Genomic DNA, 72,089 nt, shown 5'->3' on the forward strand with positions numbered 1-72,089 from the left:
TGCGGCAGGCAGATCATCTGAGGTCAGGAGTTCAAGACCAGCCTGACCAATATGGTGAAGCCCCTGTCTCTACTAAAAGTACAAAATTAGCCAGGTGTGGTGGCACACGTCTGTAGTCGCAGCTACTCAGGAGGCTGAGGCAGGAGAGTTCTTGAACCCAGGAGGCAGAGGTTGTGGCGAGCTGAGATCGCGCCATTGTACTCCAGCCTGGGCAACAAGAGCAAAATGCCATCTCAAAAGAAAAAAAAAAAAAAAAGAAAGAAAGAAAAGAAAAAAAAAAGAGCTCTGTGGTTAAAAGTCAGCTTAATTAAAAGCAGATGTTCAATTTCTAACCACCTGGAACTCCTTGGGAAAAACAGAGGAGGTACCGCAAACACCATTTTGGAAAAATTCTCTGTTTTTCTCATAAAACCCCAGGAATTAAGAATGGATACGTCCCTCTCAAAATCTAAGGCTCTATTCTATTTTGCATTGTGTTATCTGACATTTATGACTTTTGGGGGTATCAAAAATTACTTCATGTCATAAAAAAGCTTTGGTGTATAATAACTAGGTAAAAAATGTAATTTTATAAATGGCTAATGGCAGTTATGGGGGGATATGACACTCTTTGCACATGTGGATCAGAGAAGCACACTCTTGGCCATCTAAAAGTTATGGAAATATCTCCCCTAACACACACACTAAGAGATAAGACTCCCATGCGGGATAGGTTAATCACAGAATGGGCTAATTCTCTCTTTTTAGAATCCAAAAATCTGATATAAAAATGGGACCTTTAATTTTGGGGGATTTGTTTTGTCTTCCAGCTGTGCCTGCTTGTTAGGCTGTAGAAACTGCATGTTTTCCTGGTCCTTTTCCTCCAAGGGCTCCACACTGCAGCCAGTAATCAAATTAAAAAACCGGCAAATGAAAAATCTTACATGCACTAAATATTGGTATGTGTTCCAAAATTATGGGGAACTCCTATAATTCGAATAGGACTTTGTGTACATTATCAGTAATAATTATAATTGTTATGTTAAGTTATTGTGTGACGCAGAGGTAAAATATTTGTCAGTTGTAGTTTTGACCATGGCTGCCCTAAGACTTTGCCATCCGCAAACGATTGTCTTGTGTTAATCCCCTTCAAAAGGTTGTTGTATAATCAACTATAGGACTTTAACAGATACACTTAAATGCAGGTTTCAAATAACTTTGGATATTGTAACATTGGAACAGAGGAAAAAAATTTTCAGGACTCATAGACAGCTAAAATGTTCATAAATATCAAACCAGAGTTAAATGCATGGACTGAACTAATAGAAGTCTAAAGTAGTCTTTTATCCCTTGTTTTGTTTTTCAGAGTCAAGGAAACTTTTCTTTTAAGCTATTTACAACTTTTAACAATTAAGTCTACTCCTGTGAACAAAAGCTGAAGAATATTTGTCTCTCTCTGCCTGATTTCTCCAGAATTTGGAAACTATTTGTAAGTATTCTTATGGTAATACAGTTATTTGCATAAGTGCAATAAAAATCTGATTTCTTTTGCAACAGGGCACAATTAAAGAAACTGGTTATTTTACCAAGGCTTTCACTGGAATGATGTGCTTTCCTTTAAGGAATCAAGCTTAACTTATAGAGCCAATAAAAACTCCTTGGGGGCCAGGTGCAGTGGCTCATGCCTGTAGCCCCAGTACTTTGGGAGGCCAAGGCGGGCAAATCACATGAGGTCAAGAGTTCGAGACTAGCCTGGCCAACATGGTGAAACCCTGTTTCTACTAAAAATACAAAAATTAGTTGGATATGGTGGCATGTGCCTGTAATCTCAGCTACTTGGGGCATGAGAATCACTTGAACCTGGGAGGTGGAGGCTTCAGTGAGCCAAGATTTTGCCACTGCACACCAGCCTGGTCAACAGAGCAAGACTTTTGTCTTAAAAGAAAAGAGGCCGGGCGCGGTGGCTCAAGCCTGTAATCCCAGCACTTTGGGAGGCTGAGACGGGCGGATCACGAGGTCAGGAGATCGAGACCACCCTGGCTAACATGGTGAAACCCCGTCTCTACTAAAAATACAAAAATTAGCCGGGCGCAGTGGCGGGCGCCTGTAGTCCCAGCTACATGGGAGGCTGAGGCAGGAGAATGGCGTGAACCTGGGAGGCGGAGCTTGCAGTGAGTGGAGATCGCACCACTGCACTCCAGCCTGGGCGATAGAGCGAGCCTCCGTCTCAAAAAAAAAAAAAAAAAAAAAAAAAAGTAGCCGGGTGAGGTGGCGGGCGCCTGTAGTCCCAGCTACTCGGGAGGCTGAGGCAGGAGAATGGCGTGAACCCGGGAGGCGGAGCTTGCAGTGAGCTGAGATCCGGCCACTGCACACTCCAGCCTGGGTGGCAGAGTGAGACTCCGTCTCAAAAAAAAAAAAAAAAAAAAAAAGAAAAATCCCCTTGGTAAAACTGGCCTCACACCTTGTCTACATAGTCCCTGTGCAGGGTTCCTGATCTGTGGTAAGTAAAAAATGTCACTTTCTGACAGGCCCAGGAGTTCCAAGTTATCTTAAAACCTCAAAAGAAAAAAATTCACCCAACTCATATAGATATTTGAGGATACAAACCCATGTCTGAACTCTGCCAAAAAAAAAAAAGTCTTAACTGAGATTCCTTCTATAGAACAAAATTCCATCAAAGCCAATTTTAAAAGCCTGTGTGAAAAAATAATTATTCTTGCTGCACTTTATACAAATAATCAGGCCTAGTATAATAAAGAAAATCAGTCATACCACAATTTGTCTTTGGTAAAAATGGGGAGACCGGAGAGAAAAAACATTATGTTTCAAGAACTGTGGTATACCTGTTATTAAATTCTAGTCTCATCAGTTGTTTTTAAGTTTTTTCCTGCAATTTACACTAACTTTTCTTATTCTTGTGAACCAACCAGTGATCTCTGACTGCTGCTCAGAAGAAACAAGAGGGATGGGTAATATAAAAGTCTAAATCAATATTCTAATTTTGGGCATGTACTAAAATCAGCTACCAACCCCATATCAACTCAGTTTCAACAATTGCCCAGTTCATAAAAAGCCTTCTAATTTAGTTTACTTGGGATAATTTTACTTATTTTGCTTTACTGTTGTAAAATATATTGCCGTCATACTCTTTGTGTAAAAAGCAGAATAAGTTTACCAAATGTTTTCTTAAATTAAACACTTATCTTCCAGATATCACCTTTTGCTGGAACTCAAAAGTTATGAATGGCCCTTGCCACACCAGTGCTTTCTAACTAAACTTCTCTCTACCCTGAATGCAAGAAACTCAATAGTTAGGCAGGAATATCATTGCCCCTATTCAGCCTAAAAAAGTTACAAAAGATGGTCTTCAACCCTCTACAACCCTTGGGATTAAGGGTTCTCCTATAAAAGAGAGGGAGGGAAATGTCAGAGGTGTTTGAACCAGAGTAACTCCATCTTGAGTAAGGGCTTGGTAAAATAAGGCTGAGACCTGCAGGAGTGCATTCCCAGTAGGTTAAAAATTCTAAGTCACAGGATGAGATAAGAGGTTGGCACAAGATCCAGGTCATAAACACATTGCTGATAAAACAGGTTGTAGTAAAGAAGATGGCCAAAATCCACCAAAACAAAGATGGCGATGAGTGTGACCTCTGGTCATCCTTACTGCTACACTCCCACCAGCGCCATGACAGTTCACGAATGCCATGCCAAGATAAGAAAGTTACCATATATGGTCTAAAAAGGAGAGGCATGAATAATCCACCCCTTGTTTAGCATATAATCAAGAAATAACCATTTCTTGATTATATGGGCAACCAGCAGCCCTTGGGGCTGCCCAGTCTATGGAATAGCCATTCTTTTATTCCTTCACATTCCTAATAAACTTGCTTTCACTTTACTCTATGGATTTGCCTCAAATTCTTTCTTGTGTGAGATCCAAGAACTCTCTTATGGGCTCTGGATTGGGACCCCTTTCTGGTAACACCTGGAAGCTTAGAAACATGTTCTAGGGAAATGGGAAAACAGTATGCAATGCTATGGCTCCATCATGAAGACCTGGCTTCATGGCTCTGTTTTTGGAGGGGCAGGACTCAGAGAGATGGGCCACCCCCCTTTCTCCTCCTTCATAAGCAAAGTGATTTCAGGGTGGTCCCATTTGCAGGTAAGAGGTGGAGTCATGTGGGTGAAATGCTGATGTCTGGAATGTGGATTATTCACAGGACCTGTGGCCTCCTGACCTGTAACCTTGACTGCCTGGCTGACAGGAGCTGACCCTGCTGAGTGACCCTGACAGTGAGTGGTGGTTCTGAGCACTTCTTTCTCGTTGTTAGCCCCCACACAATGGTTTCTTCCTTCTGCCATTCATGGTTTTTCTTTATTGGAGGTGTGGTGTCTCAGTGTCCTGGGGCATTGCTTAGGCTCAAGGTCAAGGTCAGCCTCTTCCTCCAGCCCTGAGGTTGGGCTCAGCAGGGCCACGCACCTTCCCTTTCTGAGTGCACAGAGCTTTCCAGTGGTGTCTTCTAGGATGTGAAGTTTCAACACTAAACCAGTGACGAAGCTGATTTCCAAATGGCTTTAATGACAGACAATCTGCATACCAATCAACTCGTCTGAGCACATGCAGGCTCAGAACAATGTGGAAAAATATGCAAAAAGGTCTGAGATGTGATGACAATTGCTTCCAGTATACTGACCTTCAGTAAATGAAACAAACGAAGTACAGTTCTCTTTGGATAAGACATTAATGATCATTAAGAATGGGTATGGCTGCATCGTGCAAGTGCTTTGTTAAAAATATTCTTTTCATTTTGTGTCTGTCCCATAATTATAATGGAAGTATTGTGCAAATCAGCCAATAAGCATGTGCGGTAAAATATTTGGGTTTTATATCATCAGTGTGGTTTTTAAAGTGCATTGTCAAGTGGAGTGGCTTTGCCATATCCTTCCTCTGTCACCTCTGACTTCAGCCTCACAGTTTTAAGATGCCGCATGCCGTATAATCATGATGTTAAATATGAATTACAAATTTCTCTTCAAAGAATTAATATGAGAGTGTGTTCAATTATTTGCCTTCTACTTTTAAACTTAACTTCCTTGTAAAGCAACCTTTTCTGATTACCTACTCCACCATGACTCATTTTCCACCCTGACTCATTCTGATTACTTACTCTACCCTGACTCATTCTCCACCCTGACTCATTCTCCACCTTGACTCATTTCATAACCATTTTTACCACCAAATCACTCACTCTGTCACTCTCTTTAAATTACTCAATTGGAATTAGTTAACCTATGCGGTCTAACCCTAGCCAATGGGGGAGTGACAAAGCGGTAGGGACCACGTGCATAAGGAATAAGAACCCCTTTCCCTCCCTTGTCCAGATGTGTACTCACCATTACTCCATCTGTAAGGGTGCACCCTTGCCTTGCTGAGAATTAAAAAGAAAATTTTGTATTCAAGTGCTATTTCTTTTGCGGCACCAAAACTTTACTTATAACAATTTGGGGGCTTGTCCGGGATTACATTCCCCTCCGAGGGTGGTCTCTGGTTCTCTCTTGTGAGGACGTGTACCCCGCCCCACTGTGGTGGCCTCAGGGGTGAGAAATCAAGACCCACCCAGTGAGAACAATAACCCGAGCTCTCAGCAACATGGACAGAAACTGGCCAGCAACCTAGCTTAAAGGATCCTCCATAACAGCCATGCAAGTCTGTGCAGGGACCAAGGAAAAGATACCAAGGGAGCCGGTAAAGTATTTCCTTGGTGGTCGGGACCAAGGTAAGAAAGCCATGAGGGGGTGGTGAAGTACTCCTTGGTTGGGGTGGCTTAGAGGTTAAAAAGAGAAGAGACATCCCCATTGTGGGAGGGGATTGAACCTCACAGAAACCTCCAGTAGTAGAAAAGGCAAGTAATTTCTGGTGGGGGAAATTGAACCTCACCCCAAAAGGCAAGAGATTTCCAGTGGGGAAAGTTGAGCCTCCCCCCAAAAGGCGAGAAATTTCCAGTAAGGGAAATTGAACCTTGAACTTTACCCCAAAACCATCAGGATGCTTGGGGGAAATACCCCAAGCAAGACAGGGAGCAAGAGGGATAAAGATGGTAACAAAGATATCCCCCCAGATAGCCCCCTAGGTCTCATGCTAAAATACTGGAAGGATAATGAAAGGACTAAACATAGGAAAAAGCAACAAATGATAAAATGCTGTTTTATTTGGACTCAGGGACTCATCCTCAAACCCTCAATCTTCTGGCCAAAGTTTGGTTTGAATGAAGATGTAATGTGTCAGCTTCTAATCTGATATGTTAATGATAAAAGTTCAGTGTCTCAAGAAAAACTAGGCTATGCCCTTTGTTGGAGGCAAGGACCTGCCCTCCTTTTTCCCTTAAAAACAAATAGGGAAGAACCCAATCTAGCACATCAAAATGAAAAGTCAGAGGAGCCAGCTCTCATGCCTAAAGACTCCAGTGCATGGGATCCCCTAGACTATCTTCCTCCATTCAGTGTCCTCAGTCTTTTCCCTCAGACAGCCATTGCCACCTCAGATCCCTTTCCAAATTTCCCCTCTACTCATGCTATCCCTCCTCCTTATAACCCTGAATCTTGGGAATTACTGTCCCACCAGCCTGTTCCCTTCCAAATCTAAATTCCCCTGTCTAAAAGGACTCCAGTGTGAGGTAGAACAATGTAAAAAAGATATTCAGAATTTCCCATTTCCCTCTGTACCTAAGAGGTCAACCCTGACCCTCTTCCCTTTGAAAGAGATACCATAAGCGGGGGGAGGGCCATTAGCTTTGTAAATACTCCCTTAACCAGTTCAGAAGTCCAGAATTTTTAAAAGGAGCTTAAACCACTACTAGATGACCCTTATGGAGTGGCAGACCAAACCAACCAATACTTAGGACCTCAGTTATACACTTAGGTCGAGTTAATGTCCATCTTGGGCATCCTCTTTTCAGGGGAAGAAAGGACTATGATTTGTAGGGTTGCTATGGTAGTTTAGGAATGTGAGCACCCTCCTGGTGAAAAAACTTTCCTACCGCGGACCAGAAATTCCCTGCCCGAGACCCCTGGTGGGACAATAACAATGCAGGTCACCGGGAAAATATGCAGCATCTAAGGGAGATGATAATAAAAGGAATTTGGGAATCAGTACCCCGAACCCAAAATCTTTCTAAAGCATTTGATATACAACAGAAAAGGAATGAAGGGCCTATGAGATTCCTAGACAGACTGAGGGAGCAAATGAGGCAATATGCAGGCCTCAATTTGGGTGATCCGTTTGGGCAAGGAATGTTGAAACTCCAATTTGTCACTAAAAGTTGGCCAGACATTTCAAAAAAGTTACAAAGGATAGACAATTGGAAAGACCGTCTGCTAAATGAGCTCCTCAGGGAAGCTCAGAAAGTATATGTGAAAAGGGATGAAGAAAAACAGAAACAAAAGGCAAAGCTTATGTTTTCCACCTTCCAACAGATGGCTCCAAACCCAGGTACTTCTAGACAGAGTTTCCAGGGAGCCAGAAACTATAAAGGGTCCGAATCCTCTTTTAAATGACCCCAGCCTCCATCTGGAGGATCAAGGTCCTCATCTGCCAGGCCCCCTAAAGAGTATGGGGGAGCAGGGTTAAAGAATCCCAGAACTAAGAGGAAGGAAGGACAAGATAGGTGCTATAGCTGTGGAAGAACTGGCCACTTCAAGGGAGGATGTCCTGAGCTAAGAAAGGAGAAAGAAGCCCTTCCACTCATGTCTTCTGAGGAAGATAGTGAGGTCAGGGGCTGTCTCTTTTATCTTGAGTCCCACCAGGAGCCCTTGATAAATTTGGAGGTGGGACCTAAATATGAGCTTATCACCTTTTTAGTCGATTCAGGGGCTGCTGACTCCTCTGTTTGTTTCCCCCCGTCTAATGTTGTCTCTTCCTCAGAGGAACTTTTAGTTTCCGGGGTAAAAGGGGAAGGATTTAGAGCAAAAATTATAGAAAGCCCAGAAGTTAGATACCAGGATCATTCAGCTCATATTTAGTTATTGTTAATCCCTGAAGCAGGAACTAATTTACTGGGCAAGGGTTTAATGTTAATATTGGGCATGGGTCTACAAGTCAGCCCAAGAGGATTCCTCACTTCATGAAACCTACTTACCACTGCAGATGAAAAATGTATTAATCCTAATGTCTGGTCCAAAGAAGGAAACTGAGGGAAACTCCAAGTCCCTCTGATCCACATCATGCTAAAAACCCCAGGAGAAGTAACAAGAAGGAAGCAATATCCTATTCCCCTAGAAGGTAGGATGGGGTTGAAACCTATAATCAAAGACTTTATTAAGGACAGGCTTCTCAAGCCCTGTATGTCCCCATATAACACTCCAATACTGCCAGTCAAGAAAACAGATAGGTCATACCTACTAGTACAGGACCTTAGAGCTATCAACCAAATAGTCCAGACTACCCACCCCATTGTCACCAGTCCTTATACCATTCTTAACAAGATTCCATATAATCATCAATGGTTTACTGTAATAGATTTGAAGGATGCTTTTTGGGTGTGTCCCCTGGCTGAAAATAACCGAGATATATTTACTTTTGAATAGGAGGATCTCCACTCAGGGCGGAAACAACAATATTGATGGACAGTCTTGCCCCAAGGGTTCACAGACTGCCCTAATCTTTTTGGTGAAATTTTAGACCAAGTACTAGAAAAAAGTTGTCATCCCAGAACAAATATGCCTTCTTCAGTATGTGGATAACATTCTTATACCTGGTGAAGGTACAGAGAAGGTAACTGACTTCTCTACACATATTCTTAACCATCTGCAGTTTGAGGGGCTATGAGTCTCAAAAAGAAAGCTTCAGTATGTAGAGCCCAAAGTTAAATATTTAGGCCACTTGATAAGTGTAGGCAAGCTAAGAATAGGGCCTAAACGAATTGAGGGAATCGTGTACCTACCCTTGCCTCAAACTAACAAGAACTCAGGAAATTTTTAGGATTAGTCTGATACTGCCACTTGTGAATTGACTCATATGCACTACACAGTAAACTGTTATATCAAAAACTTGCCCAGGAGAAGCCTAACCGTCTCCTGTGGACTTCTGAGGAAGTTGATCAAGTCGAGGAGCTGAAGGAAAGGCTCATAACTGCCCCTGTTTTAGCCTTACCCTCCCTAGAAAAGCCATTCCACCTTTGTGTTAATGTGGACAGTAGGGTAGCTTTAGGAGTGCTGACTCAAGAACATGGAGGCCACTGGCAGCCTGTAGCCTTCCTATCAAAGGTCTTAGACCCAGTCACTTGTGGATGGCCTCAATGCATCCAGTCCATCGTGGCTACAGCAATACTAGTCCAGGAAAGCAGAAAGTTAATGTTTGGAGGCAAATTGACAGTAAGCATACCTCACCAAGCTAGAACTATCTTAAACCAGAGAGCAGGGAGATGGCTTACTGACTCAAGAATCTTAAAGTATGAGGCCATTCTGTTAGAAAAGGATGATTTAACATTGACCACTGATAATTCACTCAACCCAGCAGGTTTCCTAACAGGGAATCCAAATCTAGGGAGGGAACACACATGTTTAGATTTAATTGATTACTGTACAAAGGTTAGACCAGATCTAGGAGAAACCCCCTTCCTGATGGCATTTATTCATAGATGGTTCCTCCCGGGTGATTGAGGGAGAAAGACACAATGGGTATTCAGTGATTGATGGAGAAACTCTTGTGGAAATAGAATTGGAAGGCCGGGCGCGGTGGCTCACGCTTGTAATCCCAGCACTTTGGGAGGCTGAGATGGGTGGATCATGAGGTCAGGAGTTCGAGACCAGCCTGGCCAACACAGTGAAACCCCATCTCTACTAAAAAAATACAAAAATTAGCTGGGTGTGGTGGTGGGCGCCTGTAATCCCAGTTATTCAGGAGGCTGAGGCAGGAGAATCACTTGAACCCGGGAGGTGGAGGTTGCGGTGATCCGAGATTGTGCCACTGCACTCTAGCTTGGGTGACAGAGCTAAACTCGATCTCAAAAAAAAAAAAAAAAAAAAAGAAATAGAATCAGGAAAATTGCCCAACAGTTGGTCTGCTCAAATGTGTGAGCTGTTTGCACTCAGTCAACCCTTAAAGTACTTGCAGAACCAGGAAGGAACCTTCTATACAGATTCCAGGTATGCCTTTGGAGTGGCCTATACATTTGGGAAAATTTGGACTGAACGAGGTCTTATTAATAGTAAAGGTCAAGACCTCATTCACAAGGAGCTGATCACTCAGGTATTGAATAATCTTCAGTTGCCAGAAAAAATAGCTATTGTCCATGTTCCCGGACACCAGAAAAGCCTTTCTTTTGAAAGTCGAGGAAATAACCTAGCAGATCAGATAGCCAAGCAGGCTGCTGTGTCTTCCGAAATGCGTATTTTTCACTTAACTCCCTGCCTCCCTCCTCTTACCATAATCCTCATTTTCTCTTCCACTGAAAAAGAAAAACTAATAAAAATAGGCGCTAAAAAGAATTCAGAAGGAAAATGGGTACTGCCAGACCAGAGAGAAATGTTGAATAAACCCCTTATGAGGGAATTCTTACCCCAACTACATCAGAGGATCCATTGGGGGCCCCAGGCCATGTGTGATGCAGTTCTCAGAGTTTATGGTTGTATAGGGACTTTGTATGTCTAAGGGACAGAGATGGGGGAGAAATTAAAATGTGGACTGAGTGTTAGCTGCTATAAGGATTTTTGTTGATTTTGTTAGTGTGATTATGTCATTGTGGATACATAAAAACAGTGCTTTAATCTGTTAGCAAGAAAACATTTTACATGAAGTGATAAGACACCTGGGACAGTGCTAAAATATTCCTGATAACAACAAAAGTGTGTGTGTGTGTAGAAAAAGCAAGACGGAAAAATGTGCACAATTATTGAAACTGAAGGATGACTACGTGGTTGTTCATGGTATTCTTCCTTGACTTCCTGCAAGTTAGAACATTTCCATAAATTAACAAAAGGTTAAAATATATAATGTATGCATGGAGTTCTGAAATTATAAAGGGCTTCAAAAACAGAAAAACTTCTTAAATTCCTCCATTGCCCAAGGAATAAATGTCCAATGGTAACAAATTCAGGGAGATAGGGAAGGATGGTGTCTTAGTCTGTTTGTTCTGCTATAACAAAATACCTGAGACTGGGTAATTTAAAAATGACATAAATTTATGTCACATAGTTCTGGAGGTTGGGAAGTCCAAGATCAAGCCACTGGCTTGTTTGGTGTCTTGCAAAGGCTGCTCTAAGCTTCCACGATGGCGCCTTGTTGATGAGTCCTCTGGAGGGGAGGAACCCTGTGTCCTCACATAGTGAAAGGCAAGAGAGCCAAATGCTGCACAAAGCCTCTTTCATAAGGGCCTTAATCCCATTCATGAGGAAGCACCCTTTTGACCAATCACCTCTTAAAACTCTCACCTCTTAATACTATCACTATCAGTTTCAATACCTGAATTTTCGAGGGGACACATTCAAACCACAGCAGAGAAGGACTCAAGGGAGAAAAGACTATCATCTACCTGATTCAGACCCATGGTTTTCTGTTTGCCCAACCATCTACTTGGGACTCTATCTGAATTCATTCTTATTGGTCAGGTCTTCACTTCCTGCCAGCAGCACAGCAGGAGGACAAAGCAGAGGGTCCTGTCTTCTTGGCTTACTGCCATGCTCCCTCCAGCTGAGGGAGAAGGACCTTATAGAAGTCTTCAGCTTCCCAGCCTTGGTCTCCTGGACAGTGTGAAATGTCAGGGCCTGTGACATTATGACCAGGAAGGTAGCTGCTGGCATCTTGCCTGGGGTGAGCAGAGTTTCCATCTAGTCTGTGACTGGGAAGGAGGGAGGAGGTTGGTAGTGGTCTTAAGGTAACAGATGCCCTCTCTCCCATTGCTTTTTATGGTGACTTCCTCCATCCTGAGGACCCTGAGGACTGAAGGGGTAGATACTAATTAGAACTCTAAGTGCCGGTGGCTAAAAGCCAACAAAATCTGCTCCCATGGAAAGAGGCATAGTGGAAGGATGCTGGAGAGGTCATTGAGTTACAGAGCAAGTGCCAGAACCAACAGATCCAGAGGGTCTAATCACCTCTTAAAGGCCCCTTGAGTAACAGAGCCTTGAAGAACAGAGGCCTATGGCCCCATATCCCCTCCCACTCTCTCCCACCCTCAGAGTTCCATGGTGGTAAAGAACAGGAGACAGATGACCCAGGTTTCAGCATCCTTTCCCCCAAACCTTCTTGCCCAGCATCAGCCCCAATCTCTCTCTGGCAGTGAGACTTTCATCACAAGAGGAGAACATGGCTGTATTTCCATGTTATCATCCTCCCAGCTCGATCTCCTAGACTTTCTAGAGCTTTCTCCATCAGCAAATGACAAAACCCCAAAGAGTCACTTTGGTTGGCTCCCCTGGATCCTATCACACCCCTGGACTGACTCCTATGTCCAGGGCTCACAGTGGGGCACCTGGTTTGAACTGGGCCAGCAGTGGGGTCCCGGGTGAACAGCCCTCAAATCTTAGCTCCGTGGTAGAGAGAGACAAAGAAGTGGTCCTGAACTTACAACAGTGCCTCCTGAGACCAGGTCAGGACGCTAAGGATGGCTTGACCATCAGGGATCTTTGACTCTATTTTTTAATTGCTGATATGGGGGTATGAAAAGACTTTCCCACTTTAAACATTATTTCTCACCTCGAAATTCTTGTTTGATTCAATTTCAATTAGCTAGGTTTTATGTTTTATTATTACGTTTTCATTTCCCTTAAAATGAGCTCATGGATATTCTAATCTGTGACTTCATTGATGCTTGAGAGTTCAGGTCTATTGAGTTTTTATTCTAACAACTAAATGATTGGGAATTATACACTTGACTCAGGCTGTGTTTTCCTCAGAATTTCTTAAACATAGTATTTTATTTTTTGGAGTGGTTTTAGGTTAACAGAAAAATTGATCAATATATTGTGTTTTGTTCATCTTTGGGCTTTTTGTAATATGTCAATTTTTCCATCCCATGAAGAGTTGAGAGGACTTTCCTCTGTCTTTTGTATTGTGTTTCCTCTGTGTTGTTGTTTTGGTTGGCCTTTTGCCTGGTATTCTTTTTCTTTCATTGCTATTGTTTTAATAAGTTTGTGCTATTCCGTGTATTTCTTTTCACCTTGCTTGTATTTGGGCAGGTCTCTCAGATGTTATTATGATAAACAGTGAATGACTATTTGATCCCCTTCCAATCTTCTTTAAGTCATATTTGTTTTCTCCTCACATTCCCATACCCTGTTCTAAGCAAGAGTTTGAGGACTGGGTTGTGTAGGCTGCCTCATTTTCTATGGCCTAAAGAAATGGAGTTGAGGAAAGAGGGTGGAACAAAGAAGGTTCTGTAATAATGTCACATATTTTTGAATTTCTAAGTTCGTAGAACAAATTTCTGCTCCCGAAAAATGTGATAAGAAAAAATAGAGGGTTTCAAACCACTGGGAAGAGATGAGATCATTAGACTCTTCATCTTTATGTAACCAGACTCCTCAGTTAAACATCATTTTCAAAGCACATTTGCACTTGTTTTTGCTTACAAAAACATCCTGTAGATCCTTAATTTGGCACTGTAAATGTGACCAATTGTTTTAAAAACAGAAGTGATGCTGGCTATTATAATGTAAACTGTTTTCTAAATGAAGAACTTAAAGGAATGTAATTAGAGAAGCATAAACAGTGGTTAATATGCTGCTTCTTGAAAAGACATATTACAACTTACAATCTTTCTTTATAAGTGTATGTTGTTACTGTTTAATCAGGCGTGTGAATGTATTCAGCTGTTAAGCAATCCTATTAGCTGGGAAATTGCATTATTATTTGCTCGTCTGTTTATGTTATATTGTTGTTGGCACTCTAAGTTTCTCTTTTTTCTCCAAGCTTCTCTTACTCCGGTCTCTGTAATCTGTATAATTGTCTTTTTTTTTTTTTTTTTTTTTTTTTGAGACGGAGTCTCGCTCTGTCGCCCGGGCTGGAGTGCAGTGGCCGGATCTCAGCTCACTGCAAGCTCCACCTCCCGGGTTTACGCCATTCTCCTGCCTCAGCCTCCTGAGTAGCTGGGACTACGGGCACCCGCCACCATGCCGGGCTATTTTTTTGTATTTTTTTAGTAGAGACAGGGTTTCACCGTGTTAGCCAGGATGGTCTCGATCTCTTGACCTCGTGATCCGCCCATCTCGGCCTCCCAAAGCGCTGGGATTACAGGCTTGAGCCACCACGCCCGGCCTAATTGTCTTTTTTAAGTTTTGTCTTTAGAAAATATTGAATACAGATACTGGGAGTGATTAACTGTGTCAGAATCTCAAAGTTCTAGTGCTTTTCAGATTAATCGTAGAGATATTATGCTGCTGTTTTAAAAGACAGAAGGACCTAGATCCATCATGGAGAGCCACAGTAGGGTTGTGGCCAATGGTCCTTCCTGCCCAGGAGAATCCACAAATGCTATCTAGGAAGACCTGCTATTGACCAGACCAAGGCCACTTCAGTGCATGACATCTTCTTGGACTCATCAACCTTGACCTCAGTGGTCAGAGATCTCTCTACTAGTAATTCTAAGTGTTAGCGACAAAAGTGAAGAGGGCAAAATTGGGAATGCTCTCCATTCTGGGGAAGCAACAGTGGAAGATTTGCCTGAGTAAGAAAATCTCCTAAAAGCTTTCTGTGTCCATCCAAACATTCATACATTCATACATGAAACATTCCTACATTCATACATACTTCCTTCCTTTGTTCATTCATTTATTTTCCTTGTTTTCTCATAGAATATGTTTTCTGAGATCAGGTTACCATGTTGCTGTTACAGGAAATCAGATTAATTTTAAATTTCTATATGCAATAAAAGAAAAGCCTTTGACATCTCCCTTTTATTCTCAACAGTAAGTTTAGAAGCTCAGTGATACGGTTTGGCTGTGTCCCCACCAAAATCTCATATTGAATTCCCACGCGTTGTGGGAGGGACTCAGTGGGAGGTAATTGAATTATGGGGGCAGGTCTTTCCCATGCTGTTCTTGTGGTAGTGAATAAGTCTCTTGAGGTCTGATGGTTTTATGAGGGGGAGTTTCCCTGCATGAGCTCTCTCTCCTTTTGCCTGTCACCAGCCATGTAACACAGGACTTGCTCCTCCTTGCCTTCCACCATGATTGTGAGGCCTCCCCAGCCACGTGGAACTGTGAGTTCATTAAACCTCTTTTTCTGCATAAATTACCAAGTCTCTGGTATGTCTTTATCGGCAGTGTGAAAATGAACTCATACACTCAGTATTAAAACAAGTTACGTGCAGTTGCAGAACTCTAAGAAAGCCGTGACTTACCCAGACAAATCAGTACTGGTGTGTTAACTGAACTCAGTTTGATTTTTCTGGGCTTTGTTTTGTATTGACCTCTTCTTGTTAAATACAAATAAGAAATTCAATAAAAATGTTAACAAATAGTTTTGACAAAACCGAATATAATACACAAAACATATTGTGATGCAGCTTAAAATTTAAAAAGAAAAAAGAGATTTAAGTACTAATTAAGTGCTAAGAGAACAATCATCAGAACTAGATACAAAACATCTAATATCTTTCGAGAAACATTACTTATGTTACCCAATTCTTCCTTATACATCTTACCGGCTAATTGAGAAAGCAATGCATTAAAATCACATTGAAATGAATTAATATGGTAACTGGAGGCAACGAGAGGTAACTGAGACATAATTGCAAATGCAGAATTTTTTTCAATTTGAAATTGAACATTTAACAACCGATTTGGAATTTTCTATTTTTGAAAATCCGGTAGCTCTTGGAGTGAATAGACCAAGTGACTCCATTTTAATAGGTCTCATCATTAATCTCTGCTTATAAAATTTGCTTCTTTGCCTTTGTGTACCTGAGACTGAAATGCAGGCTGTTCCGGAGTCTCCAGGTAGTCCAGGAGTTCAATGCAAACTTGTCTTACACAAAGAAGTCTGTAAAAATAATCTGGTTGCTATGGTTTCAATGTCCTCTCCAAAACTCATGTTACAGTTTAATTGTCATTGTGATGGTATTAAGAGATGGGACCTCTAAGAGTTAATTAGGCTCTGCCTTCATGAATAAGTTAATGCCGTTATCAAAGGAGTAAGTTTGTTATCGCGAGAATTCAGCCCCTTTCTCTCTCTGTCTTGCACCCTGCCTCGCCATGTGATGCCTTCTGCCGTGTTAGGATGTAGCAAGAAGGCCCTGACCACCTGTGGCCCCAGTCTTGGACCTTCCAGCCTGCAGGACCTTGACAGAAACAAATCTCTCTTCTGTATAAATTACCTAGTCCATAGTGTTCTATTATAGCAGCAAAAACAGACTAAGACACTGGCCTTTTACTTTTGATTTTCTTTCTATTGATTTTTACCAGGTACATCTAATTTCAGCTCTTGGAGATGGCTGACATGGTCATTGAACTGAAGCTTTGCGGTGAAGAAACTATTAAGCAAATGGGGAGGAAGACCCATACAACTTCACTTTACTGAGAAGCAAAGAACTAATTTTATTCCAAAATCAAACTCATGCCAAAAACAGGCCAATGCAGTCATTTAGGGATAAAGAACCTGGAGTTTCAGGCATGAGGGGAAAGGTGTTGAAGGGTCCAGAACATGCTGCTCCACAAAAAACCCTCTTTGGCATAAGGATTGTTTTGAGCTGAGGGCAACTGAGAATCAACAGATGCAGGAAAAATTCTCTACCCTTTCTTTTGTGCCTAAAAGCAATGCATAAACTTATCTTTGTGAAAACGACATGAATTTTTCCCTCTCCTGAACCAGGAAGAAGAGAGCTACCCTTGTCACCACAGATGGAGAGCCAGCACCAAGATGTGTCAGTATAAAAAGACCTTACTAAAATAGCCCTTACTTTCATTAGTTCCCTGATATATTTGCTAATCACTTTCCCACAAGTCATCACCCCTAGAAGCCTAAAACCCCTCTCCTTTGTCTAGTCTCTTATTTGAAATGCATTGCCTTTTGTTAAAATGGTATGTAATCTCTTAAGTCTAACTGCTTCTTTTTTTTTATTTTTTACTTCTTTTTTTGTGAAGCCCTTGTGCACACAAAATTCAAAAGATTAATACTATTTCTATGCCTTTTCTCCTGTTAATCTGACTTTTGTCAGTTGTGTTCACAGGTTCCAGCCACTGAACAAAAGAGGGTGGAGAAAATGTTTTCCGACCCTACAATGCACACTGTATCTGTGTTTGTGTAGCATACACCTCTGTATGACAATTTCCCTTGTTGTTTGCCACAGGACACATGAGCTGCAACTGTGAATCGGGAAATAGAACTTTACTCACTTTTGTGGAGCAACTGGGGAATGAAACAACCTTGCATGCCCCTCTGAGGAGTACGCCGTGAGAGCTCAGAGACTACTATTATTGGCTGAGCATTGCTGTCAAAATCTTGATTGATGTCCAAATGCTTCTAGTCTCATCCTAGACTCGCGAGGTGTGATCTCCATAGGTCTGTTTCCATCCCCTTCCCCCGCATCACGCCCATTTTCTGCATGCTGGGCAGTGTGCTCTGCTTTATTGATCACCTTAACCCAGCTGTGTGCATTCTTCCACTTGTCCTGAACACAGCACACCCAGGTAGCCTTCTTCTTCAGTGATGTCTGGGTCGTGTGTTGGTATTGTGCACACTCTCATTTTGACTATTTGAACTCTTATAACACATTGTTTAACACATGTGAAAACGTAAGACAAACTTTCAGGTTTCAGTTATTTAACGATAAACCACTATATAAATGTTCATATCTATTCAATATAATATTAAGATAAGCACTTCAAATTCTCAATTAAATATCTTAATCTTGCTTCATCTGTAAAGTCATAACTTTATTAGTTAAAATGCTTATTTGGATAATTTCAGAATTTCACAAAGGTATCAAAAATTGTACAAAGATTTTCTAAATACTCTTCACTTACATTCCCGAAATATTCCTACATTAGCATTCCCTCTCTCTCTCCTCTCCTCTCTTCTCCGTCGTCTCTCTCTCAGTACAATTACTGAACCTGACACTTAGGATCTGAGTTTAGGTAGAGCTTTGGAAAGTTCAAGATCCCTCATCATTTTATCTGGAAATGGCTTTTGCTCAGGTGACACCTTTGACTTCAACTGCTATGTTTGCCTCACTAGTTTCACTTGTGGGATTTTTCAAAAATGCATCATGATTGATAGAGTTAAAATTAATCTTTCTTGACATAAAGCATATTGTGTTCTTTGCCATGGGCCTGCTATGTTTAGTATTGCAATGCCAGTGGGTTTATACCACCTACCAGTTTATCTTGTTATAACTCATCTGACTGCTTTATCTCTGTGAAGTAGCTGTTTAGAGCTTAGGTTCTGAAGTCAGATGATTTGAGTCTGACTCCTGGCTTTAGTTCCTGAATCCTGGACAAATACCTTCACCTCCCTGGGCCTTCCCTTCCGCATCTTCCAGATGTGCCTATGGTAATGCTTATCTCATAGGATTTTGTGTATGTGTGAAGATTGAGTCAGACAAATAGGAAGTGTTCAGTATGTTGTCCATTGTAACATTAATCTAAAAAGAACATTGGATAAAATTTGAGTACCTTCTGTTTCTAAAATGTCTATAGCCTTTCTCTTATTTATTTGCAATTTTCTGCTCTTTGAGTTTCTGATAGGCTCTACATTTCTAAGCTTTTATTTAGTCTTGATTAATTTTAGTGAATTTTTTCTTCAATTTACTCAAAATAATGTATTTACCGTAGGAAGTTAGTAGTTAAAGATAATTGTATGTTTGATCTTTACATAATTAAAACTTGAGAATTTTATCTTTTCAGTTCCTATGTAGGTTAGTTGTTCCTCAATATGGCTAATGTGGGTGGTATCTTGGATTGAAATATCTTATTTCCTCAAGTGTACAATCCATTTTAAATAGCAATTTGTGTGGTTGGTAACCATTCACTTGATAGAAACGTTAGGTCTGAATCTGTCTCTCCAAAATTCATGTGTTGGAACTTAATTTCCAGTGGGGTAGTGTATTAACTCATTTTCATACTGCTATAAGGAAATACTCAAGACTGGGTAATTTATAAAGAAAGTGAAGTTTAATGGACTCACAGTTCCACATAGCTGGGGAGGCCTCACAATCATTGTGGAATGTGAAGGAGGAGCAAAGGCACATCTTACATGGTGGCAGGCAAGTGAGCATGTGGAGGGGAACTGCCCTTTATAAACCATCAGATCTGAAGGCCCCTTAGGGGCCTTGCAGGAGTTTTAATGTGGACTGATGTAGGCATGAGGATTCTCAGAGCCCCATGGTATGTTTGCCGTGCAGTGAAACTTGAGGACCACAGCCTACCCAACCTCTGATTCTCTGCAGCACCCCCAGGGTCAGGTGGGGACCTGCAAAGTTTGTTCTAAAATTGAGGTGACGAGAGGGGGCTGAGTTCAGAGTGCCATCTCCTTCCACTCCACCTCCACACACTCATCTCCCCTCCACACTCACACTCCTCTGTGCAGTAGTGCAGGCTCCAAGAAATTCACTTGGAAAGAACTCTGCTTAACTTTGCTCTATCTAGTGTTTCCAAACTTAATATCAAATCAGTGCTGTGGTAATATGTGGGCTTATTTTATTAACACATTAAATAAGGATTAGTGGCTATTTCAAAACACCTGCAACAGCTTAACATGTGAAATATGTGGTTTCTGTTGGTGACAGATATGGGTACCGTAGTTTGTTAGTTGCATTTATAATTAAAGGAAGAGCTAAATTTCAAATAAAAATTACCAAAAATAAACATGAGTTTACTTTTTATCCCAAATTCACAGACCCCCTCCCAATCCCACCTTCCTGCCCCCTGCCACACTCTCTGTCCATGGGCCCTGGTTAAGGGAAGCCCAAGTGGGAACAGTACCCAGGGCTTTTTTTTGACCTGGGCTTTTGCAAACACAAGGGATGCATGAATTGGGCATAGTGCTGGTGTGAGAGCTGCACTTTTTGTAGTGACCTGAAACCTGAATTCACCTCGACCTCCAGTTCCTCCTGCCCGGAAGTTGGCGAATGCCCGTTGGATCCACTGGAAGGGATGCATCTCCTCTTGGTTGTCTCTGTCTAGAGCTGCTCCTTAGGGACTTCCTTGCGTTGGGCTCCTGCCAGTCTCAGGGACTTCTCGGTATCTCTGTTGACGGCCCAGCAGAGCTCACTCCACTTGTGAAGGCTTTCTCCTGTCGTCCTTCCAGAAGCTCTTTGAATACCGACCATGGCTGAGCACTGCACTGCCTCCCTGCCCGGTTCCCTTTGGGCGTGGCTGATTTTCAACCTCAATACGAAAGAGAAACTTTCAGACGGCATCCGGGCTTTGCTATTTCTGGTGTGGTGTCAGTAAAAGCTGCCTCGGTCTAGCATCTGCAGTTTTACTTTTCAATATAAAAAAAGATATGAACTGTTAGTGCAATAGTGCAGAGAATGATATCCAACTTTTATTTTATGTATATATTTTATTTGTGTCTCATAATGGGGTTCAGGACACAATAACCCAAAGCATGGCACTTTGACATTTGAGCAAACAGCAGAAGCAGAAAGGTCTCTCCTCTTCCTCTGCCCTTCTACCCTGAAGCGGGTCATGAGACCCTCATTCAAGAAGTACATACCCTATAACCAAAGAAAAGAACCATTCTTATCTCTGAAGACACAGAGACACAGAGAATAATCTGAACACACTGGCCTTGCAAAGCCATCCCATGCCTCCCAGGTTACTACCGTTAGATCACGCTCCCAAGAAAGCCATAATTTCCCAAGACTGTCCACTCTTCATCAAACCTACCATAAAAAACACGTTTCCCTGTTTCTTTGGGTCTTTATTTCTGAAGACTCCCACGTGACTTACAAATTATATTAAATATGCTTGCACGCTTTCTTCTTGTTATTCTGTCTTATAAGAGCCTCAGGCATAAACCTAGCAAAGAGTGAGAAAATATATATATTTTTATTCCCTACATTTGTATTTACGTTGAAATGCAAAGCCAGGCAAAAATAGAGGGCTATACGAATTCAGCATTATTCTAAATTATTAATTTGGAAAGTACTTTCAAAATCTGGGGGAAAAATTCTAATTACTTTTGGAAGAAAAGGCAGTATTATGTAAGAAAACCACATTTTCTCTCATGTATTACTAAACTAACTACAGAAGTCATATCCTTATGCCTTTTTGTAGCTAACATTGTTTCTGAACCCTACAAACTGATGGAAGCAAACAGATCAAGCTAATTCAGTGTTAAGTAAATAGGAGGGTGGTGAGATTTTAAGACAAAGTTACCAGAGCAAGAAAGGATCAGTGCTTCAAACAGGGGTAAAAAAAGTAGGGGAAAGGTAGAATTAAGCACTCTTGCTTTCAAGTTAGAAAATGTTTACATTTATCTCTAGTGTTTACTTAACTGCTCTCATACCCTAAAAAATTGACATCCTTGAATTTGAAGATCAGGGAACTATAAATAACGCATTTACTGCTTTTTGGAATATCTCTGTGGATTCATTCGGCACTCTCACTATTTATTCATTCATCTATTTATGTATTTATTTAGCTATGGAGTCTCACTCTGTCGCCCAGGCTGGAGTGCAGTGGCACGATCTCGGCTCATTGCAATCTCCACCTCCCGTGTTCAAGCGATTCTCTTGCCTCAGCCTCCCGAGTAGCTGAGACTATGGGCATGTGCCACCATGCCCAGCTAATTTTTGTATTTTTGGTAGAGGCGGCATTTCACCATATTGGCCAGGCTAGTCTGGAACTCCTGACCTCGTGATCCACCCACCTCGGCCTCCTAAAGTGCTTGGATTACAGGTGTGAGCCACTGAGCCCGGCTACTCTTGCTATTTTATTTCTTCTATTGTTTTGCTAAGAATTTTAAAAATTTAAATGTTTACCATATAAAATATCTTACTTCCTTGACATTTTTATACCATACATCTTAGAATATTATAATTTGTAAGTTTATCTTGTAAATTATCCTTTGTTATACAGAGAATCTGACCAACTCACCCATTCCCCTGGTCCAGTTGCCATTTTATTTTCTCTAGGAGATTTCTCTTTGAAGAAATCTCTTGGTAGCTGCCTGTATGATTGGCAAATTGAAGTTGGAATTTTTTATGGTCTGTATTAATGGATCTGATTCTTAGAGATTAATTCCCTTCCTAAGAAAAGTACCCTCTTCATTTCTGCTTTTTGCGAGGGGTCGTTGGCATTTGTTCAACAGTTAATGAGAAATTATTACATAATTATATTTAACTTTTTTCTCAGTTCTTTCTGTGTTTGATATAATGATGAAAAAGAAACTTGAATGGAAAACGCATCAATAAAATAAAAGCATATTGCAATTATATTCTGACCTTGGCTTTTCCTTCTATAACTATATATTTCTCACAGGTTAATTATAGTCTAAAGCATACCGAGCTCCTCATGTATGCTGCTGGAGTGACTGTATGTTGCCTTGCCCTTAGATGAAGCAATGCTTTCATAACCTCTGAAGATACCTGAATGGTCTGAGGTTCTAATGGTTTACATTTTCTTATTGTTCATATGGATAAAAATATGGCTGCATTCCAACTGTCAAGATACATTTGTATGTCGCCTGTAAAACTAGCTCTTCTGTTTAAAGAGCAGATAAAAAGCATATATGCAATTAGTCTAACCTGTTCAGTGGCAAATTACAGAGCAATGATTGTGGTAGGATAATCTTTCAGATTATTCATTCTGAGTTTAAAAATGTTTTGGCTTCTAACAGAAATCTTTTAATTATATGCTCAAGTGGTGATAACCTCATTACAGTAGTTTGTTTATTCCTCAAAGCATTTATTAGTTTACTTCTTTAAAATTTGAAAGTGACTATAAACCTAGGAAGTAAACATTTTTTAAAAGATCAATTAATGATTTAATAATTTGAATTGTTCTCTAAAGATTAGACATGGCAATTGAAAATAAATGTAGAAATCTCTTCCCTATGGTCATCAAAATTTTGACATGTATTCATATGCCTACTTATAAAGGAGCTTGACAGTACATAATTGATACCATCTAGCCTTTATTTACAGCAATCAAACATAAGACCTTGACATCATTAACATGCCCTGTGTGCGTGTGTGCACATACTCACATATACATACACTCATATATACACACCCACACATATAACACACATACACGCACATACATATACACACAGACACATAAACACACGTATACTCTTCACAACCTTTCTAGGTGAATCCCCCAATCTAAAATGGCCTCCCTCCATACACCCTCTTCGTTTGTATTATCTCTAGCTTGCCTTTGCTGTTTTTCATTGCCCAGGAGTGCCAAATGCATCCAATTTCATCTTCATTTGTTTATGGGCTTGTCTATCTCCCCACTGGAACAGTGCCCAGGGGGATAGTGGCTGTTTCTGAATTGTTCACTGCTGTATCCTCAGTACCTAGATCAATGCATGGCTCATGATAGGTGCTAAGAATTTGTTCAGTGAATAAGTGACTGTTCCCATTTGGACTTAGGCTTGTGCAGGGGAAAAAACAGACTGCTTTTCCTCTGCTCTTACCCCACAATCAACACAGAAGACTTCTATGGCCAAATGTGTGCGTTTTTCCCCCCATATACCAAGCAATCAATCTGTTCCACAGCAGATGCCAGCTGGGAGTCCTCCAGCCCAGTCAGTGCTGAGTCTACCGGAGATAGCGTCAGACCCCACGGAGTGAAGGCTCAGTCCCGCAACACTGCCCCCACTTCCGGTGCCAGTTGCAAGCCCCAGGTTGTTTCACCTGTCTTCTGACTGACCGGCTATAAATCAGGGATCCCACGGCCTCCTCTTTGGGTTAATTTGCTAGTGCTGCTCATGGAACTCAGGAAAACTCTTATGTTTGCTAGTTTATTACAAAGGATGTTACAAAGACTACAGTTGAAGAGGTGCACAGGACAGGGCGTGGGAGAGGGGCGTGCCACCCTCTAGGCACCTCCACGTGTTCAGCTGTTTAGGAAAATCTCTCAAACCCTGTTCTTCCTCTCCTCTCACATCTCAGCAGCCATCACCGCAGAACACTTCTGTGACCTAATGTGGCAGGGTTGGTTTCCTCACATGGTAAGCAGTGGACGCCAGCTGGGCGCCCTCTAATTCAGTTCTAACACTATCTGCTTGGAGGTAACCTTAGGTCTCACAGGTTGAGGCTCAGTCCCCAAGACGGCCCACCTCAGACACCAGTGGCAAGTCCAGGCTCTGAAACTTCTGACTGACTGGCTATAAATTGGGGATCCCAGAACCCTCTTTGGGTTCAGTTTGTTGGAGTGGCACACAGAACTCAGGAAAACACCAACTTGTGTTTACCAGTTTATTGTACAGGATATTACAAGGATACATCCATCAAGGATACAGATAATGAGATGCAGAGTGAGGAATCGGGGAGGACACAGAGCTTCCACGCCCTCCATGGGCATCACAGTCCAGGACTCTCCCCAGGCTCAGCCATCTAGAAGCTCTCTGAACCCTGTCCTCGTGGGTTTTTATGGCAGCTTCATTATGTAGGCATGATTGATTAAACTATTGGCCATTGATGATCAACATAACCTCCAGCTTCTTCCCCTCCCTGGAGATTACGAGGTGGGACTGAAAGTCCTAGCCCTGTAATTATGCCTTTGTCTTTCTGGTGGCCAACCATACCCTGAAGCTATCAGTAAACATCAGCAAACAAAAAGACAGCACTCTGAAGTTTCCAAGGATTTTAGGAGTTGTAGGCCAGGAAAACTGGCAAAGACCAACTGTATGTATTTCATAATATCATAGCTTCCTTCTCCGAATTTCTGTAAGACTTTAGCTTCACATGTGAAAATAAGTAATTCAAAATCTAAGCTACTGAAACTTTGAAATATTTTGAGCCCTAAGGAAATGTGATTATGGGATCTGAGTCATGCAAACAGGCAGCTGTAATGTAGGCAGCTGTAATCTTTATTTCTCTGATTATAGATTAGCCTTCTTCCTTACCTACAGTGTTTTGTAAAATGCTGCAAATGACTAAAGAGTGACAAGAAAGACCCCGTCCCTCTTCACTACAGATCTTTGTTATAGATTAACATCCTTCTTACCTTTCTCATACAAAGACTTTGGCTATCACATTGCTTAAAATAAAATGTTAAATATACATTTTTAAATTGGAAACAAAAACTAGCTGTAAAGAAAAGAAAATGTGTCACATGGAGAAAAAAGCAAACTGTACTGATTAAATTTTTGCAACTAATAAACCAGCCTTGCACAGAAAATGTTATAATCCTACTAAACTTCTTTGTTTTCTGCCTAATGAGAAATAAAAACTAAAGTCCTAAGCCTCCCATGTGACTAAACAGACCCCCTCTTAGCCAAGAGGACCCTGGAGAAATCTTTAAAAAAAAACAGCTCTCAGCCATGACAGTATAGGAGGTCAGATGGGCCTCATGATGGACCCTCCTTTGCTAACTGCCATTAGACTTTCTTTTCCTAAGGTTTAAACAAAAACCAGTCCTCTTGAAAGACTCACTTGACTGCTGATTTCAACGAACCACCTGACACTACCCCGGTCTGGTGGACAGAACTGATCAACACTCCTTCCTGATAAGAGACCACCAACCATGGAGTGGTTCTGATCAGTTTAAAGAGGTTGCACAATGAGGGCCTTCAGGTCGTCTGCTTTACCTTTTGATGTATAGGATCTAATTATAATAATACATTTAAGTGATAAGTCTCTACCCCAAAGTGAACGTGGGACACATGTTACTTATATGTTACTCTACTACACATGCCTATGCCTCCCCTTTGTAAATATTCAGAGCTCCTCTTATAACCTGTAGAATATGTATACCTAGTCAATCTGTTCAACATAAGATCCTGTATTATCCTTCCCTCCCTTGAAGTGTCTGCTTCCTGCTTCTGAAAGAGGCTATGCTTCCCAGCCTACAGGATGCCCAGCCTACAGGCTGCAACCCTTTATGAGAAATAAAGCTCTCCTTTCCAAATTTATGAACCTCACGATTCTTCAAATAACACTATATATAAAAGCAAAACAACTTTCAAGTTCTAAGTGCTGACCCCATTTCTCTGGTGTCTTTGTCTTCCAGATGGTCATTCCCAGCTTTTCACCTGAATAAGCTTTTTAAACTGGATTCTGATCATTTCTATTATTTCAGGCTGACACACATAATTCATCACCTCCTTCATCTTACTGCATTCATTCGTTCATTTACCATGTCTTCCGGTGAGCTCCCTGAGAACAGGTTCTGTGGTAGGTAAATTTGTGTTCCCTCTGGCACTCAACTCAGAAACTTGACACTGAAAGGTGCTTAAACATATTATTGAAGGAATGCTATTCAAGTCCTGTTTCCTAAGAACATTTCAGTAAAGTCGATTCTGTACAAATGTACATCTACGGACATGTATAGATATTTGCTTGATTATAGCTAGGAGCCAGTATTTTCATTGAAGATTTGTTCTTATAGCACGTGTTCTCATAAAACCAAGTCTGGACACGATCAGTGTCTGTCCTTGTTACAGTTGGAGAAAACTCTTTGCTGCCACAATTTCCTAAATGCTGGTCTTGTTGCACAAGCATGAAAAGGTTTCCTTTGCCACATCCTCACTTCGCACTTCTCAGAGTCAGGTTCTCTGTGTCCCAGGCGCTTAAATCATTTTAGGCTAAAGGAAAATGATAATGAAGACAAACATTCTCCCTCTCATTCACTGCCTCTCTCTTTTGGTGGTTTCTAACTTAACGGATTGATATGGTTTGGCCCTGTGTCCCCACTCAAATCTCAGGTTGAATTATATTTCCCAATGCTGGGGGAAGGGCATAGTGGGAGGTGATTCGATCATGGGGGCGAATTTCCCCCATGCTGTTCTCATGATCGTGAGTGAGTTCACACCAGAGCTGATGGTTAAAATTGTGTGGCACATCCCCATTCACTGTCTGTCCCTCTCTCCTGCCACAGTGTAAAGCGATGGTTTCAATTAAGTGGAATGAAATAATATTTACTAACTACTTCCCCTTCGCCTTTTGCGATGATCGTAAGTTTCCTGAGGTCTCCCAGGCATGCTTCCTGTTAGGCCTGTGGAACTGTGGGTCAATTAAACCTCTTTTCTTCATGCATTACCCAGGCTCAGTAGTTCTCATAGCTGTGTGAGAACAGACTAATACATAGATCTTAATCCTGGAGATAGACTTTTCCGCATTGTCTTTTTTGGGACAGCACTGGAATAAAAATTTTCAGATTTACATGAGCCAAGAGAAGACAGCAATGCTCTGAATTGTCTTTGGGGAAACAATGGGGAAGACAAAGTCTGTGGAACCCTGTAGCTCACCCCATAAGCTGCTGGCCTGCTGTAAAGACATGGAGGGTGTTAACTGGTTATATGACAAAATACATTTTGATAAATTTGATAGAATTTTATGTCTTGTGCTGTTTTCTAGGATGCACATGGGGAAGACGGACATTTTTGTAATTTTAAGTCCTGTAGGATGATGCACCGTGTAGCTAAAGGTGGTGGTTGTTGTGGTCCCACGTTATGGTCCTAGATTTCCAGGTGGTAATTTAAGTGTAGAGTAACATAATGGTGCCAGTCATTCATTTTATGTTGTGTGCTTTTTCCACTCATACCACAAAGGCAATGTTAAATAATTACAGAGAATTGATTATGAGGCCAAGAAAATGAAAGCCTACTTTTGAGTGATGCTTTAATACAACTTTAGAGTTAAATGTGAAGGCAGGTAGACTTATAGATTCATTCAGAGCACAAGGCCCTGTTACTCCTAAAATCACTGAGTTAATGATCTCAACTTGGGAAGATGGATTTGCTGTTAAAGGTCATGCAAAGAGTGAGGCTAGTGAATATTAGTGATTCTAGGAAAGCGATTCTCAAATATTTCATTAAGTTGCAGCTAACAAAATTGTTAAGGAGAGACCTGAGTAGACAGACTCCTGAATGTCAGGAAGGCAGCTGCAGCCTCACGCCCAACAGTGTTGAAACTTAAGGTCATGGCTGGGAATGTAGACCTGTCCAATGTTCTCGATTTGTCTTCCAGTGAGGGATCTAGGACTAAATCCTCTTTCATGAGTCATGTGAAAGATGAAATGTGTGGCACTGAGTTCTGCAATCAAAATAAAAAGAATAGAATGTTCTAACATCTGTTACTTTGCTTATTCTTGTGGAACTTAAGAACAACGTGAAAAAGCTATTTGTTAGTTTCAAATAAAATGTATTCATCCCTAATTTATCCTTGTAAAAGGGCACCTGTTCCTAATGCAGGTGCACTGGCCGTGTGCACTCCAGGGTCCCAGCAGCTCTGGCTCCCTGGACACCTGCCCTGGTGGGCATTTACTAAGGGCCTGTTGATCTGGAAAGACCCAACTCAAAGGTGATAAAGGGTGGAGGGAATACCTTTGTGGGTCGTTCTTTTCTGCAACAATATTTCACTCCTTTTGCTTCTTTTCAGGGTATCGTGCAGCAGTTTTTGGTGTTACTGAAGAGCAGCTCTGACTCAGTCTTCGGTTTCTTAGCTTCAGGCTAGACTCTAACGAGCATTAGAAGGCCAGGGAGCCCAGGCTCCGCGTGTCTCTGGGTACCAGGGGGCGGCGCAGCTCCCACACGTGAAGCTCGCGGTCCTCGCAGGGAGCTGCAGATGATGTTCGTTGCACCGCTAGACACGAAATTCCCATCGACGTCCTCCAGGACCTGCACCCTGCGGGTGTCCTGCCCTTCCGCCCACGAGTGCGCCATGTTTCAGCGGAGCGGCCTGCGGGAGAAGCCACGTGTGTTTCTCACGTCGGAGTCGAATGCATTTGTAAATCACTAAGTCAAGTAGGCTGGCTGCCCTGTTCACATTTGTCTCTAAAAGTCTTCATCGCTAAAAGATACCACAGTTTGCTGAGGCTTCTGAATCTTAAGTGCTCCTTGTTATAACTTATATTTGTCACTTTAAAATAACAGTTTGTTCAGCAAAAATTAGGGCAAGGGTATATTTATAAAGTGATAATGTCATTGCTATTATTTAGTATCCTCTTCAGAAACTTTTTTTGCAATATTATTAAATTAAACTGAAATACATAGAAAATATAGGGAGCATTTTATTATCTTGGTATTCAAGGTTGTAAAGTGTGAAAATTTTTGTATTTTACATATATCTATTCTTTTCTCTCTCCTTTCAAGGTTTACACTTACATATTTAATTTACTATTCTAGATAACTTCTAAAATAGTACAGAACAGGAGTAGGAGTGTTGTGGAACAAAAACATCCTTAAACTTAAATTTCTTGACACCACCAGCTGAAGCAGTGTGGCAACAGGAATGACTGGAAAGTTAACAAATTATTTTATTTTTAAAATTTTGATGAGCATTAGAAAGAAATCGATTTGGATAATGAAGGTTTCTTTTTTCTTCAACTAATGTCTCCTTGTAAATATTTATATTCTATTGACCAGATGTTGGGGAGAACTGTGTCTGTAAAAAGTCAGGTCGTATCAGTTTGTCTTTATTATGCTGTAGAAGTGAAAACTTAGAAAATTGAAAGCAATTATCTTTCAGAGCATTGGCTGTTTTTTTGAATAGTCTATTAAGTGACAGTTCATTTGCCAGGAGGGTGGGGATTGACAGGATTTGATTTTATGTAGTACAGCATATGAATTATTTAATCATAATTAGAAACCAATAAATTAGATTTTGTGCGACTTTCGGTGTAGAAACAAAGGCAATGCCACCACTCAGGCCTCAGGAGCGGTGCTTCAGTTATCTGAATCCGCCTCTGACTCCTTTAGGTGTGGATTCCCTTTAAAACTAAGGGGCCATCAGGAATCCTGGCCATGCAGAAATGATTCCACGGCAAAGGCCAGAAATTCTTAGGATAAAAACAATTTAACGTTAGTTTTAAAATTCATAAAATCAGAAATTTGAAACAGGTTTCTCCACTGCAAGTTTTCCTAGAAATTATGGCTTATTGTGTGTCTCCAAGAGAAAAGTTCCAAGGTTATTGACCATGCAGCTAGTTTTTATTTTATTCTACTCAGAGAGTTGTTCCAGGGATTAATCCTCGGTAGAAACCAACCTACCAAAGGCCTCCCCCCGGTTTTAGGGATTACGACTCCATTGGAGTGTAGGAGTCACCAAGACCTAGGTCAGATTTGTGGACTATGGAAGGCTTCCGGGAGGTGCGGCCCTGGGGGGTGCCTGCGGGTCTGGAGGGTGGGAGCTGGGAAGGGGTGAGGCCTCTGAGGAGCTGCGTGGGACCCACTCCCCGTCATTGTGGATGCACAGTCAGGCCCCTTAGGGAGACAGGGCCCCAACAGCCAGCATCAGCCAAGCTTGGATGACTTGGGGGACTGCACACTGGGGTTGTGCATAAAGGAGAGCTCCTCTCAGGGGTGGGCGCGCCAGGCCAGGGGGTGCCGCGTCTTCATCCAGAAAACGAGGCCGAGACTGCAGGGGCCCTGCTGCAGGGATGCAGGTGCGGCTGGTTGGCAGGACCCCAGGCCGGTCTCCAGTAGACCCAGGGGCAGGAGTGCAGGTGTCCTTCCTTCTGGCTTCCACCGTGGGAAGCAGCAGAGCCCGCCTGCTGGAGATAGGGGCCGCCCGCAGTCCAGCCCCCTGCACCTGCAGCGCAGGCTCCCGGCGAGGAGGACCAAGCCGGGCCCGGAGGCTTGCAGGGCTGCCCGGCCAGCGCCGCCCCGTCTCTTGCAGGCCCTGGCCTGCTTTTAAAGCACCTCGTCTTTCTCCATGGTGGCCTCTGGCCCCACCCCCAACGGTACAGGCCACACACCCGGGCCTGCAAATGTCCTCCTGCAGGAGCTTGCTCCGGTCCTGGGGTCTTCTGGCTCTGAGGCCACCCCCGCTCCCCCATCCCTGCTCTGCTCTGAGGTGCCAGCCAGAGCCACTCAGGGTCCTCGGTCCGGTTTCCCGTGGGCCCAGGAGCAGGGCCCTGCGGCTACCACCCTCCCCTCCCTGTCTCCATCTCAGAAACTGAAGCCTGGGAGCCCCCTGGGCCACCTGAGTCTGGGAGGTGCTAGCCAATCCCGGGGACAGACCCTGGCCCCTTCCTAGTGAGGGGCACTCTGGTCAGTCGTGGGGCAGAGAAGTTTGCTTTTTAACATAAAATATATCCTTTGTCCCTAATATGACAGGCTACCTTCCTGCCTTATTCTATGAAGATGTAGCTCTTTTATTAGCAGAGCTTATTTTGAAAATAGAATAACAATAAATATATAAGCAGTTGGAGAGTAAAATCATTACAGTATTCAAGTCTAAATATATTACAAATGCCAAATTTTATTGGAAAATTGCATATAAAATTCTTATATACATTTTAGTAAGCCTCCATCTTAGTATCTAAAATTTCATCCCACTTTAATTACCAGAAGGCCATGTATTTGACTTTTAGAATCAGTTACATTTTCTTTTAAAATAAGTTCTGCTGTGGTTTGTATGTATCCCCCAAAGCTCATGTGTTGGAAACTTAATCCCCAATGCAACAGTGTTGAGAGGTGGGGCCTAATAACAGGTGATTAGATCTGAGGGCTGTAATGTCTTATGGAGTGAGTGGGTTACTTATTGAGAGGTTGGATTTGTTATGGAAGTGAGTTTGGCTCCTCTTATGCTCTCTCAAACACTCTCTTGCCCTTGCAACTTCCACTATGGGAGGACACAACAAGAAGGTTCTCACAAGATGCCAGCACCTTGATCTTGGACATCCCAGCCTCCACAACCTTAAGAAATAATTTTCTTTTCTTTATAAATTATCTACTCTGTGGCATTCTCTTATAAGAACACAAAATGGACCAAGACAGGTTCCCTTTCTTCTCTGTTGTAAAAAGAAAACTTACTATATTAGTAAGAATGTCTTATGACAAAAACATTATTTTTTTCATTTTTTAGTTTTTAAAATGTATTTTAAATCATAAATAAAAATTGTATATATTTTTATTTATACAATAAATAAAAATGTAGGGGGAGGGACGGCCATCAATACTGCTGTGGTTGCCTGCTATCTAAGCTGTCTGAGCTCCTGTGATCATGGAGGCTGACGAGCCCAAGGTCTGCAGTCGACAACCGGGAGACCCAGGAGAGTCCCTCGCGGTGTAAGTTCCAGGCCAAGCTGTCAGGCTTGAGACCCCGAAAGGGCCGATGTTTCAGTTTGAGTCCAATGGCAGGACAAGACCGATGTTCAGCCGGAGGCAGTGAGAGGCGTTCCCTCTGACCTGGCATGGGCGGGGGGCAGCCTTTTTGTCTCATTCAGGCCTGAACTGGTTGGGTGAGGCCACCCGCATTGTGGAGGGCCATGTGCTTTGCCCAGTCCACAGATTCAAATGTTAGTCTCTTCCGGAAACACCTTCACGGACACACCCAGAGTCATGTTTGACTAAATACGGGGTAGCCTGCGGCCCAGTCAAGATAGCACACAGAATGCAGCACCGCCCTCGCCCTCAGGTGTCTATTCTGAAATACGGGTGAACACACTCATAGCGGTAACAGCAGGGAGACGCATCCAGGCATGCCTGTGGTTTCGGCAAGGAGAAACGGAGTTTTGTCCTCAAATGGTGGTTTTACCTTTTTGATCTCTGGGCACTTGTAACACTCTTAGAACTTAACAAAGACCTCAGCTTCTGTTTATGTAGGTCATAGCCATATTTATTACATTCAACACAGAGGTCGAGAACTTTTAAAAAATATTTATTGTTTCATTGGAAGACAGCAATAATAAACACATTGCATGTTAACGTAAATGAAATCTCAGTATTATTGCAAAATCAATTTTGACCGCGTAGACTCTCTGAGATCTGTTTCAGAATATTTAGGATCAGCATGAAGGACAAAAATTGGAAAGATTTTTATTTGCCTGATTTTATGATATCTGAATCTGAAAATAAAAGCCTTGAAATGTGTAAAATCTCAGTGAGGGCCACTGAATTTTGATGGGCTTGTCCTGTGGTGACTGTTTCTGACCTTTCCCTACAATATGTAGGGTCATCTTCCCTTCTCAATCACCCTCGATGTCTGAGTGGGCTCCTCAGCCTTTACTCTCCCCAGGTGACATCGAAGCACCCATCCTGCCTTCCCCAGGAATCCTGCTAGGTGGGTTTGGCCACAATCCCCCGTGGCCCTGAGATTTCTGCTTACTCATTTTCCATCCACTGACCCCACCCTACTCCTTGGCTACAAATTCCCAGTGCTTGTGCTGTCATCAGGGCTGAGCTCATCTCCCTCCACTGTGAGACCCGCGGCAGCAGTCCCGGAACCTGCGGCCACTGCCCCTTGAGTAAATTCTGCTTTCCTCCTTCAGCAAGTGTCATTGCATCATTTTTCTCTTTCACCGTAGCTTTAGCTGAGTAATTGGAAGTTTCAAGCCTTCAAAAGCACAAGGAATGCCTGCTGTACCCTTCTTGCAGGGGTGTGTAGATAATGTGCATCAAAATGTATTTAAGTATTGTGGAAGTAAATGGAGATAACCCAGATGAGAAAAGCAGAGCATATCATTAGGGGCTTGCTGTAGCGAGGGCATCGGCCGCCATCTCAAGAGTTTGACAGGTACTGGAAGGCAGGCAGGGGAGTGGGAGGGATTTATGATGAAGACAGGGGGAGGCTCCTGCAGGCATATGCCCTTAGTGTGGCTGCTGGTCTGAGGACGCCGCAGGCTGTGGCTGAATGAGGCATGCCGTGTGATCGGCGAGGGAGTGTGTTTGGCTTTCTATTCTTGCTCCTGAGTTGGAAGTAGGGACACAAATTAGGGAAATTATTAATCACGTCTGGGCCATCAGGCCGATTGTTACAGAATTATTGTTTCCAATCTGATTTCCTGCAAGTTTGACCTGCATGAGTCGGCTGCTGGGGCTGGGCTTTGTGTCTCCACCCAGGGCTGGCTTCCGGGGCAGCAGCTGCAGGCTGTGTCCAAGCTCTGTTTTTATGTCTGCCCTCGCCACTGTCCATGTGTGCACTTAGTTTCTCCATATGTATTAAAGTAATAATAATAATTCCTAATATGTGACTAAACTGATTTATGGCATTACTGTTCAGTATTTCTGAAAATACAGTATTTTAAAACAAAATTCCAAAATATTACTTGAACTAAGGAGACACATTCCCAGAAACTGCCTTCAGAAAGCAACAGCTGCTCCTATTTAAAGATTTCCCTGAAATCAACTGCCCGGAAAGCTGAGCTGGTTTAACTATGAGGTCCTCCAGGCTCCGGCTCAGTGCAGCGGGTGGGAGCAGGAACAGGTGGCTGGACTCAGTGCCCAGGCCACTCTCTGCCCGGTGCCTGATTCTTCTGTCAGAAGTCACAGAATTGGGAAGGACCCCAAAAAGGGGCTTGTCCAGCCCTCTCCTTGGAAGAGTATGTCTACATTGTTCGTTAAGCAGTTCCGCTGAGACCACAATCATCTTACTTGGCAGCTGATCGAGGATTCTAACTTCCAGAAAAGTCAAGTGGGAGGAGAAATTATACGAGGGGCCAAAGGCAGCCATGGGAACAAGGCAAGGAGTCTGTCTGTGGGACTGACGGCTGCACACGAGGACCTTGCGGCTGTTCTGGAACCTTCACTGGCTGAGGCTGAGTCAGAGGTGACTGTACTGTCAGTGGGAGACTTCCCACCAGGCCTGGATTGGCCGACCTCGCAGTAACACACACTCAAAAGCCCTTGGCTACACACTCTCATTCCTGTCCTCTCTTTAAGACTTCCTTTTCTTAGCAGGAGGCGCTGCAAAGGGATTTTGTTATTTTTAGTAGGTTTATGGGATATGTATTAGTCTGTTCTCATACCGCTAAAAAGAGCTACATGAGACGGGGTAATATATGAAGAAAATGCGTTTAATCACCTCAAAGTGCCATAGGCAGTACAGGAAGCCTGGCTGGGAGGCCTCAGGAAACTTACAATTGTGGTAGACTACACATGGGAAGGAAGCAGGTCTTTGCATGGTGGGGCAGGAGACAGAGAGAGAGAGAGAGCAAAAGGGGAAGCGCTACACACTTTCAAACCACCAGATCTTGTGAAAACTCACTATCCTGAGAGCAGCATGGGGAAAACCGCCTCCATGATCTAATCACCTCCCACCAGGTCCCTCCCCCAACACCGAGGATTACAATTCAGTGTGAGATTTGAGTGGGGACACAGAGCCAAACCATATCAGCGTGCAAGTGCATGCATCCTTGTATAGTGGTGAAGTCAGGGTATTAAGAGCATCCATTACTAGAATGACGTATGTTGTACCCATCCAAATATTATTTTTAATACACTTTAGGAAATCTCAAACATATAAAAAAATTGTCCCTTACACTACAATAAAATGCTTTCCCCCACCCCAATCATTTGAGAATAAGTTGAGGTCACGATGTTCCATCCCCCCCAAATGGCCTCAGTGTACATTTTTAATGCATTTTTTATGAGGGGTTTCTCCCACACAGTTACAAAATGCCTATCCAAGTCAGGAAAATAACATTGTTACATTATACATTATGTAATAATAAATTTCAGAACCATTACCACTATCTTATCCTTAGGCCCAGTTTGGCATTAATCCTTAGCCCCAAGTTTAGCATGATGATGTATATACTGATTAATAGAATCAAGTAAATAGCCTTTCCATATGTCTATGATAACTAAATGTAAGATGTAATTTAGAACATTTCTCACATATGAGAGGACTTTAAAAAGTTTATGAAAAAATGGATTTAAGAGATAAAAGTTTAAAATATGATTTTATTTCTCAACATGAGTTCCATCAAGTTCCAGACACTTCTGTAAGCAATGATACCATCATTTAGTCCATCCCTAAAGAACTAAGTGTCCTGGGAATTTAACCATGTCAGTGCAGTCTTTTTTACATTATTAACTGGAAAAAAAAGGGTGCCCTTTACAGATTTTTTAAATATTAGGAAGTAAAGAAGTCAGAATGAGCTTAATCAGGACTGTAAGGTGAATGGTTAAAGATTTACCATTAAAACTCTAGCAAAATCACCCTTACTTGATGAGAAGAATGAGCAGGAGCATTGTTGTGGTGGAGTAGGACTGGTGAGTGAAGCTTTCTCAGGTGTCTCTCTGTTAAAGCTCTGGCTAACTCTTTAAAAGCACTCTCACAAGAAGCAGATGTTATCGTTCTCTGGCCCTTCAAGAAGTCAACAAACACTATGCCGTGAGCATCCCAAAACACTGTTGCCACGACCTTTGCTCTTGGCCGGTCTGCTTGTGCTCGGACGGGGCCACTTCTACCCTTGGTAGCCATTTATTTGATTGTGCTTTGTCTTCAGGATGGTATGGGGGAAAGCTGTGTTTCAGCTCCTGTGGCAATTCTTTGAAGAAATGCTTCTGGATGTTGATCCCATTTCTTTAAAATTCCCATTGAAAGCTCTGCTCTCGTCTGCAGCTAATCTGGGAACAATAGTTTCGGCACCTGTGGAGTGGAAAGTTTGCTCAACGTTATTTTTTCAGTCAGAATTGTGGAGCTGAACCCATTCAGATTTCTATAGTGTTGGCTGTTGTTTCTGCTGTTAATCATTGGTCCTGTTTAATTATTACATGAACAAAAACAATTTTTTTTCCTTAAAAATTGACTGCAGAGGGCTTCATCTTCGGAATTATCTCATTACTTCTTAAAACAAGTTATCCGTTCGTAAACTGCTGATTTCTTTGGGAATAGCATCTCCATAAATCTTTTCATAAAGCATCAATGATTTCACCATTCTTCCACCCAAATATTTGAGATTGGGTACAGTGGTTCACACCTGTAATCCCAACACTTTGGGAGGCCAAGGCAGGAGGATTACCTAAGACCATTTTGAGATCATCCTAGGCAACATAGCAAGACCTCACCTCTACAAAGAATAAAAATTAAAAATAGCTGGGTGTGATGGGACACACCTGTTGTTCCAGCTACTGGGGAGGCTGAGGTGGGAGGATTACTTGAACCCAGTGGTTTGAGGTTACAGTGAGCTATGATCACGTTATTGCACTCCAGCCTGGGTAAAAGAGTAAGACCCTGTCTCTAAAAAAAACAAAAAATTTAAAAAGTTGTTTGTTCTTGTTTCTGTCTTAGCAGAATTCATGTTGCTCTGACGGGAGCTCTTTTCAAACTGATGTTTTGTCCTTCTTAGTGACTCAAACTATATCCTGTCCAGACATGTTATAACAAGTCAGTATGAGTTTATTTTAGTGCAAAAAATTGAATTCATGTATAGTTTTTTTTCACAATATGCATTTTTCATGAACTTTTTGAAGACCCCTCACAATGGCAAAACTATACTAGGGATATAACCCTAACACACTGAATGGAAAATAAATAAAAGATGTCCGGTTTTAAGAAAATGTAATAAAGTTGGATATTTCCTCTTAGCTATTCAGAAATGGCCCCAAAGCTGAAAGAATAAGAAACAGAAATGCTTACTGTATTACACAAAATACGAATACATTTGAAGCCCTAATGCTCTGAACAGGAGAAAGAGCTGCTGTAGGCAGTAAATTCCCCTTGTAATGGATGAAGTTGTGGAGGGAAGATACACTGTTTAGTTAAAAAAATAAAAATAAAAACGGACAGTGCAGAATGACTTCTATAAAATCGTTAAATTTATGTGTTAAAGAAACAACACACAATATCATAAAATGACACTACATGATTTGACTACACCAGGTACAGTCATGTACTGCAGAGCAATGTTTTGGTCAATGGTGGACCACAAACATGGCAATGGTCCCATAAGTTTATAATGAAGCTGGAACATTCCCATTGCCTAGTATTTACCATACTGCACATTTTATTATCATCTTGGAGCATACTCCTTCTCCTTATGAAAAAAAAAGTTAACTGTCGAACTGCCTCATGTGGGTCCTTCAGGAGGTATCCAGAAGAAGGCATTGTTCTCAGAGGAGATGACAGCTCCATGCGTGTCACTGCCCCTGAAGACCTTGCAGTGGGACAGACCTGGAGATGGGAGACAGTGACAGTGATGATCCGGACCTGTGTAGGCCTGGGCTAATGTGTGTGTTTGTGCCAAATTTTTAGCAAAAAAAAAAAAAAAAAAAAATAGAAAAAAGCTTATGGAATAAGGATTTAGAGAAAGAATATTTTTGTACAGCTGCACAATGTGTTTGTGTTTGAAGCTAAGCATTCTCACAATAGTCAAGTTAAAACATTAAGTTTTTAAAGTAAAAAAAGTTACAGTAAGCAAAGGTTAATCTACCATTGAAGAAAGAAAAGTATTTTAAATAATTTTAGTGTAGCCTAAGTGTACAGTGTTTATGAAGTCTACAGGAGTATACGGTATGTCTTAGAACTTCACATTCACTCACATGTCACCCGGAGCAACTTCTAGTTCTGCAAGCTCCATTCATGGTAAGTGCCTGATACAGGTGCGCCATTTTTAATCTTTTAGACTGTATTTTTACTGTACCTTCTCTATGCTTACATACACAAATACTTACTATTGTGTTACAATTGCCTACTATATTCAGTACAGTCACATGCTGTACAAGTTTGTAGTCTAGGCGGAATAGGCTGTAACATCTAGCCTAGGGGTGTGGTAGCCTGTACCATCTAGGTTTGTGTAGGCATACTCTATGATGTACAAGACAAAATCGACTAACAATGCATTTCTCAGAATGTATTACCACATGACTGTGTTTTCTATGAGAATACAGCATATAACTGCATAAAAGATCTGAAAAGTCCACACCACTTGATAAGAGGGTACCTGTGGGAAGCAGAGGCAGGCACTGGGAAGACACACGTATTCAAGGAGAACTTTAGCTTTATCTAGTATGTTTTGTTTTTTTTTGAATTACCTTAAAATGCACTTGCAGTGCTTCTGTAACTGAAAGGCTAATTTAATAACAATCTCTCCTTTTGTCAAGCAGTAGAGATCAAAACAGGACAAATTCTTGTCCTTTCATGTATCTCCAACTGACATCAACTTGTAGCAACAGCATTGAAGATGGTCTGAACGGGAACTATTACAACTCTGGGAGAAACAGAAGATAATCTTCTTATCACCAGGGAAATATTTCCTACAGCCACACCAGCGTACGATCAACTCAGGACTTCAGTGAAGGTGAGATGCAGACTGGATCCAGAGGAACTTTGATAAAAATTTGAAACACGTGGTGTTCTGGGGACACCGGCACACACTTTCTCAAATGAGGACTTCCATCATTAAAATGAAACTGGAACTACAATCTCTACTCATTCCCATTCCTATCAGCTCTGTTTTTCTTTATTATTGCTATGTCATGTGTGTTTAAAATAGAGGTTTCCTTAGCCCTAGCTGCTAACCAACCTGCTGTGATCTGACTTCTGCCTTTGGAATTGCTCCTGCCACATCCATCAAAGGCATGGCAGTTGCCAAACTTCAGAGCCATTTTTCAGACCTTTTAAGTATTCTCTTAGACGCTGGTTCTGCTGAGAGTTCCTCCTTTGCTCTATGAGGCTAGCATCTCTGACTCTCCTCCCTTGCTCTATGAGGCTAGCATCTCTGGCTCTCTTCTTATTTCTCTATGAATTCCTTGGCCTCTTTTACCTGCTATTCTTTTCTTCTGCCTGTTTCTTAAGTATTGATGTCCATCGAGCTCAGTTCTGGGTCCCTGTGTGAGTTGCCAAAATGGCCCGAATTCTGCCTCTACCCACCCCACCCAAAGCCCTCACAGTGTGACTTTGTAGGGTGGAGTCTGTTTCCTCATTCCTAGAATCAGGGCTGGTGCAGAGGAACTGATGCTGTACTAGGTCTGCACCAAGGCCTTGCATGCATCATCTCTGTCTTAGAGTCTGCCTAGCAGCAATGGAGCAAGCCTGAGCTTATTGGCGAGCTGTGCAATTGTAGGGTCAGATGCTATTTGATCTTGCAATCCATGTCCCAACCAATTGCCAGCAGCCCTAGAAATACAGTTACCTAGTTGACCAGCAGCGGAACCTAGACCTTTGAGAGAGCCCAACCAGGACCCATAAAACCATCCAGCCGAGTCCAGCCCAAACAGCTGACCCACAGATTTATGTGCCAAATCAATGCTTGTTTATTATGTAGCAAAAAGCCAACTGTTACCTCCGCTTCTCAATTTTGGGGGACCTCCTTACTCACAGGCATGACTTCAGCTTCTATGACCTAATGATTCTAACACAGTGCCAACAAATGTTTTGATGGGGTGAAGACCCATGACAGGCTGTTTCCGAATCCTCCCGTGCTCTGCTGAAGGCTGCACACCTATATTCAGTCTTGTGTCTTTGTCCCACATCGCCACGATGGGCCTCGAGCAGTCCCTGCCGCCGGCTGCCCAGCTCTGTGGAACTCCCTGGGTGTGTGGGCACAGCATGGCTGCAGGGCTCACTGCCCTCAGCTGTTGGGACTGCCATCCTGGGTCGCCACTCTCTCCAGAGAGTGCCTGCCATCCCCACGCTCCAGCCATGGTTATAGGACAGAACTCCCTGTCTTCGTGGGCAAAGCCTCCGTGGACTTGCTGCTTTGTGCCATCGAATTGCAGCAGTGTGGCTGGAGCAGTTGGTGGCCCTGATGCCCGGTGCACAGAGAACACATCTGGGATGTGCTGAAGGATGCTGCCTACAGGGTTCTCAGCCTGCCCGTGGAGACTGTCTTCCTAGCCTGGCACCCATGCCATTGTTGGATCAAGAATGTCATTGGGCACCATCTCCTCTGGACAGATGCTCTCCAGCCCAGGCAGCCAGGAGGACACTGATAAGCTCGTGGCATTTGGGATGACACTGATAGACATGGCATAAAGGCTGACTTTAACCTCTTCTTCCTCTTTGTCATGGGGTAGAAAAATGAGCTGCTCCAACACCCAGCTGGACCAATTTTAGGTCTTAACCGTAGCCTCTAAAGGAGGCCTAAAGCCCTCCCAAATGTGGTGGTTGTAACAATTGAGACCGTTTTGTAGATGCTGCTCCTAAATCTTTTATCTCTTTCCTCCTTTTCTCTCCCCATTGGCAAATGACAACTATGGCCACAAGAGAAAGCCCAATTCATTTAAGTAAAGTAATTGATTTTGACATCTGAAAACTAACAGCTATTAGAAATTTTAGAATAAATTACTGAGTAGACCAAATGAATTTAAATCAATCATCTAAGGTTTAATGTTTAAAGGGGCTTTAATTTTATATATCCAGTTGCGCCTTGATTATTCAGTTTTGAAGTTCCATGCATCAAAGTTTTAATCTCAGAATGAACACTAGACTCTCTGGGCTTCCCCTGCAGACCGGCATGTGCTTACGGAACGCAGGTGATCCAGGAGGCAGCCAGACTTAAGTCATCCAAGGCTCCCCAGCTGCCATGCCAGCCGCTGTCATAGTTCCCGTGCGGGGATCGCCCTCTGCGTCGTCACAGACAACTTTTGTGGAGAGCTCCTGTGTGCTGGCCAGTTCTCTATGCCTCTGTGTCTTCCTCACAGTGGGCTACACTGGGTCTAAATCTCAACTTTCTTGCAAAGAAGTCACACTTCTCAAATACAGGCTATGTTAAGCGAATGATCATTTGGGCAGCCATGTTTACTGGAAATGCTCTTGCTATCGCAGGCTCATTCTTGTTGTCTTAAGATAGATTTATTCATCGTTAACAGCTGTTTCACCAATGAGTGTCTGTTTGCTGAATGACAAATCCTACAGTCACATGACTTCATGCTGGATAACGCCAGGCACTGGTGCGTTTGGAAGGTGAAGTGGCTCTTTCTGTAGGCCCAGCTCTGGCCTTTCCCTTGTAGCCAGTGAGCTATGGTGGTGGAGACACCTGTCCCCAGGAAGCAGCTCACTCCTGTCCTACAACCTTGAGGCGGGCGGGCAGGCACTACCGCCAGCTGTCCTAGTTCTGATGTGAGTCAGTGACTTAGAATCCAGAGTCTTCCCAACAGCCAGTGGAAACATCCTGTCACATGTGGTCTTTATTTCAGAACTCGGGCTTGCAGTGCCATCCTGCGCCCTGAGACACCTTTGCTGTGGTCGAATCCGTGGAAGCACACCAGCTTACCCAAGTACCTCGGTCGATTGCTCAGCAACTCTTACTTGTGATCAGAGCTGATGGGGTGAGCGACTTATTCTCGGGGAGAATTAGCTCCTGGAAGGTCTGGCTTGGGGTTGGTGCCGCATCCCACGGCCTTAGCTCGAGGATGGAGGAAGGGGCTGGCTGGGGAGTGTGGAGGGATGGAGAGCTGTCCCCAAGCTTCACACCACTACTCACCACTGGGCAATCTAGTGAACTTCCATGGATCTATCCACAGTTACGGGGTCTCAGGGCACAGGACTCTGCACCAAAAGCCCAAGGTTTGAAATGAAAATAACATGTACCCTACTCCTCCAGGGGAATGTGTGTAGAACAACCTGGGACCAGCCAGAGAAACATGGTGGGTGGGTTCCTGGCTTGGTGCCCCTTCCCCACTCCTTTCCCAATAATCCAGTCCTGTGAGGACACCCCACGCTCCTGACCACCCCAGGCTTGCACCTTCGAAGACCTAGCCTGACCCTCGTCTGAGTCATTGGGCCTTGCTGGAGAGATCGGGGCTGAGCAAGCACAGGCCTGCTGGGGCCTCTGGATCCTCTCACTGGGATGATGGCCAGGCTGCCTCCTACAGGAACTGCTGGTATCTCTTCCATGACCAGAGACCACTGCTGGGGATGCCCAAGCCTCCCCGTCACATCCCCCCAACTTCTGGTGCAAACTCTCTGAGAGATACATGCAGGACAGTGCTTGGACCCAGGCCCACACTAGCTTCCTACCAGTCGCTGCACCCCAGATCAGCTCATCCACTGAGCCACAGGTGGGGTAACTTTGCCCCAGCCCAGGGGGGTCCCTGACAGGGAGAGTGACTGCATGTGTGTGAAGAGTGGCAGGTCCCGCAGACCAAGGACATCCTCTTGCAGGAGGAATGGCCTAGAGTTGGGGGAGGTAACAGCATTCCCCCAGTACCTCCTCAAGCTGTCGTGTCTGCCTTACAAGCTCTGGGGGGGTTGAATACTCCTCGAGCCCCATGTGCATGATTACGCAGAAGCTCAGAATGTGCCCTTATTTGGAAATAGGGTCTTATACGTGTGCTCAGCTAAGGATCTTGAGATTAAACCATCCTAGATGTAGGGTGGGCCCTAGTCTAATGACTGTTGTTCCCGTAAGAAGAGGGGACGACACCACAGGAGGAGGCCATGAAGGCAGAGGCTGAAATTGGAGGGAAACAGCCACGGACCAGGGAACTCCTGGGGACAGCAGACCCCGGCAGAGGCCAGGAAGGACCATCCCTGGAGCCCGTGGAGGGAGTGCGGCCATGCAATACCTTCACACAGACTCTGACCTTCAGAACCCTGAGAAAAAACTGCTTTGTTACAGCTGCTCTGGGACGGTAAAAGATAAGCCAAGGCAGAAACAAGGGGGAGAAGATAGAGAGAAATGAAAAGAGAGATAGAAACAGAGAGAGAAAGAGAGGAGAGAGAAACAAAGAGAGAAGAGAGAGAGAAAAACAGACAGAGAGAGAGAGAGGAGAGGAAGGAGAGAGGGTGGGAGAGGGAGAGAGAGAGATACAGAGACAGACAGAGAGAGAGAGGAGAGAGAGAGACAGAGAGAGAGGTGAGGAAGGAGAGAATAACAGAGAAGAGAGACAGACAGAGAGAGAGAGAGAGGAAATAGGGAGAGAGAAGGAGAGAGAAGAAAGGGTGGGAGAGGAGAGAGAGAAGAGGAGGAGAGGGTCCTCTCCCCTGGCAGTGCGTGTACAGGGCAGCGGGTGGCTGGAATCGGGAGGTGCTCCTGCTCACAGTCACCTCCGTGTGCCAGGGTCCTCACTAAGGTATCTGCAAGGGGCACTGTGCTCCCTAATCGCGTCCAACAATCTGTTCCATGAAACCGCTTTGCCTCTGAATAGTGAGTCACAATATGGAGTCACAATTTGTATTAAAGTTATGACATTTGATTTCACAGTATTTGGAAGTCAATAGACTCCTCCTTGGAGGTGATTGAGGATTTCCCCACCATAAGCCTCTAGCTCCAATACTATGCTCATCACATCCTAGAGGTGACTTTATAGGTGGGAAAAGAGAAGAGAACAACGGGGAAGAATGGCTTTTTCTGGAAGCAGTCCCCGAGCCTGTGCAACCTCTTGTTGCCCTGAGCCAGGAGGAGGCGGGCCCCGCCACATGGGGCGGGCTGAACAAGGGCTCCTGCCACCGCCAGAGGAGCCCACGAGAGGGGGCAGCTCTCAGGGTCCATGGATGGATTTCAGGGCATTTAAAGTAATTTTTAAACTGTTGTTTTTATTAATATCAAGTGGCATTTTAATATGACTGAAACCATTAGTGAAAAGGTACCATGCTTATAATTGATCACAAAATCACTTGTGTGGGCTGTTTCATGTCTTAATTCTTCTCCCGGACAAGCTTGTCGTGGTCTGTTCCTCTTTGTCTCTCCCACTTAACTTCAACAAAGGAACCTGAGGTGGTCTTCTCCCCTGGAAGTCCTCTCTGTACCCCCAACTCCTGGCTAGACTCAGCCTTGGAGTGGAAAAAAATATCTGTTAAGTTGGACTGAATAAACATCAAAAATCAGACATAAGTCATAACTAAAAAAAAAAAAATACCAGGTGTGGTAGCTCATGCCTATAATCCCAGCACTTTGGGAGGCTGAGGTGGGAGGATCACTAGAGCCCGGGAGTTGGAGGCTGTAGTGAGCTATGATCATGCCACTGCACTCCAGCCTGGACAACAGAGTGAGATCTCACCTCAAAAAATTAATTAATCAATTAATTAAATTAAAAACAATCTAGTTAAAACAGTGAAGAATCAGTTTCAGAATGTAAAAGGATTATGGTAAAAAGTATTAAGAGACTAAGTGGTTCTAAGCATACATGTAAAAGTAGACTCCATAAAGGACCAAAGAGACATTGAAGGAAAATTTTAATTGCCTAAATTACGTTTATAAACAAACACACACTGGAGGAGTAATGACAGATGACAGTATAACAACACAGGAAGAATGCTTACAGAGCAATAAAAGACAAATATATTAGTAGGAAAATGAGGAAAGGACAGGAACAGCTAATACACAAAAAGCATAGAAAATAAACATCCTATAAGCCTATGGAAAACATTATTTCTCACAAATAATCAAACAAATGAAATGAAAATAGTATATCTTCCCCAATTGAGGTAGCAAATATCAGACAATGACTTGCATGTTGTTGACGAGAGGGCAATTCATGCCCAGGGAATGTGTACCTCACATGACCTTTCAGAGAACAGTTTGGCAGTATCTCCAAAGTCTGGCTCATGACATCCACTTCTAGGAACTTATCCTAAGGAGTTACAAAGATGTTTACTCAGATTTGTCTATTGTTATCTCATTAAGATTATTCAAGTCTGTGAGAAGTTGAAAACAACCTATATATTCATCCATAAAATATGTCAAACATAAACGATGGTACCTCCGTAAGACGAAGACTGTAACAATTTTAGAAAATCTATATTTTAATCCTTATAAACAGATATTTATTTGTATGGAAATATTAATCATATGAGTAATGAAAGGCAGATTACAAAACTGTGTACAGCATGATTCTATTTTTAGGTAGAAATTCTGTACACCTATGCAAAGTATTAACAATCGTCTTATCTGTGTAGGTAGGCTTATGAATGCTTTCATTTTCTACTTGGACTTTACTGTATTTTTCACTTTTTAACTTATAAATAGATAAACACTATTACTTACAAATAGTTCAGAACTATTATTAAAAATTAAGCTGTGATAGTGTAGTTGTAAATGAAATAGTAAACAAAGTTACTATATTTTAATGAAATTTAAGGAGGTGACTGAACTAATATTGAAAATATCCAAAAACACTTTTGTTGACACACTAATGAGCACGTATGTTTTGCAAAGCAGCTTCGTAGGGTATGCAGTGGTCAGATTCGACTCCCACATTCTCCAGAATGAACAGTGCCCTGGCTTGAAAACTTCCCCTGCCATTCTTTCACCTCTCCGCAGAAGACACGATTATCAGGTGATTTAGAGCTCTGCCAATTTGGGTAGTTTTGAATAAAGATTATTCTCTTTGCTTACATTATTCAGATGATTGATTAACTTCAAATTCTAACATAATTATCTCTCGACTACTTAATTTTCTAGAATGGGATCTCTCAACGGATGACCTTTCAGCTGGAGAATTCTGTCGGGGGGCCGTCCTGTGCCCTGGCGGGCGCTCAGCAGCCTCGCTGGCCTCTGTTCGATGCCAGGAGCCCTTCTGCACTCATTGTGGCAACCAAAGATGCTTGCAGACATTGCCAAAGGTGTCTGGAGGGGCAAAATCCCCCCAGTTAAGAACCACTGCTCTAAAAGAAGCATTGTTTTTCACAATTAGGGAAGCAGACTTGTCCATTTCTTCACCTAATTTGTACTCCATTTTCAAAATCACTCCTAATTTTGTAATACTTTTATGTTTAGACATGTAATACATGAAATATTACATCAGTAGAATCAGATGGAGAGGTCCATGACCTCTTTGATAGAATATTATTAAGAAATAAGTTTCAGCCTGCAATTATAAAATGGGGTAAAATTATTCATTCATGGTATTCAAAATGAATTTTTTTTTTCTTGGTAAAAAGTATTCCAACTAAATTTTAAAATGATGACCTGGGTTTTTTGTTTTTTGTTTGTTTGTTTGTTTGTTTTTGTTTCTGTTTTTTTGAGATGGAGTCTCGCTCTGTCACCCAGGCTGGAGTGTGGTGGCACAATCTTGGCTCACTGCAACCTCTGCCTCCCAGGTTCAAGGTATTCTCCTGCCTCAGCCTCCTGAGTAGCTGGGACTACAGGCGTATGCCACCATGCCAGGCTAATTTTTTTTGTATTTTTTTTTTTTTTCAGTAGAGATGGGGTTTCACTCTGTTGGCCAGGCTGGTCTTGAACTCCTGACCTCAGGTGGACAACTTGGGTTTTTATACAGCCCAGAGGAACATCTCCTACTCTTGGTCTGAACATGAACTGCAGCTGAAACAGTGTTCCTTTTCTCCAGGTGAAAGAATGGTTGAAAGAAGAACCTGAGAGTTGAGTAATGAGGCTCTGACGGGCAGCTAAGGACATTTCTGGCGGTGAGCACAAAAATGCCCAAGGCAGGAGTCGGAGAAACATCCTTAAGAGATACCAGATTATTCTTTTCTGTCAAGGTAACCCCGCTGTGGTTTTATTCCTGTCCACCCAATAACTTCGCAGCAGTCAGTGCATGTGGAAAGGCCCTGCTGCACCCTTGGTTCCCGCCTGGCAACATGCTCCTTTGTGGTGTGATGGTTTACTCTGGGTTTTGTTTTAATCGTTATCTTACTCTATTTGTGTCTCTCTCTGACTTGTAGGTTTTCACATGTGCTGACTTAAAGGAAGAAAACAGGCTGTAGACAAGGGGTTGCAGGCTCCAGTGCTCTAAGGCCCAGTGAGGCTGGGAAGTGAGGGGAGCAGCCGAGGCAGTTGGGAGGGCTTGTGGGGGCAGCTCTGGGGACTGTGGAATTCATGCACAAGTGTGCATCCCATATCGACAGATGGCCCTATTTTTAAAGACAAGTCAGAAATTCATATTTTATGTGAACTTTTCCTATTTTTAAATGTGGCTAACCAATTTAAAAGAGATTTAAAACATTCTGCAGCTCAAACACATTTCTGCAAGCCAGGCACAGCCCCCACACCGGGTCAGAGGACCATCTGTTCATTAGGAAGCCTGCGTGGAACCTGTTTCCACACCTGGTAATAACCCTTCAGATGGAAACACTTTGCATTTAGATGTGGTGAGCATCTTGCCAAACCCCACTTCTGAAAATTCTGTAAACTCTTCCCACCTCCCTAAAGATGCCTGGTGTGGAGCTCACCAGCCTGTCTGGCAGACGAGATAATGAACTCGAGGAAGGCTCTGCACGCAGGTCTCCTGGGCTGAAAGAGCACTGTGGATGGAAAGCCCAGGGGCTCTGGGACTGGAGGGATCAGGGCGGATTTTTTGCAGGTGCATGCTAGGGTGCTTTATCTTCGTGTGATAGGAAATGGAAGAAGAAACGGAGGGCAGCTCTAATAACAGGCAGGAAGCCAAGGAAATGCTGCAGCTCAGATGGGATTTTTGCAGGTCTCACTCCTCTCCTTACCTCTTTGCATTTGGAATTCCCAGAGACACTTTGCAAGGACTAGCATTGATATATCGGTTGGGTAATTATTGATACTCAAATGCAAACCTGGAGATCTTCAGAGAAGGAAACGAGTACATAAAATCATCCACAGCTTGGAGCTCGGACGCGGATCAGCGCCAGACCTTGGCTGAGATGCACGGAACTGCGTTTAGGCTGCGTTGGTGGTGAAGTGCCTCCATCTCCCGGCAAAACGCAGCTTCACTCCTTACGCTGAGGTAATTTTTGACTGAAATGTGTGGTCTTAACTAATTCTATTCGGTTTCATGTAACTTACCTTTGTCCATAAATGGTGGTAGCAAAGCTCCCCAAAGATGAATTTATAAAAGCTTCTGAATATCTGACCTATTACATTTAGAAATAGAGTCACATTCCAAGACACTGGGGACTAAGGACTTCAACATGTGAATTGGAGGGGATGCAATTCAACCCATAATGACAGTATAATTATTATTGGCATAGAAGAGAAACCTAATCCTTGCCCCATTGATCAGTTGCTCCAAAAAATTTTTGGAGCAGTGACAATTTGTAATTTTTTAAAACTTCCCTAGCAACGCATCACAAAACACTCCTGCAGGGCAGTTTGACCTATCAACAAAACTAATTAAAATGATCTGTGTTTTAGAAAATTAGCAGTGCTTATTTGAGATACCTTGGAGACAGGAATTGCTCCAGCTCACCATGGAAATCCTACTGGATATCACTGGCCTGGAAACAGCTTAATGTTTCTGAGCAAGAAAACAGACATGAACATTAGGTTTACACAGATTCCTTGAGGCTGCACCTTCGGAGAGACTTGTATCTATCTAGGTCTAGAGAGAGTTAACACAGAAATGAGCTGAGACAGCCACGGGGCCCCTGTGATCTGGACAGTGCTGTGACTCCCATCTAGACAGCCCTAGGCAATGGTGTCCATACAGAGGAGACACCCAAGGCTTGGGTCATCCATGAGTGACTGGCCTTTCTCGTTTGGATCAAAAGCTGTAAGCACTGCTGTATCTAGGAGATGTTCAGGCTGAGGCTGATCTCCTGGGCCTCTCCCTGCACCCACAGCTGTCTGGTTGCACACTCTACAGATTCAGGTATTTGACCTCCAGAAATGAAGGTGCAAGACAGTGGTGGAGAATGTGGGCTGACTCCTCACATCTGTTTACCCACATAGAGCCGCATAAGCCAGTGGTTTTGGGCCCTGTGTATGTGCGTGTGTGTGTGTTTGAGAACTTATGTATTCCTATGAACTTTTATTTCAAGATAATGAAAGAAAGATGATTCCTTACCTGTTTCTCATCACCAACCTGTTGACAATCCCTGACATTTTACCCTACGTAATTGCTTCTTTGCTAATTCTCCCTATCTTCCTAGAAAGGACAGTTCATTCACTCATTTGTCAAGTATTTATTGAGGTTTTCTGTATGCAAAGCATTATGACAGAAACTATGGATGCGAAAAGGGTGATTAAGTCATAGACTCTGCTTTTAATGAATTGATAATCTCCTAAAGGAAGTTACCCAAAAGACTATGAATACAAGCAAAAATATACACCTGCAGATAACGGTATGCTCTGCAGTTGTGTAAGATTCTATAAATATCAATTAGATTGAGGTAGCAGATAGCATTGTCCAGATCTCCCATGTCCTCACTGATTGTTCACCTAATTGATCAACCAATTACTGTGAAAGAGATGTGAAAATCTCCAACTATAAGTGCGAGTTCATCTATTTCTTCCTTTACTTTTTTTAATGTTTGCTTCATGTATTTGGAAAGTCTTAAGCATCTGCACATTTATGACGGTCATGTCTTCTTGATAAGTGACTTTCACTGCTACGAAACATCTCTATGTCTGACACTACTCATCGTCTTGTGGTCTATTACCTGAGCCACTGCAGATTTCTTTTTTTTTTTTTTTTTTTTTTTTTTTGAGACGGAGTCTCACGCTGTTGCCCAGGCTGGAGTGCAGTGGCGCGATCTCGGCTCACTGCACTGCAAGCTCCGCCTCCCGGGTTCCCGCACATTCTCCTGCCTCAGCCTCCTGAGTAGCTGGGACTACAGGCGCCCGCCACCGCGCCCGGCTAATTTTTTGTATTTTTAGTAGAGACGGGGTTTCACTGTGGTCTCGATCTCCTGACCTTGTGATCCGCCCGCCTCGGCCTCCCAAAGTGCTGGGATTACAGGCTTGAGCCACCGCGCCCGGCCGCCACTGCACTGCAGATTTCTAACACCATCCGCAGGGTAGATCTTTTAATGTCTTGTCACTATCAACCTAGTCATGTTACTGTACGGGCAATGTATGTATTGCAGACAGTGTGGACTTAGATTGGGCGTTGGAAGCACCACTGTGGGAATTTGGAAAATTGAAATTAGAGACCCTTTGATGAAAAGGCAGCATTTCAAGTCACTGGGATAGATGGGCTTGTGGTGGGTTGGAGAGTGCAGGAAGAGAAGTATAGGAAGGGCCCTGGGGAGGTCCCAATATGTAAGAGACGGGCAAATGCAAGGAATGCCACTGAAATCAGGGAGGCAAGAACTTCAAGAAGAAAGAAGCGGCTGATGGTGTAAAATACACACAAGAGTTTTGGTAGAATGAGGACTGGGGAAAAGTCAGTTTTGACACAGCTCATTGTTCCTAGTCTATTATCTGAGCCACTCCAGATTTCTGACAGCATCCATATGGTCTATCTTTTAATATCTTTTAATTGTTCTACTAAGCTCCTTCTGCATTTTTTCGTGATTGCTATAAAGTTAGCAATATCAGTTTGTAAATTCCTACTGTCTACTTAGTTATTATTGTGCCACTTTATGTAAAATATAAAACAACTTTGTCATCACGTATTTTTATTTATTTCTGGCAGTCATCCTCTGGCCATGAGATAAGTCAGCCTTGGATGACATTAACCTCACAAGCAGAGGGAGAAATAGGTCCATCAGGGTCTACAGTAACCTAATGGAACTGCTGAACCAAACTGAACTAAGTCTAGACATTTTTTTTTTTTTTTAGACAGGGTCTCTCTCTGAGACTACAGGCACACGCCACCATACCCTGCTGAGTTTTGTATTTTTTGTAGAGATGGGCTTTCACCATATTGCCCAGGCTGGTCTCAGACTCCTGGGCTCTAGCGATCTGCTCACCTTGGCCACCCAAAGTGCTGGGATTACAGGCGTGAGCTGCCCCATCCAGCCAGTTTAGACTTCTTGTTGGTAAGATAATAAATATCTTATTGCTTAAACCACTTATAGTCAGGGTTTTTCACGAATTGCAGCCAAAGCTGCTGTAACTGACAGTGCGGAGTCACTCAGTACTGAGAATACTAGACGCGCTAACTCAGACACAGCAGAGTGACCGGAGGGGCACATCACAGGGAAAGGGTTGGGAAGGCAGGGCACGGAGGGGCAGGCCACCGTGCTCACAGCGACCCCCCTTCTACCTAGGACTCTTAGCACTTTGTTCATAACGTTTAAGCATAACAGTGTTTTTTTGGAGTATAAGATGCTCTTTTTCACCCTTTTAGCTCTAAGTAGTTCAAGAGAAAATAGGCATACTTTTGCCCTGTAACACTTCGCTTCACAAGATTTTGGAAGACAGCAGGGTATAAACAAGCATTCTCCTATTTAGTCTTTGTCCTAAAAGCCACAGGTGGACCAGGCATGGTGGCTCATGCCTGTAACCCCAGCACTTTGGGAGGCCAAGGTGGGCAGATCACTTGAGTCCAGGAGTTTGAGACCAGCATGGCCAACATGGTGAAACCCTGTCTCTACTAAAAAATACAAAAATTAGCTGGGCATGGTGGTGGGTGCCTGTAATCCCAGCTACTTGGGAGGCTGAGGCAGGAGAATTTCTTGAACCTGGGAGGCAGAGGTTGCAGTGAGCTGAGATCGTGCCACTGCACTCTAGCCTGGGCAACAAGGCAAGACTCCGTCTAAAAAAAAAAAAGCCACAGGTGGATGATTTTGACTTATTTCTTCTGATGCTGAGCTCATCTGCTGTCTTGTCTGTGAGCATGTGGTCTGTAAGGTAAATAAAGACACCATCTTGTCTTATATCTCACCACCCTTCACCAGCCCATGTTAAAAGCAAGGCATACTCCCTCCTCTTCCTCACTTGTCAGTCATGCCTAAACTCCATGATGTGTGACTTCTAATGCATTATGGAATGGAAACCACACTCTTTAAGAGCACTAATCACTTCTCAATTTGCCAATCCAATTGGCTTCTCTTCCCAGTCCTCATTCTGCTTAAACCTTTCTCCATATTGTACACCATCAGCCTCTCCTTTCTTCTCAACATTCTCTCCTCCCTGATTTCCATGACATTCCCTGCAGTTGCCCATCTCTTAAATGTTGGGACCTCCCCTGGGTCCTTCTTGTAATAGTTTTCTTTCTGCACTCCCCACGTCCCATAAGCCCATCTATCCCAATGACTTGAAATATGAATACCACCTTTTCATCAAGGGGTCTCTCATTTCAATTTTCCAAATTCCCATCGTGGAGTTTTTCAACTCCCAATCAAACATCTTCATTTGTTTACCCTGAGAGACTTCAAGCATAATGTGTCCCAAGCTGAACGTTTGTCTAGGAAAACATTATCTACTCCCTCTCTTGCTCTCCCTCCCACATCTGTTTTTCCTCCCCAATTCCCTCTCCTCTTACCTACTTGTCCAAACTCGAAATTCATAACTATAAATTTCTACTCTCTTTATTCCCCAAATCCACCTGCTCACTGAGGCCTTTGATTGTGTTTATGATATTGTCCCACACTTTGCATCCTTGGTTGTGGGGCACACGGGGACCTGGGCTGGGCTCGGGGAGAGGAGAGTTAAGCCCCGGAGGTTGGGGCAGCGGCACAGCTGTCTCTCTCCACAGTGGCCAAGAGACTCGGTCCCTAGGATGAGAAGGAATCACATCTGTGCCCAATCCAGGTGGAATTTGTCATCTGAGGCTGCCTTTCCACCAAGAGGCTCAGAAGCGGCCTGGGTCTCTGTCACCTGAGGGTGTGGTTGAACACTGAACATCCTGGCAATCAGTCCCTGTTTGCCTGGACACCTAAATGGCTGAATCCATTCAGAGTCCAGGTTCACAGGGGAAGTGAGGCTGTGGCTGGGACCCATCCAGCCCAGTGTTAGGCACCCAGCAAACAGGAGGAGGGGCTGGCACCAGCGGGGTTCATCAGGCTCTAGCATCAGTGCCCTCTCCTCTAAAGAAAGGTCACGTGGAACTCACCCTCAGCAGATAAGACAGGCCCTGAGGATGAAATGGGTGTGGAGCACGCGCCCCCTCAGGAATCTGACCTGCTCTGACACAGAACAGGTGGTCAGTGAATGCATGCTAAAGGCACGACTGAGGGCGGTGTCCTACCCTGCCAATGTGCCTGCAGCCAAACAGTCTCTCCTCTAGTTTCCAGAACTTTCCAGTAAAATATACTGGAGCCTCCACGGATGCGCACAGTGGTGAAAATGTTCTGTTACATGACTGCACAGTCAGCAGTGTTCATGACTGTGTACATCTGTTGAAACGCATCAATTTATGTTCCTAAAGTTGGTATGTGTATGTAAATGATATATCAGTCAAATTGATCCCCCCCAGAATAAAAGAGCCTGGTGTTTATGACATTTGGAAGCTGAAAAGAAGTAAACATTATAATACTTTTAATTAGCAACAGTAAAAACAGGGAAAAAAAAGTCTTAGTGGCTATAAACAAATATGTCTGAGTTGTCATGAAGTGTGGGATTCACACCCTATCTCCCTTCCTTCCACTCCATGTTCAAATGACAGTATTGAACGTGTTGAAAGTATTGTCACCTAAATCTTGAGCAAGTCCGCCCCCTTTGGCATCTCCACTGTGGCCTCCCTGTGGGAACACGACCCCCTGCGTGGCCTCACTTGGTCCCTCTGTGTTGCGCCGCTCTCCAGTGCACCGTCCCATGCCATGAGTGTGCAGTGTCTGGAGGATGTGCGTGTCTCCGGAGCTTCTGTGCTCATCGTGGATGACAGCACAGACTCCATGTCATGTTAAGACCCACGGTCAGCCTCTTTCTGCCCTCCAGGCCCATCCTCTGCACACGCCCTCCCCTGGGGAAAGCCCTGAGGCCCTGGGGCCAGATGGCCGGGCAGTGAACCACCTTGTGGGCTCTTTTCCTCATCTTCAAAACGGGTACCATGGTAACAAGTGACAGCAGCAACAACAACAAGAAGAAAAACACATCAGGGTTTCGAGAGGGCCACGTGAATTGATATGAGCACGTTCAATTTACGATAGTGTCAGTATCTTCTGTGAGTTCAATATTGTGGGCCAGTGTTGTTTCTTACGATTTCTTGCCTCACAGTTTACACTTCAGCAATTATAGAAATACTTGTTTGCTCCAGCACACACATACATGCACACATACACACCATGCACATACACACCTCACACACACCACACACACATATACACATACGCCACATACACATGAACACACATACACCACATATACACACATACACAGCATGCACACACACACATCATGCACATACACACATATACACATCATGCACATAGACACACGTGCACATATACCACATACGTGTGTACACATGCACCATATATACACATATATGCGGCACGCACATGCACATACACACATACACATCATGTGCATAGACACACACATGCACCACATACACGTGTACACATGCACTATGTATACACACATACGCAGCACACACATGAACACACACCATGAACATGCACACACATATACACATCATGTGCATAGACACACGCCCATACACCACATACACGTGTACACATGCACCTCATATACACACATATGCAGCATGCACACACACATACCCCCAGCCTCACCTCTGCTCCTCTGTCCCCTGGCCAGATACTGCCCCCTTGGCTGCCTGAGTCCTGGCCGCCCACAGCTCAGGACTCCTTCACAAGATGCTCCTCTGCCTCTCTCCGAGCTGAGTTAGGGACCCCTTTGCGCTCCGGGAATAACGTGAGTCTTCTCTGCACGGCCCCTGCACACTGGATAACATGATGCGTGTTGATGGAATCCTGGCACTTGGACAGGGGCGTGCATGCAGGTCCTGGAGAGGCAGGGGCACAGATTGGGTCCTCTGCAGGGAGCCCCCTCCATGAACAAACGTGGGCTCTGTTACACTCCCGAGGCCCCCCAGCACTCCCTGCATCTACATCTGCAGCCAGGCCAGCCCCAGTAGGGCCCACGAGGAGGGGCCATGCCAAAGGGACCACGTGACTCTTCCTATCTGCACAATGGGAGCGGGGAGCCCATGTGGGGGTGGACAGTGAGGGCGTGGGGTGATGGTGGGTGATGCTGGGCCAGGCTGAACCCATGGATGTGTGCTCACTATGTGGCAATTGCAGACTCCGCATTCTAGTTTAAGCCAGAAAGGGCTAAGGGGCTTGCTTGGCTAAAACATGGGCCTAGGGGTGCCCCATCCTAAATGAAGTCAGCATGTGACCTGCCTTGGGATGCTCTGGAAGAAGCTGCAGCTCACAGCAGTGAGGAGAGAGGATGCTGTGAAAGAAGCTGCAGCTCACAGCAGCGAGGGGAGAGTGGACCAGCAGAGAGGATTGCCATGCAAGACCTGCTCATCCTAGGAGAGTCTGGAAACCCTACATGACTGTGAGAACAAACCTGGGAGGGGATCTGCACTGTTGAAGAACCCTTCTCTGCAGGCCAGGCCTCACAGTCAGAGCCACAGCCACCGCCGGAAAGCTAAAGGCAGCGAGCGTCATCAGAACCTGGTGTCAGGGTGAGGTGGTGCCCGCAGGCACAGCAGAGGCCAAGCAGCAGCCAGAAGAGGGCGGCTCCCAGGGCCCCGTGGCCTTGGCTGGTGATGGTGGTGTTCCTAGGAGGGAAATGGAGGGAAGCCTACTCAATTCCTTCTTGACCTGCATAAACGGAGGAGTTCTAGGCCAAGTGAATGAAAGCTAATCTGAATCATAAAAACAGAGTGTTGCTGCCCCTAAATCCATTCCGACTTGAGCCAGCTGACAGACCCAGAGGCCTCGAAAGAAGAAGCCTGAGGAAGTACCCCGCTTTGCTGCCCAGAGTTTATACGGTTACTGTTTCTCCCAGACTCCCCCGAAGGGACAGCTTTCACCCACGTCGCTGTGCATGGGAAAGGAAATAATCAGAACTTTCCAGGACTATTGGACTCTGCTTCTGAACTGACTCTGATTCCAGAAGACTTGAAATGTCTGTGGCCCCCAATCAGAGTAGGGGCTTATGGAGGTCAGGTGGTCAGTGGAGTCTTAGCTCAAGTCTGTCTCCCAGTGGGCCCAGTAGGTCCCCATCTTGTGGCTCCTTCCCCGGGTCTGGGGAGCATCAGTGAAACAGACACACTCAGCAGCCGACAGAACCCCTTCTTACCCCTGGCTGTTCCCAGCATAACATAGTACACAAACTATGCCTCAAAAGCACTGGGGAATAGAAGAGGAATCTAAAGAGTAATGATACTATTGAACATGGTGTGAGCACCAGGGGTCTGCTCACTGGGTTTGTATTTGTAGCTGGTGGTGTGGTTCTGACCACTGGCCATGGCTCTGGCCTGTCCTGCTGTCCTGCTCTTGCTCAAAGGGACCACGTGCAACAGGGGCACCTCCTGGGCCTCTGCAGACTTGGTTCCGGTGGGACAGCTGTCCCGTCATAAGCTGCAGCTGTTGCAGCTGCTCTCACTCCCACATCCCTGGCACATGACCCTTCCATTCATGTTTTAGGATTCTTCGCTAAGACCCCGAATAGCCCCTGGTCAACTTAGGTCACCTTAGAACAGTTGATGCACTTTCTTCCTCAAGTATGTGTTGAGAGAAGATTCGGAGACATGACTTCATTGGTGCTTCTGTTTTCTCTATTTACTGGATCTTTTTGTTTTGATGTGGGGGTGTCACCCCATATTTTTAGAACAAAGTCCACATGACAATGACTCACCCCTTTTAAGCTCCCCTTGTGGCAGCACAGGGCTCAGCCATCTTTCACTTCATCTCACTGCCTTAAGAGTAAGCAGAAATTTGAAACTGAAAGATGGTGAGTATAACAGTTTATTTGCTATTTCCTTCTTGGTCCATAAAATGGAAACCAGTGCATTGAATCTCTTCACTTGTCCAATCACCTGTATTTATGCAACTTCATTTCATATTAAATATGAAATAAATGATCCAAGATGCCCCCAGATGATTCTATAGTCAAATACAGAAATTGTCTTGCTGACTCTTGCATTACAATGAACTGAAGACCAGGAAGTAGTGAATTGCCTCAGATTACATAAAATATGACATAATATTATTAAGGCACTTAGTTTAAACGAGAAATAAGAAAAGTGAGAACTGAAAAGGGAAGTGCAAGGCACAATGGGAGTAAAACATGGGCCAGTGAGGGCACAGCCAGGCCACCTTGCCCACCCTCTAGTCCACAGCCCCACAGGCTGGGCCACCTCACCCAGGGTCTTGTCCACAGCTCTGGCTCCACACCTGGCATGCAGTAGATCCTCAATCAGGACTCGTTAAATTATCACTTAGTAAACAGACAGCAGAGCACAAGCCCAGCCACCACTTTGGTTTCTTTTGTTCATGAATTGACTGTACATCAAATAGAAAATAAAATCTGTTATCTATCTACAAGAAAATACGAATTCATTGTCAAAAGCTGGTTGTAAACATAGAAATGAGGTGAGAAAATGCAAAGTATGGCATGATGAATCTAAGCTCTGTGTCTGTATCTTCTCTACTTTGTTATTTAAAATATGAGTTTCACCATTTTGGGAGGCCAAGGTGGGTGGATCACCTGAGGTTGGGAGTTCAAGACCAGCCTGACCAACATTGAAAAACCCTATCTCTACTAAAAATACAAAAAACAATTAGCTGGGTGTGGTGGCAGGCACCTGTAATCCCAGCTCTTCAGGAGGCTTAGGCAGGAGAATCGCTTGAACCTGGGAAGCGGAGGTTGCAGTGAGCCAAGATTGCACCATTGCATTCCAGCCTGGGCAACAAGAGCAAAACTCTGTCCCAAAAGAAAAAAAGAGTTTCTGAAAAGTCTTCAGCTTTCTCTCTTTCTTAGGAATATGATTTGTGCTTCACAATATGTACAGTTAGGGAGATCCAGGTAAACATGCTGATGCTGGAATGAGAGTGAGACTCAGAAAAGTGGAGTCCTGTGGTTCTCACTCTTCATCAGAAAAAGAGGACAGTGTATTTATTTTTAAAATCATTAAGTTCCTAATAAAATTGAGAGGACTGAGGGTCTTTTTATTTCCCTTTAGATAAAATTAATTTTAAGGTTCTTTCTAGAGTGGCAAAGTGATTGTAGGGGAACAGACTGGCTCTCATGTGAGTCAGGGAGGACAGTAGACAAGTGACCAGGCAGTGCCCTGGGGGAAGTCAGGATGCAGAGAGTCACTCCCTGAAAACCTGGAAAGAGGATCTAGGGCAGATCTCCTGTGGGCTAGCTCTGCTACCGTGGGCTAGGCTCCGGCACTGTGACCTAGCTCTGGCATCTTGCCACCTCAGCTTGCTCCATGCACACTCTCAAACTGCAGAAGGCACGGCTAGCCTGGTGGGAGAGATGGCGTGTTAGTGGAAGGCGTCTACATGAAGACTAGTAGTGATAAGTCCACATGCAGCAATGTCCAGTCCATAAAAAGGATATACAAGTCCATCAGTGACCACATCCTTGTCAAAACATTTTCAGCAGAAGTAGAAATGATGTTGCTGTAGGGACATCCTTCACAATATCAGCTCCTAGAGGCATCATGGAGAAATGTCATTAAATGCCACCTACAGAAATATGATGGAAAACAGCTACGGGTCTGTAAGCAAATCAACCAGCCCCATGTAAACTTAAGCCTAAATATTCCAGGGAAAGCAACTGCAGAAAATCCTTTCGAAAGAAAGAAGGCTTCACCACACAGCCCTGGGGTTTGTCTACCCTCTTCGCCTCCCTCTTGGGGAACTCTCACCAGTGAGGGCCCTGCCGCATGTGGAGGACCTGGGACTTGAATGGCCTCATTCCTTAAGCTGTGTTCTCTTCTCAGGTTTCCCATTCCACTTGGTCTCTGTGAGTGTTTTTGTTTGTTTGTTTGTTTGTTTGTTTTGTCAGATGGAGTCTTGCTCTGTCGGCCAGGCTGGAGTGTAGTGGCATGATCTTGGCTCACTGCAACCACCACCTCTCAGGTTCAAGCAATTCTACCACTCAGCTTCCTGAGTAGCTAGGACTACAGGCGTGCACCACCACGTCTGGCTAATTTTTGTATTTTTAGTAGTAATGGGATTTCTCCATGTTGGCCAGGCTGGTCTTGAACTACTGACCTCAGGTGATCCGCCCACCTCAGCCTCCCAAAGTGCTGGGATTACACGCATGAGCCACTGTGCCCGACCCTCTGTGAGTAGTTTCACCCATGCATGGCCTCAAGAGTCATCTCTCTGCAACTGACTCCCAGCCCCATGTGCCGTTGGGCACAACACTGCAGCATCCCGGTGTTTGCGAGTTTAATGACTGCAGGTGCATAATGTGAGTAGAATAATGCTGCCCAGTCTAGTCCACAGTCAAGTTCAGATGGCCTCGCTGCCATGACGTGGGCTTCCAGAGCAAAGGGGTCCATGTGGAATTACTGGGTGCCAAGCCAGCCATGGGCAAGGATGGCATGATGTTTGGAGCCAGCCACCATACCCATTTCTAAGGCAGGGCTGCATCAGAATTCTCACCAATTTTGATAAAGTTGGCAATTTTAAGTACAACTCTATGGAACAAGCAGAGTTGCAGTTTGTCTCGGTCTCTGCACCTGACTTCAGCTCGTGGGTTGCTGCATCTTGGTTGACACAGCTGCCCCTGACACTTCTGCAGAGGCTGTGAGGACCTGGAGCTTCTCCACATCTTCTTGTGACATCAAGGGGACGAGGCTGGGCTGCCTGGTTCTTTGACCCAAAGAGCACTGGTGATGAAGGGACCATGAGAGAAACTGAACTCGCTTTGGTCCTGTCCCCGGGAGATAGAGGCGGAAGGGCGGGATTACAGGGGTGCGCATGCATGTGTGTGCGTGTGTGTGCAGATGTGTGCGTTTTGTGCGCACCTGTTCGTGTGTGTGGAGTAGGGGTGGCAGGGTGCAAAGAGGCTGAGGTTGTGGGAAAACCAAAGGACACTCAGGGGAGGGGTTTTGGAGCTGGGGCGGGGCCACACCAGCACTGACCTCTAACTGCACATTTGACCAGATCTGCCCTTGGTGGGCGGCCAGCCATCCAGTTCAGAATTGGGGTGCACAGTGGCGAAGTGGGGGGGGGATTCCTGAGCAATTTAATTATGCCTGGGGTGCCCTCTGGTGGCTCACCTTTTATTCTGACTCCAAGTTCCCAGAACTTGGAAACTCACTCACTTAGAAAACTGGGGCAATTTGGGGGGACTTGGACATTTGTTGTGGCTATGAATGAAGGAAGCCTCTAACAAGATCCTACTCACTGGAAACACAACCTACAGAGGAAGCAAACAGATTTCTGTCGGCAACGATGGGAACTGGGGAAGCAAAGTGTGTTCAGTTTGCTAAACATTCCTCAGCCAGCCTGGGTTATAAAACAAGGTCACAGTCCTTTTGTTATTAAAGTAAGGGTGACCCTGAGCCCTCATCTCTCGATTTTGGAAATGTCTGACTTTCGTCCTCAGGGTCTACCTTCTGCAATATGTCCAGACACCTCAGGCCAAAAAATCAGTCTCCTGGATAAAAACCAGGAAACGTCATCACCCATCAGAGGCCTCATTCTCACGGTCATCGCTCTGTCAGGTCGTCTGTCCTGCTGTACAGGAGACCTTAAAGACCAGGCACCTCTCTGCCCACTCAGGCCATGAGCAAGGTCACCACAGAGCCCTCCGAGAGCAAGGGAGGCTGTCTCCTAACAGCTTCCATGATGCCAGGGCTCACAGTGGCCCAGCTCTTCTTCATGTATCTATGCAGTTCATGTGTGTGTGCACACATGCATGCATGTGCAGACACATGCATGCATGTGCAGACACATGCACCCATTCACACACATGCATGTATGCACACACAGGCATATGCACTCACTCACACACATGCATGCATGCACACATAGACATATGCACCCACTCACATGCATGTATGCACACACAGGCATATGCACACATATTCACACACACCCCTACATCTCTCTTGCCCACAAGAAGAAATTAGGGGAAGAGCATAGAGAGAATTTTTGAGAATTTCTGACAGAGAGGGGTTGCATCTCTTCCCTGTCTACCTCTTTTGCCTTCAGGAGGTCTCTGCCTGGTGAGAAGCCAGGAGGGTGGGGACTGTAGCGCAGCTGGCAGACAGCTGGTCAGTGCTGCTGGAGCACTTGTTTTGAAAATGTAAGTTTTTCTCAGGACATTTGAAGAATTAGAAAACATTTTGAGCATAATACAAGATTTGCATTTGTCTCTGTGTGATTTCATCCACTAGAAGCACTAGGTGAAAGTGGGAATACAAAACACACACGTGCTTGGACCTCAAGCGTTCGCCAGCCCCCTCAGCCCGCTGCAGGTGTTATGAGCCACCCCACCCTGTCTGTGTTACAACTGACAGGGTCAGGACACACTACCCACACACTGGGGCGCCTTGCACACTGGACATTTCAAGTTGGATGTTTTCAGGTGGCAGATGCAGGAAGGATTTTCTGACCTTCCCTAGAAGCAGATCGTGAGACTCTCATGTAGAGGGGCCTCCCTATGTCTGGAGGGACACCAAGGGAAATCTGGAGGAACATGCTTTGCTTTCCACAGTTTGCTACACTCAGCACAGACTTTTTTAGTCCCATCACATTTTCCCATGACTTCCCACTCTTCACCAAAGCTAGGATCTTCAGTTACCTATGAAGGCTCATGAGTCATGTAAAACTTACATGAAACCAGTGTTTCTGCTTTTCTCTTGGCGATCTGTCTTTTGTTACAGGGGCCCAGCTGATGAACCTAAGGTGGTTAGAAGAAACAGGTATTTTTCTTCCCCTACACAGCTTTCCATGTGATAGCCGGTAACTGCCCCCATACTTCACAATGGTCACAGGCAGCCACTCCAACCGGCCACTTCCACAGGAAAACGTCAGGGCTTTTCATGGTAAAGTGGTATTTTTTCTCTAGTTCTTATGTATTTCTTAACCATTTAATGTGTTTAAAGCTGTTCATGGTTTTTACTGGGCTCATTTTATTCCATTTATTTATTTATTATATGAATAAGTGCTTTTTTTTAGCGGTGATTTCTTAGATTTTGGTGCAGCCATCACCCGAGCAGTGTGCACTGTACCCAATGTACAGTCTTTTATCCCTTACTCTCTTCCTACCTCTTCCCCTGAGCCCCCAAAGTCCATTGTATCATTCCTAGGCCTTTGCATCCTCAGAGCTTCGTTCTCACTTACGAGTGAGAACATACGATGTTTGGTTTTTTTATTCCTGAGTTACTTCACTTAGAATAATGGTCTCCAATACCATCCAGGTTGCTGCAAATGCCATTATTTCGTTCCTTTCTATGGCTGAGGAGTATTCCATGTTATACATATACCATATTTTCTATATCCACTCGTTGATTGATGGGCATTTCGGCTGGTTCCATATTTTTGCAATTACGAATTGTGCTGCTATAAACATGCATGTGCAAGTATCTTTTTTGTATAATGACTTCTTTTCCTCTGGGTAGATACCCAGGAGTAGGATTGCTGGATCAAATGGTATATCTACTTTTAGTTCCTTAAGGAATCTCCACACTGTTTTCCATAGTGGTTTTGCTAGTTTACATTCCCACCAACGGTGTATAAGTGTTCCCTTTTACATCCACACCAGCATCTATTTAAAAAAATTTTTTTATTATATCAATTCTTGCAGGAGTAAGATAGTGTCACATTGTGGTTTTTATTTGCATTTCTCTGATAATTAGTGATGTTGAGCATTTTTTCACATATTTGCTGGTCATTTTTATATCTTCTTTTGAGAATTGTCTATTCACATCCTTAGCCCACTTTTTGATGGGATTGTTTGTTTTTTCTTGCTAATTTGTTTGAGTTCCTTGTAGATTATGGATATTAGTCCCTGTCAGAAATATAGATTGTAAAGATATCTTTCCACTCTGGGGGTTGTTTGTTTAAATCTGCTGATTATTTCTTTTTATGTGCAGAAGCTTTTTAGTTTAATTAAGTCCCATCTATTTATCTTTGCTTTTGTTGCATTTGCTTTTTGGTACTTTAACATAAAGTCTTTGCCTAAGTCAATGTCTAGAAGAGTTTTTTCAATGTTATCTTCTAGAATTTTTATGGTTTCAGGTCTTAGATTTAAGTCTTTGATTTATCTTGAGTTGATTTTTTATAACATGGGAGATGAGGATCCAGTTTCATTCTCCTACATGTGGCATTATTTCAGCACCATTTGTTGTTTCGTTGAAGATCAGTTAGCTGTAAGTAGTTGGCTTTATTTCTGTGTTCTCTATTCTGTTCCTTCCATCTATATGCTTATTTTTACCCCAGTACCATGCTGTTTTGGTGACTACACCCTTATAGTATAATTTGAAGTCAGGTAATGTAATGCCTCCAGATTTGTTCTTTTTGCTTAGTCTTGCTTTGGCTGTGTAGGCTCTTTCTTTGGTTCTATATAAATTTTAGGATTGTTTTTTCTAGTTCTGTGAAGAATGGTGGTGGTATTTTGATGGAAATTGCATTGAGTTTGTAGATTGCTTTTGGTAGTATGGTCATTTTCACAACATTGATTCTACACATCCATGAGCATGGGATGTGTTTCCATTTGTTTGTGTCACCTATGATTGCTTTCAGCAGTGTTTTGTAGTTTTCTTTGTAGAAGTCTTTCAACTCCTTGATTAGGTATATTGCAAAGTATTTTGTTTGTAGCTATTGTAAAAGGGGTTGAGTTCTTGATTTAATTCTCAGCTTGGTTGCTGTTGGTGAATAGCAGAGCTACTGACCTAAAGCTTTACTGAATTCATTTACCAGTTCTAGGGCTTTTTGGATGAGTCTTTAGGGTTTTCTAGGTATATAATCATGTCATCAGCAAACAGTGAGAGTTTGACTTCCGCTTTACTGATTTGGATGCCCTTTATTTCTTTCTCTTGTCTGATTGCTCTGGCTAGGACTTCTAGTACTATGTTGAAGAGAAGTGGTGAAAGTGGGCACCCTAGTCTTGTTCCAATTCTCAGGGGGAATGCCTTCAACTTTTCCCCATTCAGTGTAATGCTGGTTGTGGGTTTGTCACAGATGTCTTTTATTACCTTAAGGCATTTCCCCTCTATGCTATTTTTTCTGAGGGTTTTAATCACAAAGGGATGCTGGATTTTGTCAAATGCTTTCCCTGCATCTATTGAGATGATCATGTGATTTTTGTTTTTAATTGCATTTATGTGGTGATTGGCATTTGACTTGCATATGTTAAACCATCCCTGCATCCCTGGTAGGAAACTCACTTGATCATGGTGGGTTATCTTTTTGATATGCTATTGGATTCAGTTAGCTAGTATTTTGTTAAGGGTTTTTGTATCTATGTTCATCAGGGATGTTGGTCTGTAGTTTTCTATTTTTGTTATGTCCTTTTCTGGCTTTGGTATTAGGGTGATACTGGCTTCATAGAATGACTTAGAGAGGATTCCCTCTTTCTTTTTCTTTTGGAATAGTGTCAATGGGATTGGTACTAATTCTTCTTTTAATGTCTGATAGAATTCAGCTGTGAATTTGTCTGGTTCTGGGTTTTTTTTATTGGTAACTTTTTAATTACCATTTCAATCTCACTGCACATTACTGGGCTGTTCAGAGTTTCTATTTCTTCCTGGTTTAATCTGGGAGGGTTGTATATTTCCAGGAGTTTATCCATCTCCTCTAGGTTTTGTAGTTTATGTGCATAAAGGTGTTCATAGTAACCTTGAATGATCTTTTGTATTTCTGTGTTATCACTTGTAACATCTCCCATTTCACTTCTAACTGAGCTTATTTGGATCTTCTCTCTTCTTGATTAATCTCACTAATGGTCTATAAATTTCATTTATCATTTTAAAGAACTATCTTTTGTTTCATTTATCTTTTGTACTTTTTGGTTTCAATTTCATTTAGATCTGCTCCGATCTTCATTATTTATTTTCTTCTTCTGGGTTTGGGTTTGGTTTATTCTTGTTTCTCTAGTTCCTTGAGGTGTGACCTTTGATTGTATATTTGTGTTCTTTCAGATTTCTTCACATAGGCATTTAATGCTATGAACTTTCATCTTAGTGAAAGATAGGACTAGCTGGATTTCCTAGGCTGACTAAGAATCCCTAAGCCTAGCTGGGAAGGTGACCGCATCCACCTTTAAACATAGGGCTTGCAACTTAGTTCACACCCGACCAATCAGATAGTAAAGAGAGCTCACTAAAATGCTAATTAGGCAAAAACAGGAGGTAAAGAAATAGCCAATCATCTATTGCCTGAGAGCACAGTGGGAGGGACAATGATTGGGATGTAAACCCAGGCATTCAAGCCGGCAATGGCTGCCCTCTTTGGGTCCCCTCCCTTTGTATGGGAGCTCTGTTTTCACTCTATTAAATCTTGCAACTGCACACTCTTCTGGTCTGTGTTTGTTACAGCTCAAGCTGAGCTTTGGCTCACTGTCCATCACTGCTGTTTGCTGTCATCGCAGACCCACCGCTGACTTGCATCCCTCTAGATCTGGCAGGGTGTCTGCTGTGCTCCTGATCCAGCGAGGTGCCCATTGCCGCTCCTGATCGGGCTAAAGGCTTACCATTGTTCCTGCATGGCTAAGTGCCCGGGTTCATCCTAATCGAGCTGAACACCAGTCACTGGGTTCCATGGTTCTCTTCCATGACCCACAGCTTCTAATAGAGCTATAACACTCACCGCATGGCCCAAGAGTCCATTCCTTGGAATCTGTGAGGCCAAGAACCCCAGGTCAGAGAACAAGAGGCTTGCCACCATCTTGGAAGTGGCCCACACCATCTTGGAAGCTCTGGGAGCAAGGACCCCCTGGTAACATTAGCACTGCTTTTGCTGTATCCCAGAGGTTTTGATAGGTTGTGTCACTGTTATCGTACAGTTCAAATAATTTTTAAATTTCCTTCTTGATTTCATTGCTGACCCAAAGATCATTCAGGAGATTATTTAATTTCCATGTATTTGCATGGTTTTGAGGGTTCCTTTTGGAGTTGATTTCCAATTTTATTTCACTGTGGTCTGAGAAAGTACTTGATATAATTTCAATTTTCTTAACTTTGCTGATACTTGTTTTGTGGCCTATCATACGGTCTATCTTGGAGAATGTTCCATGTGTGATGAACAGAAAGTATATCCTGCAGTTGTTGGGTAGAATGTTCTGTAAATATCTGTTAAGTTATTTGTTCTAGGCTATAGTTTAAGTCCATTGTTTCTTTGTTGACTTTCTGTCTTGATGATTTGTTTAGTGCTGGCATTGGAGTACTGAAGTCTCCCACTATTATTGTGTTGCTGTCTCATTTCTTAGGTTTAGTAGTAACTATTTAGGAACTCCAGTGTTAGGTGCATGTATTTTTAGGATTGTGATATTTTCCTGTTGGACTAATCCTTTTATCATTATATAATGTCCCTTTGTCTTTTTAATCTGCTGCCTATATAATTGCTTTAAAATTTTGTCTGATATAAGAATAGCTACTCTTGCTTGCTTTTGGTGTCCATTTGCATGGAATATCTTTTTCCACCCATTTACCTTACATTTATATGAATCCTGATGGGTTGGGTGAGTCTCTTGAAGACAGCAGATACTTGGTTGGTGACTTCTTATCCATTCTGCTATTCTGTATCTTTTAAGGGAGAATTTAGGCCATTTACATCCAATGTTAGTATTGAGATGCAAGGTACTATTCTATTCATTATGCTATTTGTTGCCTGAATATCTTATTTTTTTCTTTTTTGCATTGTGTTATTGTTTTATAGGTCCTGTGAGATTTATGCTTTAAGGAGATTCTATTTTGGTGTATTTCAAGGATTTGTTTTGAGATTTAGAGCTCCTTTTAGCAGTTCTTGTAGTGCTGATTTGGTAGTGGTGAATTCTCTCAGCATTTGTTTGTGTGAAAAAGACTGTGTTTTTCCCGAACCTATCAGATTAACAGCAGATTTCTCAGCAGAAATCCTACAAACTACAAGGAATTGGGATTCTATCTTTAGCCTCCTTAAAAAACAATTATCAGCCAAGAATTTTGTATCCAGTGAAACTAAGCTTCATGTGTTTTACTTTCCAGAGTTTTAAAAATATTTTATAATAATGAGTATTGAGAGGGAAAAAGACAAATGTGGTTGATCTAAGGGTCTGATGAGGCCCAGTGTCCGCGCTGTGTCTTAGTGGCCAAATCAGGGTGCAGCGTGCATGTCTACTGTGTGGTGTTTGTGGAGAAAGAGAGAGGGAATCCCTCCTTAGAGGAAGAATAACTGTTTAAACCTTTTCGTGTTTGGGGGATTTTTTTTGCATGTGAATGTACTAATATAAATTAAATGTGAAAAAGAATGACTAGGAATGTAGCACTTAATCTCCTCTTGGCCACACGTTATTTTCAGACTTGTCACACCATCTCTGGGCACTGGCCATCACCAGCCACAAGAACACCATGTGGCTGTGTCAGTCAGTTAATGGGCATTTGTCAAGTGTCTGCATATCCAGGCTTACATGCTACTGCACCCTTTATTTATGGAAAAATGCATCACAAATCTCATCTCAGAGAACACAGTCATGAAGCAAGAATGTGTCATGCAGACTTGGAAACCCTGTTCCCATTTGCTAGTAATGCCGAAGTTCTAATCCAAGTGAGGAAGTGTATATCCCAGCTTGTGTGCGGGTCCCTGGATTCTGTTGCTGGTCATGTGGGGCCTGACTCAGAGGGGAAGGCCATGGTGTGAGTGCCCTGGGAATACAGCTCACCTCTCAGAGAAGCCAGGTGGGCTCTTAAATTAGAAAGGCTGGCTGGGTTCATCCTTACCCTGGAACCAAATAAAAGTGGCAGCATTCACTCACTGTCCCCAGCCTGCAAGTGGCTGCCCTAGTCTTCTGGTCACTTTAGCATAGAGCTTGCCCCTATAAGGCACCTCCTTGAACTGCATTGACCCCACAGGCCTACCATACCTGCACTTGTGAGGCTGGGTCACAACTAGTCTGTACCCCACGGTTTAGAGCAGGCGGCGGTCACAGCTCCATCTCTCCCCAAGGTTTATAGCAGGTGGTGGTCACTACTCCTTCTCTCCCCGGGGTTTACAGTAGGCTGTGGTCACTGCTCCCTTTCTCCCAGGCTTTAGGGCAGGCGGTGGTCATGCTCCGTCTCTCCCAGGGGCTTAGAGCAGGCAGTGGTCACTGTTTCATCTCTCCCCAAGGTTTACAGCGGGCGGCAATCATGGCTTCATCTCTCCCCAGGCTTTAGAGCAGACGGTGGTCAGAGCTTCATCTCTCCCCGGGGTTTAGAGCAGGTGGTGGTCACTGTTCCATCTCTCCCCAGGGTTTACAGTGGGCGGCAATCATGGCTTCATCTCTCCCCAGGCTTTAGAGCAGGCGGTGGTCACGGCTTCATCTCTCCCTGGGGTTTAGAGTGGGCGGCAATCATAGCTTCATCTCTCCCTGGGGTTTAGAGCAGGCGGTAATCACGGCTTCATCTCTCCCCGGGGTTTAGAGCAGCTGGCGATCATGACTTCATCTCTCACCAGGATTTAGAGCAGGTGGTGGTCACTGTTCCATCTCTTCTGGGGCTTAGGGCAGGCAGTGGTTCACAGCTCCATCTCTCCCTGGGGTTTAGAGCAGACGGTGGTCACTGCTCCATTCCTCCCCACAGTTTAGAGCAGGCAGTGGTGGTCACTGCCTCGTGGTCCATCTCTCCTCGTTGGTAGGGCTTTGCAGGCTGCAGGCTGCCTGTTGTCTGGTTCAGCAGAAGTGCACCAGGCTTGATGATGCCAAGCATCCCTGTTGAGGGTGAAGCTCTGCCCCATCTCTGCTCACTCTGTTTTCCTAAAGATCAAGTTGCCCTACTTTTATTTCTAATTGAGTCAATTAGAAAATCAACGTGTTTTTCTAGTTGTCTGGATGACCAAGTAGGGTACCTAAGAAGCAAATCTATAAGTAATAAGTATCTAAAGTTGTGCTTTATAGATGATCTTTTGAATGACCTGTTTATTACTCTAAATAATGAATCAGATACTGGTTTCCCCTGTAGAAACATCCATCCTATCCTAAACAAAATGGAACTCCTGACTATATTCCTGGTCTCCTACCCACTTGGGGATGTAACTCAAGTGTGCCAGGCCTCTGAGCCCAAGCTAAGCCATTATATCCCCTGTGACCTGCACATATACATTCACATGGCCTGAAGCAACTGAAGAACCACAAAAGAAGTGAAAATAGTCAGTTGCTACCTTAACTAATGATATCCCACCATTGTGATTTGTTCCTGCCCCACCCTAACCAATCAATTGACCGTGTGACATTCCTTCTCCTGGACAATGAGTCTCAGGAGCTCCCCACTGAGCACCTTGTGACCCTCGCCCCGCCTGCAAGAGAAAAACCTCTTTTAACTGTAATTTTCCACTACCTATCCAAATCCTATAAAACTGCCCCACTCCATCTCCCTTTGCTGACTCCTTTCTCGGACTCAGTCTGCCTGTATCTAGGTGATTAAAAAGCTTTATTGCTCACACAAACCCTGTTTGGTGGTCTCTTCACATGGACGTGCATAACAAAGTGTGGGTCACTCTAACAATATTTATGTAATCAACTTTTGGTTAAATCCCTTCCTTAAAGATTTGAATCTTGGTCTAGAATATCACTCTGGAATGTCATATTTATTGTATCATGTAAATGTCCGATTTAACATCCTATAACCCCACAGCATGTTGGGTACACATGCGGCACAAGTTACCTCATACTCTGAACAAGAAATGGGTCAGGAAAAATGCTAGCTTTGTCCTTGCAGATTTTTGCAATTATTCCTCGTCCATAATGCGTATGTGTAGGGAAACTGGCAGGATGTAGAAATGAATAAAAAGAGAAAACATCTTTTTTCCTTGCTTTATATGACCAGCAATCAGTGCCACTGATGTAGCAAGTGCCATGTAAACATCAGTTATTTTATTCATGTCAATGATCCTGTGTGCTAGAAATTACCTCATTTTATTTATGGGGTGACAGAGGCGCAGAAAGATTAAATAATGTGCTGGTGTCTTACATCTTTTGCAGGCACCAGAGCCAGGATTTAAACTCACCCAGAGCCTGTGCTTTCCCTGTGTGCCGCAAAGCCCACGCACAGCAGTCCACTCTCCTCCAGGTCCCTCACATCCATTCTTCTGGGCAAAGCCTGAGAGCAGAGGCCCTGAAGCCCAGGGCCCAGGCCCCTCAGGGAAGCTTCTGGTGTAAATAAAAAATAAAATGCTAAGCCCCTAACCATCTGAATGAACCCCTCTTCTTGGAATGCCAAGGGCATTCCAAAGTTAATCTGAAAAACAAGTTCAGGCTATGATGGGAAGCAGGGATTGGACATGCCTCAATATACCTTCCTCCCTGTTGGAATTCAGGCACAGCTGACCAGCATTAACATCAACACAGACTTTAAGTCTGATAAGAAGCATTTACAATCTATTCTCTGTGAAGCCTGCTACCTGGAGGCTTCATCTGCATGATAAAACCTTGTGCTCCATAATCCCTTATTATAACCCACACACTCCCTTCTATTGATTCCAGGTCTTTAGATAAAAACTCTTTCAACCAATTGCCAATCAGAAATTCTTTGAGTCTATCTGTGACCTGGAAGCCCCTGCTTCAAGTTGTCCCACCTTTTCTGACCCAACCAATGTTCACCTTACAAGTATTGATTGATGTCTTAAGTCTCCCTAAAATGTATAAAACCAAGGTGTAGCCCGACTACCTTGGGCACATGTTCTCATGATCTCCTGGGGCTGTGTCACGAGTCATTTTTCCCTCATATTTGTTAAGAATAAACCTCTTCAAATATTTTACAGAGCTTGATTCTTTTTGTCCACACTGTGCAAAGAGAACAAGACAGGGATGGGAGATTTTGGTTCCATCTGGGTGGCCAAGGCTCCTGGTTTTCTAACCACATGAAGGACCAAGCTGGCATGGCCCGTCACAGTACCCACATCCTCCTGCCTTCTGGAAGCTGCTCCTTTTCCTTCAGGGCTGAGCAGGAACCCAAACCCCTTTTCTCACTGTCCTGGAGGCTCCAGCTTCTGGTCACATTCCTGTTCTCAGCCTTGAAACATGGAGGGCTCATCTCATCTTCTTAGAAAGTAAAATATGTGGCAGCCTCAGTAAGTCCATGCAGTTTTCTTCAGGGCAGCCTACATGGCAGTCCTGGCATGGTCTCCTCTACCTCAAAGCAGGAAAGAGACTCTCATGGGTAAGAGAAAGCCCATGGCAGAAATGCAAAGGCGGCCACCTAGCCGAGGAGGAGAAAACACTGATTCTTCCAGATGAGTCTGCGGTGGCGGAAAACAAAGCCGGGGTGGCTTCCCTGCTGCAGTGCTTAGTTCTCAGGGGGGATCTCCTGCTCATTGATTTCTAACATTACCTTCCAGTTACATCATGGAAAACAGGAAGAAAGAGGAAAAACAGGAAAGGAAGAACAAAATGCACTGAAGCAAGAAGAAGAAAGAGTAGAATGAAACATTTAAGCAGAGAGGAAGAGAAAGAGAGCAATCACAGAAAGAATCAAGGAATTTATAAATCAGGCTGCATGAAAATTGTTTATCAAAACACTGTCCAGGACTTTTTGTTAAAAATAAACATAAAGCAATTAGCTAGTCACGGAAAGACAAGTACTGTGGAACTCCACTCATTGTTAGAGTCGGTGGCTAGGCAGACATGAGCAGGGCAGGAGAGGGCCCACCCCACCGGGAATGTCTAGAGACCATCAGGTGATACTCAGGCGGTGGTTCAACTGTTTCTCTAAAATAGTAATTGGTTGC

At 43.6% G+C, this 72,089-nt stretch overlaps 1 long non-coding RNA gene across 1 annotated transcript; it reads left to right on the forward strand.

Annotated features, from left to right (window-relative positions):
* Positions 1-5,664: 5,664 nt before the first annotated feature.
* Positions 5,665-29,092, forward strand: LOC126940618 (uncharacterized). The gene is made up of 2 exons (XR_007720837.1): positions 5,665-5,756; positions 28,473-29,092. It is a non-coding gene; the product is annotated as an uncharacterized LOC126940618 (long non-coding RNA).
* The last annotated feature ends 42,997 nt before the right edge of the window (positions 29,093-72,089 follow it).

The sequence above is a fragment of the Macaca thibetana genome, chromosome 17 (genome assembly GCF_024542745.1).
Source record: "Macaca thibetana thibetana isolate TM-01 chromosome 17, ASM2454274v1, whole genome shotgun sequence".
Lineage (NCBI taxonomy): Eukaryota > Metazoa > Chordata > Mammalia > Primates > Cercopithecidae > Macaca > Macaca thibetana.